The 72089-nt window shown below is 40.8% G+C and overlaps 1 protein-coding gene across 5 annotated transcripts; it reads left to right on the top strand.

Annotated features, from left to right (window-relative positions):
* The first annotated feature begins 18215 nt into the window (after positions 1 to 18215).
* LOC106822364 (zinc finger protein 658) lies at positions 18216 to 54718 on the top strand. 5 transcript variants are annotated; one of them, XM_044756513.2, is made up of 8 exons: positions 18216 to 18326; positions 19402 to 19543; positions 20091 to 20149; positions 24884 to 25010; positions 25302 to 25397; positions 32109 to 38341; positions 40578 to 50619; positions 53114 to 54718. In XM_044756513.2, exons 3-6 carry the CDS (start codon positions 20135 to 20137, stop codon positions 35042 to 35044), a joined length of 3174 nt encoding a protein of 1057 aa, XP_044612448.1. In that variant the 5' UTR covers positions 18216 to 18326; positions 19402 to 19543; positions 20091 to 20134; the 3' UTR covers positions 35045 to 38341; positions 40578 to 50619; positions 53114 to 54718. The 5 variants fall into 5 exon arrangements, with proteins under 5 accessions (XP_044612448.1, XP_044612449.1, XP_070351559.1 ...); XM_070495458.1 differs by lacking the exon at positions 19402 to 19543 and adding an exon at positions 19823 to 19903 and having other exon boundaries at positions 18224 to 18326; XM_070495457.1 differs by lacking the exon at positions 18216 to 18326 and having other exon boundaries at positions 19344 to 19543; positions 40578 to 43375; positions 49486 to 50619.
* The last annotated feature ends 17371 nt before the right edge of the window (positions 54719 to 72089 follow it).

The raw sequence follows: 72089 nt of genomic DNA, 5'->3' as shown, positions 1-72089 counted from the left end.
AAATTCATCTTTTAAAATTCACATGGACTCCGACTAGCCAAAACAATCTTGAAAAAGAGTAAGTTGGAGATCTCACACTTGCTGATTTCTAAATTTACTACAAAGCTAATGGTAATCAAAATAGTGTGGTTCTGTTACAAAGTCACACATACAGACCAATGGAATGACATAGAGATCTGAGAAATAAACCCTTGCACACATGGTAAAATGATTTTTGAAAAGGATGCCAAGACCATTCAACGGGGCAAGGACAGTCTTTTCAGCAAATCGTGCTGTGAAACTGAATATTCACGTGCAAAAAACCAAAAACTTGAAGTGGGACCTCTATCTTGCACCATATACAAAGATTAACTCAAAATGGATCAATGACCTAAATGTAAGCTCTAAAACTATACACCTCTTAGAACAAAACAGAGAAAATCTTCATGACACTGGATTTGGCAATGCTTTTTTTTTTTTTATTTATTTATTTTTTTTAAAGATTTTATTTTTTCGTTTTTCTCCCCAAAGCCCCCCAGTACATAGTTGTGTATTCTTCGTTGTGGGTTCTTCTAGTTGTGGCATGTGGGACGCTGCCTCAGCGTGGTCCGACGAGCAGTGCCATGTCCGCGCCCAGGATTCGAACCGACGAAACACTGGGCCGCCTGCAGCGGAGCGCGTGAACTTAACCACTCGGCCACGGGGCCAGCCCCTTGGCAATGCTTTTTTTAATATGATACCAAAAGCACAGGCGGCAAAAGAAAAGATGGGTAAACTGGAACTCGTTAAAACTAAAATGTCTTGTGCATCAAATAGTATTGAAAGTGTAAAGGCAACCCACGGGGTGGGAGAATATATTTACAAATCATAATTTGATAAGGGATTAATATTCAGAATATACGAAAGAATTCTTACAACTCAGCAACAAGAAAACAAAACAGTCTGATTCAAAAATGGGCAAAGGACTTGAATAGACATTTCTCCAGTGAAGACAAACAAATGGCGAAAAGCACATCAAAAGATGGTCAATATCACTAGTCATTAGGGAAACGCAAATCAAAACCACAATAAGACACCACTTCACACTCATTAGTATGGCTATCATTTAAACACACACAAACAGAAAATAACAAGTGTTGGTGAGGATGTGGAGAAACTGGAACATTTGTGCATTGCTGGAATGGTGCAGCTGCTGTGGGAAACAGCACAGTGGTTCCTCAAAAACTTAAACAGAGAATTACCACGTGATCCAGAAATTCTAGTTCTGTGTATATACCTAAAAGAACTGAAGGCAGACTCGAACAAATATTTGTACACCCATGGTCACAGCGGCGTTATTCACAATAGCCAAATGTGGAAGCAACCCAAGTATCCATTAACTGAGGAATGGATAAACAAAATATGGTACATACATACGGTGGAGTATATTCAGAAATTCTGATGCTTGCTACAACATGGGTGAACCTTGAAGACGTCATGCTAAATGAAATGGCCAATCACAAAAGGACAAATATTCTATAATTTCACTTACATGACGTACCTAGAGTAGTCAAATTCATAGAATCAGAAAATAGAATGGTGGTTGCCAGGGCTGCTCTCCCCCAACTGAAACTCTATACCCATTAAACAATAACTCCTCATTCTTGCACTCACCTTCCACGGAGGCCATGGTCCCCACGCCTGGAATTAAGAGAGTGGCATCCAAACTCTCCCCACCTGGCCTCTGCTTCTGAGGACCAGTCCTGAGGACCTGGACTAAGCGAGGAGAGCCAGAGCACCGGCTCTGCTCTGCTGGGCTTGTAGCCCTTGGCCCTTCCCGGTCCCACTTTTCTCCTTAACCCTCTTGGTCCCATTCTCTCCAATTTCCCTCCAGCCACCCTGATTCCTCCAACATGCGCGCGCGCATGCGCACCCTTTCAAATGATCCAGAGACCCGATGCTCACAGCTATTTTTCTTTACCTAGATCCTTCCGCGTTGGAAGACAGAGTATCGAGTGCCTATCTCTTTCATTACATAAATACTAAATAACTCACAATGGTTTTCCAAAGAACTAATGCCAACTTACATTCCTCCAGACTTGTAAATATCAGCCATTCTGGTGGATGTGTAATGGGATATTGATATTCTTTCTCACGAGTTCTGGCTCTTGCTTTGATTATCGTTGTCTGGGTCCAGTGGACCTAGGAGAGTTGAACATTTTCATATATTGAACTTCTCTTTTGAATAAGAAATAGCGACTTCATAAAGGAAAGAAGTGCACTCTGCTTTGGATTCTTCATCACTGAGGTTTGCTTGACAATCTAGCTGAGACAAAAGAGCAGGTGGCTCCATAGCCTGACTTGTTCTAGGTATTTCTCTGAGGCAATCAAAGGGACATTATTAAAGGCTTCAAGTGTCTGAGCTTGGCATTTATATTTTCTTTAAATGCAATAAAATCTTTCTCATATGAGGGCTCTTGGTTTTCCTGCCTGGGGGTTTATTCCTCCATTGTTCACATGGTTTCCTCCTTGCCATCCTTCAAGCCTCAGTTTAAGTGTCACCTCTTCAGAGAAGCTTTCTCTGACTGCCTGGAGAATCCCCGTCCTTGCCTTCCGTTCCCACGATAGTCCTTATCTCTACCTCTGGACTCTAAGCTCCAGGAGTCTTGTGAGCACCAGAAATCCACTTCCTAGTAGTATCGGGCAGCTGTAGGTACTTTCTCTCTTACTCAAGAAGTGTTTGAGCACGTATATGATCAGTGAAACACATACGAGGACCCTGTCCTCAGGAAGCTGACTTTCCGTTGAAACGGACACACTTAGGAAACTTTATGTAGTGAAAGAACTTCGAGGGGAAAAAAAAGATAAGAGCCACAGACGAGTGTAATGCTACTATGGATGGTCACCAACCCAATTAGCTTAACTTCTATGTCAATTTATTTCCTGAAATAACTGGAAGCCTGGAAGTAAGTCACTCAGGATGTGGTCATTCAATAAACTAATGACATCGAGACTCTGTCACCTACTCAGCATGTTGGCTTAAACTCTATGCGCTCTTTCTGTGGTTATAAGAGGCTGCAGTCTAGTCTCATAAACAAGGACCAAAGGTAGCAAAGGTCTGTTTATTCCTTTTGAGTATTTATCTATAATGAAGAGAGCAGGACACCATTTTTTGATGTTTGACTGCTGAGAGCTTTTAAGCCTCACCCCTCTCTCTTCTTCTTGTACACACATCTGGGCAAACTGATACGAAAACCTGAACGAATCTTCCTTTGGCACTGGCAGGAGATTCGAACCTCGAAATCCCCTGCCCAGGCTTGGGAACTCTCACCCGAACCACTCCCTAGCCACAATAAAAACCCAGGCCAGTCTCCTTTCCTTGCTCTCTCAAGCCGTTTCAGACCTGCTTGAGGGGCCTGTCCTCTTCTCCCCAGAGACCTCCACCAAGTAAGTAATACGACTTTCGTATGCTCTTGGTGGGTGCGTGGCATTGCCATTCTCAACACCCAAACCACATTTGTGTGGTGTCCATCTGTCTCTGTAGGTGACCGTAACATTGTCCATGAGGAAGGGATTTACAAGAACTCTCTCAGTCTGCTGTTCATAGTTCATGAGCTCCAATCAAGTCACATTTTTATATGTCAGCAAATGCTTGGTAAGAGAAAGGGGACCAAGATGGTTGGCTTTAGACCAATGACTAGTAAAGTCTTAGGGCCAGGCGTCGATCCCCAGAGCTTGTGCAGAATGAAGCAACAGCTTCCCTCAGTGGAACAGTCATTCCCAGTTCAAAACTAGACTGGCTCCTTTGAACTGAGTAAGGTGTGAGCGCTCTTGCACAGGCAGAAGGAGATGGCTTTAAGAAGAGATATCCCAGACTCTCTTTCCTCAGGGAAGAATTTGTAGCTTAAGAAATGGAAAATAAATAGGCTGCTAATCATTCCCAAGCTGTGGAATGGGTCACATGGGCCTACTGTGAAACATTTATGTATATAGACACAAATTTGTGGCAGTAGTGAAACAAAAATTTGACTCTTGACCATATAGATGGCTTTATGATTGTTTTATCAATCTGTCCCAAAAGTCTTTTACATAGTATATAGGCATTGAAACACATGTTGAACTGACTTTAAATTCAGGGATTATTTCCACATCTTACCTAGACGAGGAAAGCATTTAGCTCAGATATTTCTAGTGGCGACATTCCCCATCCTATCTAGAGCTATCATATTTCTGGAAAAATACCAATAAGTGAGGAATCAAGATTTACAACTGTACTAAGGAAGTATGAATGTACGTGAAGTATTTATGAATGTATAGGGAACGTGCTACGTTAAGTCTATACTTTGACAAAACAGAACTATTTGGGATGCATAGAAACAATAATGTTACAACTTTAAAGTGGGGAAAAAAAGAAAAGATAATTTCCTCATGGTCATGTGATTTTAATCAGAACTATATAATTCAGACCAGCAAGGATTCGCAAAAAATTTTAGCTCTAAAAAGACCAGGAATAAATAAATAAATAACTGCTCAGTTCTACCTCCTGAGCAGGGAGGTCGACCCACTCCAGAACAAAAAGAAATGCTATTTGAGGTGCGTAATTAATCCCCCACCATTGACTAGCCAAGTACAAGTTTTAGAATTCAACTTAATTTGCTACAGTTTTAAAAGCATGCACTTTAATTTAAAAATTTCAATAAAAGTTGATTATCTAATATAGACTATAGTAGAAATATCTGTATTTATGAGTCAGGAATTTCATAGTTTCCAAACTGATTTTCCTTTACATTTAACACTTGCATTGATAATGCAAATTGGACCCAGAGCCTTTTTTATCGTGTGTGTGTGTGTGTGTGTGTGTGTGTGCTTATATGCAAACACCATTAAAATAAAAGTCTAAATGAAAAGGTACAAAAAGGAAGCATTCTGATTGCAAATTGGCCCTATAGAAAGAGTACATAAGATGATACTGAGACAAGTCGGGGCCATTTTGTGGTCCTTTAACCTCTTGCAGTTACCTTTTTAAAAACTTTTAAAAATTTACTTAAAGGAGAACTAGTAACCAGTTATTCTGCTTCAATTCACATTTAGCTTACGTTTGAAGAGAAATCCTTTTTTTTTTTGCTTCTGTCATTTTGCTGCAAGGATATTTTTCTGTTTGCTAGTTCTAGGGTATCATTCTAATTCTAAAGCATGATCATTAGCATAAAAGAATAATAAAATATTTAATAATTTCTTTCCTCTTGGCAACTGCTATGCTACCTACACTGAAAATAGGACAGCCAGTTAGGCTTTTTCTGTGAAAAGGATAAAAACACATCACATGGCATCAAACGGATCCTAAAGCAAACAACCAGCCTGAGATAACTATAAGTGTACATACTTACAAACAATTTGCCGCATTAAAATTTCCCTGGTCAGAGAATATGTTTCACACAAACCATTATTTTTTCCTTGCATTTCACTACCTTACACACTAAACAAAAACAACGTTAATATAAAAAAAAAAATGCCTATTTTAAAAAGCCAACTCGTCAGCATTTTTATTCATCACATTTGGAAAGCCTTATGCTACTATTTAAAAGGCATCACAGACCAATTCATTTGGCCAAATAATTCTACATCAGTAGTTTGAAATAACACTTAATGAAATGGCCACAGTATCAAAAGATTGAAGTTACATTGGAATCTATGGAAGTGATAAAACATTTCACACTACTTTAAAAAAAATGGAAAGTTAAAAGAAACCCTGAGAATTACATCAACACTCGCAAGGTAAGCACAGAGCAGCATCTGTGAAGTCTGACTAAGCTTCAAAAGATCTGTTCATACAGCTTAAAAGCAATGAAATTCAAAATAAATAAACAAAAATAAGCTTCTGGTTTCCGTCTGACATGTAAAGAGCTTGGAAGCCATCACTCCCATCCTCACAACAAGAATAAAGCTGAACACAGTGAAATCCAACAACTCTTCTTAGATTCATCTGAGAATTGAGATCATAAGGCAAAACTGTTGTCCTGAAAGTGGAACAAACAGGCTGGCAATTACAGAGAATCACAGCTTGCCAGTATATTTAAACTGTAACTGATAAATTGCTGGAGGCTCAGTGTAGACTAGACGTGGAGTCAAAAAACTCTGAAGGAGCCCAGTCTTAGGCAGGCCCCAACACTTCCCACAGTTTTTCTTGAAAGAACCCTACCAGTTTCTTGTTCTTGAGATCAGAGAAAAACCCTCCAGGACCTCCCACAGGGGGAGGGGAAAGGCAATCATTGTTGAAATATGCCCAGAGGTCTCTCCTCCTTAAACAAGGCCTGCCTTTGTCAAGGGAAACAATTTTACTAGAGCCTAACCTAATGTGGTCTTACCAAAGCCTATCCAACCCGGGGAAGGAAGACACCCAACTCCAGCTCAAATACGTAACTCAGGCTGACTAACAGACTGAGACCTAATCATAGGCCTATAGAAGGCTCACCCTCCTACACATTACCGCCACATCAATAGGGCTCCTGCATAACAGCAGGAGATTATAGCTGAAAGAATTGAAAGCCTCAGACCCTATTTATGGGCAAAGACAACAGAGGAGACCAAAACAAGGACACCAGAGGAAGTTTTAGCCTCTGACACGTACAGCTACAGCAAACAGTAAACACGGCCTCTCAGGCAAATAAACATGAAAGCTCCTTTTACCTGATATATCATGTTCATCCTTCAAGATAAAATTGCAATGCATGACAATAGGCAAAAACACAGTCCGAAGAAACAAAGCAAGCCTCAGAACTAGACTCAGACTTGGCAGAGATTTTGGAATTATCAGACTCGAAATTAAAGTGACTATGATTAATATGCTAATGGCTGTAATGGAAAAAGGAAATAACATGCAAGAACAGCTGGGTAATGTAAGCAGAGAGATGGAAACTCTAAGAAAGAATCAAGAGAAAATGTTAGCAATCAAAAACACCATAACAGAAATGAAGAATGCTTTGATGAGTTCATCAATAGACTGAACATGGCCAGGGAAAAAGGTCAGTGAGCTGGATGATATGTCAACGGAAACTTCCAAAGATTAAATGCCAAAAGATAAAAGAATCAAAAAGATGGAATGCAATAGCCACGAACTGTGAGATAATTGCAAAAAGTGTAACATAAGCACACTGGGAATACTAGAAGGAGAAAGAAGAGAGAACATAAGAAATATGTGAAGTAATCATGGCTGAGAATTTTCCAAAGTTAATAACAGACACCAAACGACAGATCTGGGAAGCTCGGGGAACAGCAACTAGGAAAAATGCCAGAGTCTCTACACCTAGGCATATCATATTCAAACCCTAGAAAATCAAAGACAAAGAGGATATCTTGAAGGAAGCCAGGGGTAGTGGTGGTAGATGGGGAACCTTAGAGACAGAGAAATAGGTGAGAATTACTTTCAACTTCTCTTCAGAAACCATTCAAGCAAGAAGAAAGCGGAGTGAAATATTTAGCATTGAAGGAAAAAAACCCACTAACCTGGAATTCGGTATGCAATGAACAACTGTATGCCCACAAATTTAGTAACCTCGATGAAATGAAACAATGCCTTAAAAGACAAAATCTACCAAAACACACACAAGGAGAAATAGGTAATCTGAATAGGCCTATATCTATTAACGAAATTGAATCAATAATAAATAACCTTTCTAAAAAGTGCTCCAGGCCCAGATAGGTTCACTGGTGGATTTTACCAAACATTTAAGGTAGAAATGATACTAACTCTCTACAATCCCTACCATAAAATATAGAATGGGTTAGGAATTGTTTCCTCTGCTCTAAGGCCAGCATTGCCTTAATACTAAAACCAGACAAACACATTACAAGACAGGAAAAGCACAGAATACATGAATATAGATGCATAATCCCTCAACGAAATATTAGCAAATCGACTCCAGAAAGGTATAAAAGCAATCATATACCATAACCAAGTGGAATTTATCCCAGGTATGCAAGGCTTTTTCAACATTAAAAATCAATTAATGTAACAAATTGATATCAACCTGCTAAAGAAGAAGAACATATAATCATATCAATAGATGTATGAAATGCATTTGACAAAATCCAACACCCACTCGTGAGGAAATCCCTCAGGAAGTAATGTAAAGAGGGAACTTGCTCAACTTGATAAAGAACATCTACATAAAACTGACAGCCAGCATCATACTTAATGCTGAGAAATTAAATTATTTTCCCCAAGATAGAGGACAAGGGAAGGATGTCAACGTGGTCCTGGAAGTCCTAGCTAACTTAGCAAAACAAGGAAGTGAGATAAAAGGCATACAGATTGGGAAGAAAGAAAGAAACTATCCGTGTTCATAGATGACATTATTGTCTGTGTCAAATAATTGAGCAAAAACAAAAAATGCCTGGAACTAGAGAGCAATTACGGCAAGGCTGCAGGATACAAAATTATTATACAGAAGTCAATTGCCTTCCTGTAAATAGCAATGAACAATTGAAATCTGAGATGAAAAACACAATACTATTTGCATTGGCACCGAAACAATGAAACAAATCTAACAAAATATGTACAAGACCTATATAAGGAAAACGACAAAACTCAGATGAAGTAAATCAAAGAACTAAATAAATGGAGAGAGATTCCATGTTAATGGATAGTAAGTTTCAATATTGTGAAGATGTCAGTTCCAACTATCTTGATCAATAAATTCAACTCAATCTCAATCAAAGTCACAGCAGGTCATTTGTTAGACGCCGATAAATTGATTCTAAAGTTTATATGGAAATGCAAAAGATTCAGAATAGCCAACTCAATATAGGCACACCTCGTTTTATTCTGTTTCTCAGATACTGCGATTTCACAAGTCCCTCCACCAGCAAAAAGACTGCAACTCGCTGATGCCTCAGAGAATGGTTTGCAATTTTTAGCAATCAGGTATTTTTTAGTTAAGCTACGTATATTGCTTTTTTTTAGAATAATGCTATTGCACACTTAAAAGACTACAGTATAGTGTCAACATGTTTCTTTTTGATTTTTTTATTGAGCTCATAATAGTTTACATCATCGTGAAATTTCAGTTGTACATTATTTATTGACTGTCACCACATAAGTGCTCCCCTTCACCCCCTGTGTCCACCCCCAGCCCCCTTCCCCTGGTAACCACTGAACTGTTTTCTTTGTCCATGTGTTTGTTTATATTCCACATATGAGTGAAATCATATGGTGTTTGTCTTTCTCACTCTGGCTTATTTTGCTTAGCATAATTCCCTCTAGGTCCTTCTATGTTATTGCAAATGGGATGAATTTGTCTTTTTTTCTGCCTGAGTAGTATTCCATTGTGTGTGTGTGTGTGTGTGTGTGTGTGTGTGTGTGTGTGTATGTATACCACATCTTCTTTATCCAATCATCAGCCGATGGGCATTTGGGTTGCTTCCATGTCTTGGCTATTGTGAATAGTGCTGCAATGGACGTAGGGGTGCATATGTTATTTTGGATTGTTGATTTCAGATTGTTTGGGTAGATACCCAGTAGTGAGATAGCTGGGTTATAAGGTAGTTCTATTTTTAGTTTTTGAGGAACCTCCATACTGTTTCCCATAGTGGCTGCACCGGTTTGCAATCCCACCAGCAGTGTATGAGGGTTCCCTTTTCCCCACACCCTCTCCAACATTTGTTATTTTTAGTCTTAGTGGTTAGAGCCATTTTAACAGGCATAAGGTGGTATCTTAGTGTAGTTTTGATTTGCCTTTCCCTGATGCTTAGTGCTGCTGAACATGTTTTCATGTGCTTATTAGCCATCTGTATATCTTCTTTGGAAAAATGTCTGATCATCTCCTCTGTCCGTTTCTTGATCAGGGTGTGTTTTCATTGTTCAGTTGTGTGAGTTCCTTATATATTATGGAGATTAACCCTTTGTCAGATATATGATTTGCAAATATTTTCTCCCAATTGGTGGGTTGTCTCTTTGTTTTGATTCTAGTTTCTTTTGCCTTGCAGAAGCTCTTTAGTCTGACGAATTTCCAGTTGTTTATTTTTTCTTCTGTTTCCCTTGTCTGAGAGGACATGGTATTTGAAAAGATCCTTTTTAGTTCAATGTCAAAGAGTGTACTACCGATATTATCTTTCAGGAGCTTTATAGTTTCAGGACGTATCTTCAAGTCTTTGAGGCCTTTGGATTTTATGTTTGTGTATGGTGTGAGATAATGGTCTACCTTCATTCTTTTGCATGTGGCTGTCCAGTTTTCCCAACACCACTTATTGAAGAGACTATCTTTTCTCCCTTGTATGTTCCTGGCACCTTTGTCAAAGATTAGCTGTCCGTAGGTGTGTGGTTTTACTTCTGGGCTTTCAGTTCCATTCCAGTGATCTGTGCGCCTGTTTTTGTACCAGTACCATGTTGTTTTGATCACTATGGCTTTGTAGTACATGTTGAAGTCAGAGATTGTGATACCTCTAACTTTCTTCTTTTTTCTCGGGATTGCCTTAGGAATTCTGGGTATTTGGTTGCCCCATATGAATTTTAGGGTTCTTTTCTCTATTTCTGTGAAGAATGTCATTGGGATTCTGATTGGGATTGCATTGAATCTGTAGATTGCTTTGGGTAGTATGGACATTTTAACTACGTCTAGTCTTCCAATCCATGAGCAAGGAATCTCTTTCCATCTCTTTATGTCATTATAAAATTCTTTTGGTACTGTCTTATAGTTTTCATTGTATAGGTCCTTCACCTCCTTGGTTAAATATATTGCTAGGTACTTTATTCTTTTAGTTGCGATTGCAAGTGGAATTATATTCTTGAGTTCTCTTTCTGTACATTTGTTATTGGAGTACAGAAAAGTAACTGATTTTTGTAAGTTGATTCTGTGCCCTGCAACTTTACTGTAGTTGTTAGTTATTTCTATTAGCTATCTGATGGATTTTTGGGGGTTTTCTATATATAAGATCATGTCATCTGCAAACAGCAAGAATTTCAGTTCTTCACTCGCTATCTGGATTCCTTTTATTCCTTTCTCTTGCCTAATTGCTCTGGACAAAACCTCCAGTACTATGTTGAATAAGAGTGGCGATAGTGGGCATCCTTGCCTTGTTCCTGTTCTCAGGCTGATGGTGCTCAGTTTTTGCCCATTGAGTATGATGTTGGCTGTGAGTTTGTCATACATGGCCTTTATTATGTTGAGGTAATTTCCTTCTGTCCCCATTTTGTTAAGAGAATTCATCATAAGTGGCTGTGGGATCTTGTCAATGCTTGCTCTGCATCTATTGAGATGACCATGTGGTTTTTATCCCTCAATTTGTTGGTGTGGTGTATCACGTTGATTGATTTGTGGATGTTGAACCATCCATGTGTCTCTGGTATGAATCCCACTGGATCATGATGGATGATCCTTTTGATGTATTGCCAAATTTGGGTTGCCAAAATTTCCTTGAAGATTTTTGCATCTATGTTCATCAGCGATATTGGCCTGTAGTTCTCCTTTTCTGTGCTGTCCTTGTCAGGTTTTGGTATCTGAGTGGTGTTGGCCCTGGAGAATGTATTAGGGAGTGTTCCATCCTCCCTAAATTTCTGGAATAGTTTGAGAAGGACAGGTATTAAGTCCTCTCTGAAAGTTTGGTAGAATTCACCAGGGAAGCCATCTGGTCCTGGGGTTTTATTCTTTAGGGTGCTTTTGATTGTTGTTTCAATCTCTTTCCTTGTGATTGGTCTATTCAGATTGTCTGTTTCTTCTCGACTCAGCTTTTGGAGGTGGTGAGAGTCTAAGAATTTATCCATTTTCTCTAGGTTATCCATTTTTTTGGCATATAGTTTCTCATAGTATTCTTTTATAATCCATTGTATTTCTGCACAGTCTGTTACTTCTCCTCTTTCATTTCCGATTTTGATTATCTGAGCTTTCTCTCTTTTTTTCTTTGCATTATGTCTGACTAGGTGTTTGTCGATTTTATTTCTCTTCTCAAAGAACCAGCTCTTTGTTTCATTGATCCTTTCTACTGCCTTTTTTGTTTCCAAAGCATTTATTTCTGCTCTGATTTTTATTATTTCGCTCCTTCTGCTGACTTTGGGCTTTGCTTGTTCTTGTTTTTCTAATTCAGATAGGTGTAATTTGAGATTGCTTATTTGGGATTTTTCTTGTTCATTAAGGTGTCCCTGTATTGCGATGAATTTCCCTCTTAATACAGCTTTTGCTGCGTCCCACATGAGTTGGTATTCTATGTTATCGTTTTCATATGTCTCCAGATATCTCTTGATTTCCCCTTTAATTTCTTCAATGATCCATTGCTTGTTCAATAGCATGTTGTTTAGTCTCCACATCTTTGTCCCTTTCTCGGCTTTTTTCTTGTAATTACTTTCTAGCTTTATAGCATTAAGATCGGAAAAGATGCTTGTTATTGTTTCATTTTTTTCTACATTTATAGAGGCTTGCCTTGCTTCCCAACATATGGCCTATCCTTGAGAATGTTCCATGCGCACTTGAGAAGAACGTGTATTCTGCTTGTTTTGGATGGAGTATTCTATACATGTCTATTAAGTCCAACTGGTTTAGCTTTTCATTTCATTCCACCGTTTCCTTGTTGATTTTCTGTCTGGATGATCTATCCATTGATGTGAGTGGAGTGTTGAGGTCCCCGACTACTAGTATGTTATTTTTAATATCTTCTTGTAGGTTTTTTAATAGTTGCTTATGAACTTTGGTGCTCCTGTGTTGGGTGCGTTAATATTTTTAAGCGTTATTTCTTCTTGATGGAGTGTCCATTGGATCATTATATACTGCCCCTCTTTGTCTCTCTTTACCTGTCTTATCTTGAAGTCTACTTTGTCTGATATAAGTATTATGACATCTGCTTTCTTTTGTTTGCCATTAGCTGGGGTGTCGTCTTCCATCCCTTCACTCTGAGCCTGTGTTTGTCGTTGGAGCAGAGGTGTGTTTCCTGGAGGCAGCAAATTGTTGGGTCTTCTTTTTTAATCCATCTCGCCACTCTGTGTCTTTTTATTGGTGAATTCAATCCGTTTACGTTTAGAGTGATTATTGATGTTTGATGGCTTAATGCTGTCATTATATCACTTGTTTTCTGGTTTTCCTGCATTTCCTTTGTTTTTTGTCCTGTGTGTTTTTGTCTACCCATTGAATTAGGTAGATTTTTATGATGTGTTTCTTTGTTTTTTCCTTATTTATTTTTGTGTCTCTGTTCTGCTTTTTTGTTTAGTGGTTACGCTGAGGTTTGTATTCAGAATCTCGTGTATAAGATAGCCCATTTTCTGATGGCTTCTTACTTCCTTAGTCTAAACCGATTCAGTCCATTTCCTCTTCCCCTCCTAAGCTGTTTTTCTCATATCTTATTCCATCTTGTGTTGTGAGTTTGTGGTTAAAGTGACAAAATTGTCTTTGTTTTTGGTGTTTTCCTTCCCTTTAGCCGAAAGCTATAGTTGAATATTTGCCATCCTATTCTGATTCTGTCTACCCATGTATCTCCTTACTCTGTATTTTGTGACCACTTTCTCTCTTTTTTTCCTTTTTCGGGTATGAGGGCCTTCTTGAGGATTTCTTGTAAGGGCGGGTTTCATGGCTACAAAATCCCTTAGCTTTTGTTTGTCTGAGAAACATTTATTTTCTCCATCATATCGGAAGGATATTTTTGCTGGATAGAGTACTCTTGGCTGAAGATTCTTGTCTTTTAAAGTTTTGAATATGTCATTCCATTCTCTCCTAGCTTGTAAGGTTTCTGCAGAGAAATCCACTGAAAGCCTGATAGGGGTTCCTTTGTAGGTTATTTCCTTCTGCCTTGCTGCCCAGAGTATTCTTTCTTTGTCATTCATTTTTGCCAGTTGTACTACTATACGCCTTGCAGTCGGTCTTTTTACATTGACAAATCTAAGAGATCTGGAAACTTCTTCCACACAGATTTCCCTCTCTTTCCCTGGATTTTGGAAGTTCTCTGCTATTATTTCTTTGAACACGCTTTCTGCTCCATTCTCATTCTCTTCACCGTCTTGAAGACCTATAATTCTTATGTTGCCTTTCCTCATTGAGTCGGATATTTCTCAGACACTTTCTTTATTCATTTTTAGTCTTAGTTCTCTCTCCTCCTCTGTCTGGAGCATTTCAACATATCTATTTTCGATTATGGTGATATGCTCCTCTATGATGTCCACACGAGCATTGAGGGAATCCGTATTTTGTTTTATCTCTTCCATTGTGTCTTTCATCTCTAATATTTCTTTTATTTTTCTACTGAGGAAGACTGGCCCTGAGCTAACATCCATGCCTATCTTCCTCTACTTTATATGTGGGATGCCTACCACAGCACGACTTGCCAAGCGGTGCCATGTCCGCAGCTGGGATCCAAACCGGCAAACCCTGGGCTGCCGCAGTGTAATGTGCACACTTACCCACTCCGCCACTGGGCCGGCCCCCATCTCTAATATTTCTGATTGATTCTTCTTTACAGTTGCAGTCACTTTTGTGAAGTAGCCTCTAAACTCATTGAATTGTTTCTCTACATTCTCTTTTACCTCATTGAGTTTTTTGAGGATAGCTATTTTGAATTCATTGTCGTTTAGCTTATATATTTCTGTGTCCTTAGGGCTGAGTTCTGGGGGCTTGCCGTTTTGTCTCCGGTCTGGAGATTTGATGTAGTGTCTGATGTTGGAAGGTCAGGGCTTTCTCATTCTGATAGTATTCGGTTGCAGTTACCACCTATCGCCATTGGGTGGGGGTTGAGAGCCTCGTATTCTGAGCCCTCCACCTTCAGCTGAGATCCCAGGGGCTGGAGCCACGCTGAGCGGGTCGGGGGAGGGGTGCTGTCTCCCACATGCACTCTGGGATTTCTCGATCAGCTGTCACTATCTGGTCTCCTGGTGTCTTGGCTTGATGAGGTCACCCCGTGTGAAGGCTTTCACCCCGTTAGAAGGCTTCCCTCTAGGCAGCAAGGGCCCGTGGGAGTCCTGGGTGATCCTCCAAATGAGCGACCCCTCGCCCGCTCCTTCCCTCATGGATCCGCCCGCAGCAGCAATCCCAGTCTTTGGGGGAGGGAGTGAAGTTCTCTCTTACACTGTTCCAGCTCCTCCAAGGGGAACTCCAGCCTCTCTGCACTCTGTCGTGTGGCTGCATGTCTCTCCGAGGTTTTCGTGTTGTTATGATGTCTTCTGTTGGAGTACGGATGTCACTTTTTGTTGTATGTTGCGGGGGAGACAGTCCTGGGCAAGTTCACTCCACCATGGTGCTGTCATCACTCTCTCAACATAACTTTTATATGCACTGGGAAAACAAAAAATTCATGTGACTCACCTTATTGCAATATTTGCTTTCTTACCGTGGTCTGGAACTGAGCCCACAATATCTCCGAGTGATGCCTGTATTAAAAAATAACCAAGTCAGAGGACTGACACTACCTGACTTCAAAAATTACTATAAAGCTGAAGTGGTCAAACCAGTGTGGTACTGCAGAAAGAATCAACAAAAACATTAATGGAACAGAATAGAGAGCCCACAAATATTGTCAAATGATCTTTGACAAAGGAGCAAAGACAACGCAATGAAGAAAAGATAGTCTTTTTAACAATGGTGCTAGAAAAACTGAACAGCCACATGGAAAAAAATAAAGGTAGACACAGACCTTCTACTTCTCACAAATATCAACTCAAAGTGGATCATAAACTGAAAAATATGAAGCAAAAGTATAAAACTTCTAGGAGATAACACAGAAGAAAATCTAGGTGACCTTGAGTTTGGCAATGAGTTTTTAGGTAACACCAGAAGCACAATCCAAGAATGAACAAATTGATCAGTTTGAATTCATTAAAAGTAAAAACTGCTTTCTGAATGAATATCAAGAAAATGAAAAGACAAGCCACAGACTGAGAGAAAATATTTGTAAAAGACATCTGGTAGAGGAATTTTATCCAAAATATATAAGTAACTCTTAAAACTCAACAATAAGAAAATTAACAACCCAATAAAAAATGGGTGAAAGAGTTAGACACCTCACAAAAGAAGATATACTTATGGCAGTTAGGCATATGAAAAGAAGTCCAGCATCAGATATCATTACAGAATCGCAAATTATGAGATACCACTACACACCTATTAGAATGGCCAAAATCCAAAATACTCACAACACCTAATGCTGGTGAGGACATGGAGCAATGAGAACTGTCATTCATCGCTGGTGAAAATGCAAAATGATACATCCACTTCTGGAAGACAGTTTGGCAGTTTCTTATAAAGCTAACCACAGTCTCCACTATACAATCCAGCAATTGCACTCCTTGGTATTTACTCAGTTGATTTGAAAACTTCTGTCGGGGCCAGCCCGGCTGTGAGTGGTTAAGTGTGAGTGGCTAAGTTTGCGCACTCCGCTTCGGCAGCCCAGGGTTTCGCCGGTTCGGATCCTGGACGCAGACCTAGAACTGCTCATAGCAGAACTAGAAGGACCCACGACTAGAATATACAACTACGTACTGGGGGACTTTGCAGAGAAGAAGATAAAAAAAAAAAAAAAAGATTCACAACAGACGGTAGCTCAGGGCCAATCTTTTTTAAAAAAGAAGAAGAAGACATGTCAATACAAAAGTCTGCACAAAAAAAATGTTTATAGTAGTTTTATCCATAATTGCAAACACTCAGAATCAAGCAAGATGTCTTTCAATAGATGAGTGGATAAACAAACTGTGTACATCCATACAATGGAATATTATTCAGTGATAAAAAGAAGTGAGCTATCAAGCCACAAAAGGACATGGAGAAAGCTTAAACGCGTATTCTAAGTGAAAGAAGCCAGTCTAAAAAAGCTACTTACTATACCACATTCTGGAAAAGGTAAAGCTACTGAGACAGTAAAAAGATGAGTGGCTGCCAGGAGTCCAGGAGGAGAAAACAAGAAGGGAGAGGTGGAATAGACAGAGCACAGGAGATTTTTAGGGTAGTAAAACTATTCTGTACAATAATGCAATGGTGCATTTTACACCACTATAATGACGGATATTACACCAGATGACATGATCCATGTGGCAAAACCCATAAAACTATACAACGCAAAGAGCGACCGGTAATGTAAACTACGGACTTTAGCTAGGAACAATGGATCATTTGTTAAGTGTACAAAATGTACCACACTAATGTAAGATGTTAATAGGAGAAACTGCGTGTGGGGTGGTGAGAGGGGGTCTATGGGAACTCTTTTTGTGCTTTCTGCTCATTCTGTAGGCCTAAAACTGCTCTAAAAAAGCCTACTAGAAAAAAAATTGTTATTGCGCCCCTATGTCTCTAATTTGTGAAAAGTCTGAAGTGTGCACACATTAATTTTCAAAAAAGGTTTACTCATGGAAATGCAAAAGTGATATAATAATTTTCTTATTTTGGGGTGTATGTGTTTTCACGTATTACTTGTGCAATTTTGAACAGCTGGCGTATTCTCTCTTCCCCCTCAACTCCCCGCCCCCATAAACCCTGCGGGTCACAGATGTTACTCTTTTTCATTAATGTTGGCTCCATCCATTTTCTACTATTTGTTCTACCTCACAGCCGTAACCCTAACGGACACTTGGGTGTACCCTTGCTTCTCCAGGCAGCTCGACTTTAAAAGGTGCACTTCTGGAGGGACAGGAAACTCCCTAACGTACCCCCCCCCCCCCCCCGTCTCCTCCCCGCACCCACCTCCACGTCTTCAAAACCTCAGAATAGCAGAAAGAGTAAAATGAGCATTATACACACGTATTACAGAGATTTAATGATTCTTAACCCTTGGCCATATTTGCTATCTCTAATTCGTTTGCTGAAGTTTTAAAAAGTAAATTCCAAATATATGATTTCATAATCGTAAATGTTTCAGTATGTATGTGTAAAACATAACAATTTCGTACCTCGTCCAAATATTATCACTAATCAAAGTAATGCTGATTATATATATTAACCATTAACCATATATGTATAATATTGCTTGCGTATATATAATAACCCTTAATATTTCCATAGCTAGTCCATGTTCATATCTCTCCAAGTGCCTCCTTGCAGCTGTTGTTTTTTACAACCAGGATCCGATCGAGAACCACGCTTTGTCATAAATGTCGTAAAGCAAAAGTCTAACCCACAACCTCTAGGATTCAGGAAAAATCTCCAGCAGCAAGGTCCAATCGTCACGTCTTCCAACTCGCGAAAGCAGCAGTAACGCTTCCCAAACCACTTGCTGCTGTGTCAGGGTCTTATGGGAAATGTAGTCTTGGATGGTGCGGGCCCTCCGCGCAGCAGTCTGGGAAGGGTCCTCGGCGCTCACTCTGCGCACGCGCACACCCAGCCCCGCCCCGCCCTCCCGCGCCTCCCCGGGCGCGAGAGGGCCAGCGTCCGGACGTCTGTAGGTGTAGGCGGGAGCGGAGGCTGCTGCTCGGGGTGAGAGCGCTGGGGACGGGCCTCCGCGCGGCTGAGGGCCTGCCGGGCCGGCTAGGCTCGCGTCCGGGGACGGGAGCGGGGTGCCCCGGAGGCGCCGCCGGGCCCTGCCCTCCCCTAGCCCCGCGTCCCCGGCGGCCCCGGGGCGCGGGCTGGGGGCGGCGCCTCGGGCCGCTTCGCCGCCGTGGGCGTCGCTCTCGAGAGCTCGCGTCCTCCGCGCGCACACCTGCGGCGGCGGCGGCCTGCGGGGCCCGCGCGGTGGTCGCGGGCGGGGCTCGCGGCGCGGGGCTCGGGCCGGGGCGGGGCTGAGGCAGCCGGAAGGGAGCTCGGCGTCTGTCCGGAGCCGCGGGCGGTGGAAGGCGGCGAGTCGGCGTTCCCGCTGCGTCGCTTCGGGGCCTCCGGAGGCGCCTCGCCCTGTGGCCCTAGCCGGCGGCAGGGCCGGTGGTCGCGGGCGGCTGACGGCCGCGGGGCCGCCCGGGACGTTTCTGGCGAGTTCCGGAGGAGCCGGGCGTGGAGCGCTGGGTGACGCTTGGGATAAAGGGCACTGGCTCCGCGCCCCGGGTCCCAGCCCCTCGGGAGCAAAGGAGCTCTCTTACGGCAGGGGCGAGGGGCCCGCGGGGACAGTTGCCTCTGGGCAGAGCGGCCTTGCTGACGGAGCCCTGCGGGGCTTCGGAACGGAGGCGGAAGGTTCCAGGCACGCGCGGGCCCGAGGCGCCCGGCCAGAAGCAGTTGTGGGTCCCTGTGTGGCGTGAGGCGGGCTCGAGGAGGTCCCCGCGCCCGGAAGCCGGCCCGGCCTGTGTGCGGTGGACGCTGTGGACCCGCCTGCGGAAGGCGGCGGCCTGGGGTGGCGGGGATGGGGGACTGTGAGGCTGCGCAGGAGCGGGCGGGTCGCTGACGGCTGGTGGGGACGTGGCGTCCGGGGAAGGCTAACCCGCGAGCGCGGGCGGGACCCCAAGCAGCTCCCTGTCTCCTCCGTTCTCCCCGCGCCCCCTGCGGATTCTGAGCTGCTGTCGCGCCTGTTCCTCACCACGTGTGGCATCTATGAGTGATGCCGATGCTGCCTCTTTCCTGAGCATAGAGAAAAACGAAATGGGAGGAGAGGGGTTTTCTGTGCTGGACGCTTTCGGAAGCCCAAAGACAGCAGGCCTGTAATGAACGGGGTTTGTCGAGTCACCCAGGGCAGACCCAGGAACTAAGCGCAGAGCTGTTGACTTACACGGGTGAGTACTGTAAGCATCTGATCCGAAGATCTTTTTTAGGAACTGCAACCAATTGAGAACAGAAAGTTGCAAGAAATTTATTTCTTGTATGAAGCATCCGTTTTTATCTCGGAGTTTTCTGTGAAGCTCTAACTCAAGGTGTAAAGACAAGAACTTGGTTAATAATCCAGCCTGAGTAGTTTTTTTGGACAACGTTAGTTTTAATGAAGGTAGAGGGTTTCCCCCCCGGTGTTGCTGAATTTGTTTATTCCTCTGTTTCATGCTGCTGCTGCTAATTAGTCAGAAGAGGATAGACGTTAACTCATCAAGAAAAAGCAGTGTATGAAAATGCAAGGTTAAGCCCAGAGAGTCATATCCGAGGTGCGCACGTTCAGGTGTTGCTCCCTCTGTGTCCCTTCCTCTCCCTTCTCTAGCGTGTGCAAGGGCTGTTTTCCCATAGGGAAGGCTTTTCTCCAGCTGGTATAAGGGGAGTTTTAGGCAGGTGAGTGTAGGAGTTGTAGGGCTGACCAGGTTTCTCATGACCCCATTTCTCTTTCCTCCTCCCCAGCTGAACCTTCACAGTTCTTTACCTTCTTCCGGGAGTAGCAGAAAATGAACATAGCTCAGGTGAGTTCAGTTTTTAATAGCTTGCTTGTGTTACAAGGGATTTTATAAGGGCTTACGTGTCTCTCCGTCAACATGGAAGAGTAGAAATAGAAATGGATCAGATGCATTCAGAGAAGACACAGAAATACAGTTGAAGAGCAGAGCAAAGGTGGCAGGTGGGTACATGCAGGTCCTCTGACATTGCAGATGTACTACGTTGGAGTTCCAGGTTTATTTCTGAGGTTTGTGATAGCCGTGGCAGGGTATCAGGCGTGATATTTCTTTCAAGGTTAACGTTGGTGAGAAGGTAAAGCAAACTGATTCCTCATAGACTATAAAGACAATTGAAGGTGAAGAATATCTTTGTTGTTTTCAACTATGTGATTTAGTTAACAGCTTCCAGTAGTAACCCTAAGATAACATAGGACGTTGCCTCCACTTGTGCTTCAGTAAAGGTAGAAGAGGTAACGCTGAAGTGAGCTCAGTCAGTACTGTTTTTCACAAACTCCAACACAGGGATTGCAGGAGACATTTTTCTGATGGACCAACTGACTATCCTTAAGATTACTCTCCATAAATATTTCGAGTACCCGTGATTTTCAGGACAGTTTAAAACGGTCAGCCCAGCAGACAGTTTAAAATTCTGTTCTCCTTCAAGTGTTTCAACACTTTCAGTCACGCTCTAAACCTTTTCATGAGGCCTTGGTCTCTCTCCCCACTTACCTGTGATCTCCAGTGACCAGAGACTCGATTATGATCAAATCCATTGGGTCTTGCCTGATCCTTTGCTTACTTGACTTTTCTGTAGCACTTGCCTCTACTTCTCACTCTGTCCTTCTGGAAAGTGTCTCTGTGAGTGTCTGTGACACCTTCCACTGGCTCTGTCCTTCTCCTGCTGATATCTTCATGGAGTCGTCGTCTTTCCCTTGTCCTTGCACATGGCTCATCCCCAGTTTCCCTCTTTGGCCCTTTAATCTCGTCTGTTGTCTTGGAATGATTTCATTTTCTCTCATTTTTTTCTTTAAACAGCTTTATTGAGATTCCGCTCACATACCATGCCATTCACCCATTTAAAATGTAGACTTCAATGATTTTTTTAGTGTACCCGTAGATATGTACAAACAGCACCACAGTCGATTTTAGAACATTTTCATCAACTTAAAAAGCAAGTCTGTACACTTTATCTTCTCCCATCATTCCATTCACCCCCAGGCCCCTCGACTTTCTGTCTCTGTAGATTTGCTGAACCAGTTCCTGTATTACTTCTCATAGGGCAGTTTTGCCTGTGACAAATTCTGTTTATCCAGGAAGGTTTTAATTTTTCCACTTTTGCTGGGTGTAGAATTCTTGATTGACAACCTTTTTCTTTTAGCATTTTGACTGTGTTGTCGTCCCACTGCCTTCTGTCCTCCATGGTTTCTGGTTAGTAGTCAGCTTGTACAATCATACTATTGTACAGGATGAGTCACTTCTTTCTTGCTGCTTTCAAGATTGTGCCTTTGTCTCGTCTGGTAGTTTGATTAATCCTGTGTCCATGTGTGGATCTCTTACTCCAAGTTTATCCTACTTGAAGATTGTTGAGTTTCTTGGATGTGTAGATTAATGTTTTCCATCAAACTTGGAGACTTCTTGTTGATTATTTCTTCAAATATTCTTTCAGACCTTTTCTTTCCTCTCTGTCTGGGACTCTCATTACACGTACGTTTGTAGACTTGGGACCGTCTCCTAGTTCATTTTTTGCAGTTATTTTTTCTTTCCGTTTCTCACTCTGTAATTTCAGTGGACATATGTCCATTCATTCTCTTCCACCTGCTGAAATCTGCTCTTGAATCCCTCTAATGAAAGTTTTGTTTCAGTTGTACTTTTCAACTCTTTAAGTTTCTATTTGGTTCCTTTTTGTAATTTCTGTCTCTTTATTGATACTCTTTATTTAGTGAAGTATTGTTCTCATACTTTCTTTGAGTCCTTAGACATTGTTTTCTCTAGGTCTTTGATGATATTTAAAATAGCTGATTTAAAGTCATTGCCCAGTAAGTCCAACATCTGCTTCCTCAGATGCAGGAATCGATTTCTGTTGATTACACTTTTTCCTACATAAGGGTCTTACTTTCTTGTTTCTTTCTTTGTTTAGCAATCTTTTGTTGATGATTGGACATTTTAAGTGCAACAATGCAGCAAGTCTAGAAATCAGAATTTCTCCCCTCCATGGGGGTCACTGTTGAAATTTATTTGTTCACTGACTGTTTTTGAGCTAATGCCCTAGAGCCTGTGTTTCTTGTGATCTGTGGCAGTTGGAGTCCCTGTCCTTAAATGCCAGGAACCGGTAAGTCTCCAGGTCTTTGCTAAGGGGCTCTGTGCGTGTGAGGGCATTCCTGCAGCAGTCAGGCAGGCAGTTTACGACTCTGTGCTGGCCTTCACTCCCTTCTTAGCCCAAACCTCAAGGTCAGTTAGAGGTGACAGCGTAGTGCCTTCTCACATCTTTCCTGAGCATGCTCACAGCCCTGGGCATATGCACAGCTCTCCACATGAATGTGGCCTTCTAGATTCTCAGGAATATATTGGAGCTTTTAAAAATCTGTGTGGACATCTCATTCCCCAGCTTTTCCTTTTAAGCTTTTTGATTAGGGTATTGTTTGCCCCAACTGTTATCTACCTCCTCAGATAGCCACTAAGTTAAACAAGTGCCTTCAGATGTTTTTGACAAATGCCTCTGAGCATATGGCTTTTCATTCTCTGTGAGCTCTGAGTGAGCTCAAGTAAAGACACCTTTGCAAGTGGGGTCTTTCAAGGAATCACCAAACAGGCCAAATAATGAGTTTTCTGGGAGTGGGGCTTTGAGGGAACCTCACCCCAGCTCTTCTCCCTCCAGTAGTTGCCAGGCTGCTGGTTTTAACTGTGATGGCAGATTGTTGGTTCTCAAACCACCACAGAGTTGGAGAGCAAGGGATGGGAATAGGCTCAGTGAAAAGGATCCTCTATCACTGTTTTTACTCTGATTCAGCTGTTTTCCTTGAATACATGTCCCGTAGGTTGCTTTTGTTAACTTCTACAATTTTTGCCAGTTTGTTTATCGCTTTTATGAAAGAGAGAATTTTCTTGGATCCTTACCTCACCATTTTCACTTAGGTCACTTGTTAGCTTAATATTTTTTAATCCAGCTGATTTTTATTAAGCCAGATGTGAAAGAGATTGGCACGAATGAAAACAATGCCACTTTTCCCACTAATTTTTTAGTTTTTGAAAATATAGTTAACTTTTCTTTACGTTTTTCAGATTAAGATAAATTTAGTGAGAGGTACTCCTGTTCTTTTGTTCATTTGTTTTGGTTACCAGCTACGAGCGCTGAGCTTCACGCAGAGGAGGTACTCGCTCAGTAGCACTGAAGACGTGAATGAACAGACAATTGGGTACACAGCACCAGGGAAGAAAGCTTGTTTCTGTCCTCTTTTCTCTTGGTCTACTTGCTTGCTTTTTATTTTTAATTGTGAAAAGAACACTTAACATGAGATCTGCCCTCTTACAAATTGTACAGAATTTTATGTGTGCATGATAGTATGGTTAACTGTAGGCATCATTTGTGCAGCAGATCTCTGGAACTTAATGACCTTGCATAGCCAAAACTGAAGGTGGGTACCTGTTGGACAGCGACTCCCCATTTCCTCCTCCTCCCAGCCCCTTTGAAGCCTTTGGTTGTGGAATCTTTCCCTTTGCTCAGTTTCAAGGACTCCTCCCTCTCCCGATCCTGTTGTTACTTTTCAGAAAACATCCTCTCTGGCTTTATGGCCTGTACTTTTTCTGCCAGCCTCTTTAATATTCGTGGCTCCTCAAATTCTGTTTTTGGTGCTTTTCTTTCCTCAGTCCCCATGTGCTCAAGTTGCTGTCTGATTGCCTCTGATAACTTCAGTTCCCACCTAAATTGCTAGTAATTCCTAAATGCTTGTCTTCATCCTAGACCTTCCTTCTGTGTTCTAAAACCATATGTATACTAGTTTAAGGGGCATTTCCAATATTATGTTCCATAGACCTTTCAGTAGCAACCTCAGCAGATCCGTCTCACGATGACTTCTAACACATTTTTTTCCTTTTGTTTCCCAAATATCGGTGTTTGGCACCAGCATTCAAGGAGCTGCTTGTGCAGTTAGACTGGGTAGCTCCACAAGAAAGTAGTCATCAAACTGGTTGTTGCTTCTGCTCTGTGATTATACCCCTATCCTTATATCCATTGCTGTCCCGTCAGTGTAGATAGTGTTCTCTTCTACTGGTCTCTTTGATTTCAACTCCTTGGTAAGTTGTTCTTCGTTCTTCATGAGCTCTAGATTTATTTATCTTTATACATTTACTTATACATAAGTTTGGTCATGTATAATGTCTCCACAACTTACATAGATCTCTTCCTTGGCCCCCATTATTTGCCGTGATAACGTCCAAGGAGAGACCGACTATCCTAGAAGTCTCTAGAATACCCAGGGCAATTCCTTGGGATGTGGAAGAGTTGTAGGAAGTCGCTTTACATTGAATTTTTTTCTGTAACAAACCCCTATAATTCATAAATATGTGTAAATGAATTATGGTTAGTTAAAAACCTTTTTAACTAGTTGAGCAATTTGAAGTTGGCGACAAAATTAGGTCAAAAATTGGCATCTTTTGTAGCCATTTGTTTTAGAGCCTTAAGAGTAAATAGGAATAGTAGTGGTTCTCAAAGGTCTTTTCTTTGTCACGTAATTCTGAACCTTTGCACAAAATGTGCTGTTATAGGGATTGGTGTCGTTCGAAGACGTGACTGTGGAGTTCACCCAGGAGGAGTGGCGGCAGATGGACTCCACACAGAGGGCCCTGTACAGAGATGTGATGCTGGAGAACTACGGCCACCTGGTCTCCATGGGTGAGCAGCCCTTACCATGTGACTCCCTGTGGATTACATTTCCTTTTTTTGAAATCACCACGCGTGAACCCTCACTAGAGATTAGTGTTGTTCAGGCTTCTTATTAAGAGGTTGAAGGAAACTGAAACCTTTAGAGAAACAGAAACAATGTTTGTGTCATTACTTCCACGTTGAAAACTTCAAATGAGCACCTTCATTTCGCTGCTCTTGCCACCGTCTCTTTCTCCACCTTTGGAAACCCAAAGGCCCATGGATCTGGTCTGGATATACCCTCAATTGTTATGTTCACAGGATACTGCAGTACTAAACCCCGGGTGATTTTCAAGTTGGAGCAAGGAGAAGAGCCCTGGTCCTTAGAGGAAGAATTCCTAAACCAGAGGTACCCAGGTGAGTGAGCCCTGACAGAAACACCTGGGGTAGTTAGACCTTAGAGGGGAACACTTTCGAAAGTTTTTTTTTTCCCCCTTTTACACAGCTTTATTGAGATAGAATTTGCATGCCATACATGTCACCCATCTAAAGTACACAATTCAGTGGCTTTTACTATTATTCACAGCTAGGTGTAAACATCACCACAGTCAATTTTCATCACTGCAAAAAGAAACCCCATACCCTTTACCTATCACCTCCCTATCCCCCAGTCCCCTCCAGCCCTGGCAACCACTAGTCACTTTCTGTCTCTATAGATTTGCCTAATCTGGACATTTCATATCAGTGGAATCACAACATTATGTAGGGTCTTTTGTGATTGGTTTCTTTCACTTAGGATTAAGGTTCCTGTTGTGGCATGTATCAGTACTTCATCCTTTTTATGGCAAAATAATATTTCCTTGTGTGGATGTACCACATTTGTGTGTCCATTCATCAGTCAGTGGACATTTGGGATTCCACCTTTGGGCTGTCATTGAGTAATGCTGATATACACATTCATTTACAAATTTTTGCATGGACGTGTGCTTTTATTGCTCTTGAGTTTCTATCTAGGAGTGGAATTGCTGAGTTATATGGTTACTCTGTTTGAGGAACTGCCAGACCATTTTCCAAAGTGACTGCACCATTTTACATTCCTGATGACGGCATATGAGGGTTCTGATTTCTCCACGTCTTCACCAACACTTGTGATTATATGACTTTTTGATTCTTGCCGTCCTAGAGGATGTGAAGTGGTTTATCACTGAGGTTTTGATTTGCATTTCGGTTTTAGTTAGCTGGACTGGCATAACAAAATACCGTAGCCTGGGTGACTTAAACAACAGAAATTTATTTCTCACGGTTCTGGAGGCTGGAAGTCCAAGATGAAGGTACCAGCAGGGTTGATTTCTGGTGAGGCCTCTCTTCCTGACTGCCTTCTCACTGTGTCCTCACTGGCCTTTCCTCTGTGCATGTGTGGGGAGAGACAGCTCTCATCTCTCTTCCTCTTCTTATAAGGACACCAGTCCTATAGAATTAGGGCCCCACCCTCGTGACTTCATTTAATCTTAATTACCTCCCTAAAGATCTTATCTCCAAGTACAGGTACACTGGGGGCGGGGGCTTCACCATATGGATCTGGGGGGAGACACGATTCAGTCTGTAACAATTTCCCTGATCACGAATGATGTCGGGCATCTTTTCATGTGCTTATTACTTATTAGCCTTTGTCTAAACTAATAATTCCAGGAATTTGAGAAGTTATAGGTTCAGTATAATTCCTAGAGCAAAAAAGTAAAATCGTCTGAAGTCATTGTGTTTACTGAAAGTTTTGTTGTGAAGCCATGTAAACAGATAGCATAATGTAACAGGTTGACGTAATTTAGGTCGGGTGTATCTCCCAATCGCTAAGTGCAAATGATTGGATCGTATTGATTGGCTAAAGAAGATATCCCGAAATAAGGATCTTAGGAAGTTTGTAATAAAAGAATTGCAAAGTTATTAAGTCAGTAAAAATAGAATAATTCAGGGTTTCGTGTTCTGTTATTATTCAGGTTTGAATTTTGGCAGTAAATACATTAATACATTAAAGATCCTCTAGCTCAAGAGCACAGCTGAAGTAAACCTTTAAGCATTTGAATGACTGCACCAAACAATATGATATCAAGGATCTTAGCACACAAAATAAGGAAGTTCTAGGAACTTAATGATTCACTAGGATCAGGAGGTCATAAAACACTGCATCTTATTAAATAATAGGTACTGTGGACATTAAAGAAGTATTATGCCTGTCTAGGATATACGTGATATTTGTACTAAAGTGAATCATGTATTTGTGCGTGTATATGCTGAAATCAAAGAGTAAGCCTTCCATGGGACCATGGAAGAATCTTAAAATTGTGAAAATAATAGTGTTAATCTAAAAAGAGAGCACCAATAAATCCAACAAATTAGAGTCACCACAAATAACATTCCCTCAACACAATTTGGTAAATCTAGAAATTAATGATAAAATGGGTAAACAAAAACACTCTTTCAACATGGAAATTTTAAAAATTACCTCCTTTAAACAATGTATGAAATAGGAAACCGAAACTAAAATTGTATGAGATTTACAAGATAAAAAAAGAAGGTGCATATTAGAAACCATAGGCTATAGCAAAATGAGTGAACAGAGGTAAATGTGTAGTCTTATATTTATATTAATAAATTACGCAAGAGCACTAAGGAATGTACTAATGAAAGCAGAAGAACTTGAAAGTGCAATTAAAAGTTAATAAACTAAAAAAACTGAGAACTTGTAGAATGTTTCTTTGAATAAAAAACAATAAAGTGGATGAAACTTTAACCCTAACAAAGACAAAAGAAAAGAAGTGCTTATATAATAAATTCAAGTGGGGATGTGTTTGTAAAGACCTAATGCCATAGCCGAGTAAGTCCGTTCCTGAGAGCCATGTGGGAGGACCTGCTCTACTAGATAGCAGGGCTTTAGGTGAAGCTCCCAGTAGTTCAGTAGCATGGAGCTGGGGCTGGGATGGTTTAACAAATGAGTGAAAGAGAAAAGAAAGCTCAAGAAAAAACATGCTTTATAGACAGTCGGTCTTTGACAGGCAGCACTGTCCCCACAGAACAGTGGGGAAAGAATCCTGAGGTAACCTTTTGGATTAAAAGAAAAAGTCGGAGTCAGGTTGCTTACAGACCTGATTATCAAAGCAAAACTAGAAATATTCTATGTGGTGATAAGGAGAATATGTTCACGACTGCTTAGGGAAGGAATTAGTAAGATAGAAAAAGCAGTAACCAGAAAGGTGGAGTAAATGTGTTCCTTCCTACTCTGCCCACAGGTACAGTTAAATATGTACTTCTGTGTAGTGCGTACATATAAGACGAACGTAAGATTCTGAAAGACGGAGAGAGGAATGAAGATGAGCTAGGGACCTTGGCACCTGATGAAATACAGAGTGGTTAGTGTCAGCAGAAGGCTGGTGGGGAGCCTGATCTCTCAGCCCTGCCCAGTGTTAATGTGGCACCCTCTCCTCCGAATCCCCAGGGTGTCAACGGGGAGCTAATGGGGAAGCTAGACTTCTCTCCCCACTTGGCAGTAAGTGAAACTGCACCCCACTTCTGTTGGTGGGGTCTCAGAGGAGGCCGGCTAAAACTTAACATTAGTTTCGGTAACGGCCAATTCATTAGTTTTCTCTTAAGGACCATGCTTTTGTTGTCCTGTCTGGAAACATTGAAACTCAAAGTAGCAGAGATTTCCTCCTATGTTTTCTTGTAGACGTTTTTAAATTTCGCACATTACACTTTGTGATCCATTTGGTGTTAATTTTCATAGAAAGTGTGAGGTGTGTGTCTGGTTTAAATTTTTGAAAAGAGGCGTCCAGTTACTCCAAGTGCCATTTGTTGAAAAGATTGTGATTTCTCCATTGAATAGCATTGGCACTGTTCTTGGACAACAGATGAATGCATATTTATGTATGTGTGTGCGTGTGTGTGTGTATACATTTGTACATGTATTCTGTGCTTCTATGACTATATTTCTGTGGCATCTGTATTCTTTATTCATCTACGTAGTTATCCTTATGCCAGCACCACATTAACTTTTATTACTGTAGCTTATTAATTAGGTCTTGAAATCAAGTAACGTGAGTCCGCCAACTTTCTTCTGTATGAATTTTAAAATGAGCTTCTTGATATTTACAGAAAGGCATGCAGACATTTCAACTGGGATTGCGTTGACTGTGTAGATCAAATTAAAGAGAACTGGCATCTTAATAATAGTCTTTCTGTCCATGAACGACATACTCGTCTCCGTTTATTTAGGATTTCTTTCGTCAGTAGTTTTCAGCATACAGATACCCAGTTTTCTTGGCTCTGTATTTTTTGGTGTGATGGAAAATTATATTATCTGATTTCGAATTCCAGTTGATCGTTGTTTGTGTATGTTTGGCTTTGTATTTTGCCCTTGCTGAGAACACTTAACTAGTTTGAGGAGTTTGGGGAAGATCTTTCTGTGATTTTCTGTGTAGACTTAGTCTGTATCTTTCCTGTTTATTCTTGCATTATTGTTACTGCATTGGTTGGAACTTCCTTTACAATCTTGGGTAGAAGTGCTGAGAGTAAACACCTTTGTCTGATTCCCAATCAGGTTTGAAGCATTCCAACTCTCACTTTTAAGTATGATGTTAACTGTAAGCTTTTTATGGATTCCCCTTATTAGGTTATTGAATGGATTTTGAATGTTTTGGAATACTTTTTTTGCCTTAATTGATGTGACTGTGTGATTTTAATTCTTTAGATGATTAATGTGATGCATTACGTTGATTTTTGGATATTGCAACAGTTTGCATTCTTGGGATGAATCCCACTTGATCCTCATTTATTATTTCTTTTTATATATTGCTGTGTTCTTTGGCTACTTTTCGTTCAGGATTTTTGCATTTTTATCATGAGGGATATTGGTCTGTAGGTTTCTTTTCTTGAACTATCTTTGTTCGATTTTGCTATGAGCTTAATATAGGCCTCATAGAATGATTTAGGAAATATTTCCTCATCTTGTATTTACTAGAAGAGATTATATAAAGTTGGTATTATTTCTTCTTTAAATGTTTGGTAGAATTCACTTGTTAAAACCATTTGGTCCTGGAACTGTTTTTTGAAACTACATTTTTTTTTTTACCACATAGTTAATTTTTTTTTTTTCTTTGAGGAAGATGAGCCCTGAGGTAACATCTGCCACCAATCCTCCTCTTTTCACTGAGGAAGGTTGGCCCTGAGCTAACATCTGTGCCTATCTTGCTCTATTTTATATGTGGGACGCTTCCCACAGCATGGCTTGAAGCGCTGGCGTATGTCCATACCCAGGATCCAAACTGGTGAACCCTGGGCTACCAAAGTGGATCGCGCGAACTTAACCACTGCGCCACAGGGCTGGCCCTGTCAGTTTCTTAAATAGATACTCATCTCTTTGGGGTTATCTTTTTCTTCTTGAATGAGTTTGGTAGGTGGTTTTTATTTCAAGAAATTTGTCCATTTTATGTAAACTGTCAAATTTATGGGCATAAGGTTTCTCTTAATATTCTTTGATTATCTCTTTGGTCTGTTGTGTCGCTAGTTATATACTCTCTTGCTTATCTTTCTGATATTGATAATGTGTCTTCTCTTTTGTCCTCTGTGTTTTTATCATTAAAGGAAAATCTTTTCAAAGCACTAAGCTTTGATTTGATTGATTTTTCTCTGTTGTTTTCAATTCCATTGTCTTCTCTAATCTTTATTATTTCCTTCCTTTTTCTTTAGATTTAACTTCTCTTTGTCCACTTTCTTAAAGTGGAAGCTGAGGTAACTATTTGGAGTTGTTTCTTTTCTCATATGATAGTTTTAAGGTATAAATTTATCTCTGAGCGCTGCTTTAGCCTCATCCCACAAATTTCTATATGTTTTAAACAGTTTTTGTTTTTGTTCACTTCATAGTATGTTAACTTTCTGTGAGACATCCTCCTTGACCCATGGGTTATTGAGAAGTGTATTAATTTGTAAGTACTCTGTACTTCTCCAGATAAGTCTGCATTACTGACTTCTAGTATAATTTCTCTATGGCTTGAGATCACACTTTATGTGATTTGTGTTCTCTTATATTTGTAAAGATGTGGCTTACAGCCCAGAATGTGGTCTGTCTTGGTGAACACTTCATGTGCATTTGAGAATAATGTGAATTCAGCTCTTTTTTAAAGTATTGCATCCTTGGGTTGTGAGGGTGTGGTTTTCACCAGCGGTACTTCCTGTCTTCTGGCTGTGTTAACATTGAGCTACCATGTATTCCTGCTTGTTTTCTTGTTTCTGTGCTGCCTTGTCTTCCTTCTTTGCTTCCCTTACCCACTATGAGTTGCCACCAGTGCCCCAAAGCAACAATATGTTAGAGTAGATAGGAATGTGGTTCCAGGTAAAATTTTGGCCATGGCTGCTGTTACCATCTCCCAAAATGTCCTATGAATGGAACTTTCTCAGGACTTTTCATGATTTTTCCTGTGAGCTCTTGAGTTTGGCTCATGGATGAAAATTTTGCAGGAGTGTGCAAATCCTTTGTTTCTGTGGGAAGAAAAATCCTTTATGTCACAGGGAAGAGTGTTCCAGGTTTTTCTGGCTTCAGTAGGGTGGCTGTTGTCAGAAAGGTTTTCTGTTCTGTTAGACAATCTTTTTCTCAGACCTTTGGTTAAAAGAACAGACTTTCCTTGGTGCTCTTCTGTGTCTCCCTCTTACTGTATTTGGATTTCAGGCTTCTCCAGCACCCCATATAAAATATGTGGGAGCAGAAAGAAAAGCCTTGGAATTCTCTGCCATGTCATTTCTTAAGTCCCAAAGTCCAACTTTCCATTTTTTTAGCATCTTCATTTGTTAACTCTTGTTTGTCTGTTTTTGTCCAGAGATTTTTTAATGGTAAGAGGAAGTACTTGGGAAGAAGGAGCTGCTTCATCTTGGCCAGCACTAAAAATAATACCTGTTTCTTTTTTTTTTTAAACAACATGGATGAGGAGAGAGAGTGTCTTTCTGTCTGTGTGCATTAATTATTAATCTTTGGAAATATGACTAGAAACAGTAGAATTCCAATACATAACAAAACCATGACTCTTAGCCCCCCTCTGTAAGAAAGCAAGATTCATAAGATGTTTTCAATTTTTCTCATTTTAGGCTATTACAAAGTTGATGTCCACCTTGAGGGGAACTGGGAAAAAGAAGAGAAACCTCTGTGGCAAGTAATATTCATGGATAACAAAAGATTGAGTAAGGAAGTACAGAAAGTTTTAGAAAAACCATTTAATCTGGATTCAACTCCAGATTTTTCAGGATCAATGCCCTGTAAATGTGACTCACATAGAGTGAATTTGCCAGTTGTTTCTGAATTAATTATTAATGATAGAAAGTATTCAAGAAAGAAGACCAATTACATGAATGTAGGTGAAAAGTTGCAGCTTGAGATTAAGCGTCAGAAAACTCCTACTGGAGAGAAGTCTAATGAATGTAATAAAAATGTGAAAGGTCTCAGTTACAAGAAAGATCATCAGAAATTTCAAACTCTGGCACAATCCTTTGAGTATAATGAGTTCGGGAAAGTTTTACGTGATAAAACCGTCTGTGTTACAGTGACAAGTTCTCTAACAGGAGAAGAATCCTATAAGGACTTTGAATTTAGGAAAAACTGTGATAAACCAACTGTATTTAACCTCGTCAGAAATGGCACAAGGGAAGAATGCTTTGATCTTGATGAAGTTGGGAAATCCTGTGACGATAGGAATACTTTATTGGAGTACAATAAAATTAACGTGGCTATGACACACTGTGAACGTCATGAAAGTGGGAGTAACTTCATCAGGAATTCACCCCTCATTCAACCTCAGAGAACTATTACAGGACAGGGTGCTGCTCAAAGCAGTAAATGTGAAGAAAATTTGAGCCAGAGCTCAACCCATCAGAAGACACAAACTGGAGATAAATTCTGTGTTTTTAATGAATGTACAAATGCCTTCTATGAGAAATTAGACCTTATGATACATCAGAGAACTCACTCAGAAGAGAATTTCTACGAGTGTGGTAAATATGGGAAATCCTTCCATCAAAACTCAGCCCTGGATCTATTTCAGCAAAGTGGCACAGGACAGAAGTCATTTGAATGTAATGAATGCAGGAAATTCTTTTACCAGAAAGCACATCTCATTCAGCATCAGAGGATCTGCTCGGGGGACAAAACTTATGAATGTGAGGAATGTGGAAGATCCTTTTCTCCAAATTCACACTCCGTTCATTGTCCTGGAACCCATATGGGGGTCAGTCTCTGTGAATGTAATGAATATGCGAAAACTTTCTGTCAGAAGTCAAACCTCAGTGAACATGTGACAGTTCATACAAAGGAGAAACCTTATGATCACAATCGATGTGGGAAATCTTACAAGAAGTCTGCCATCATAGAACACCAGAGAACACACACACGGATGAAACCCTTTCAGAGTAATGAATATGGGAAAACATTCTCCAAGATGGCACATCTCAAAGAATGTCAGAGAATTTACACAGGGGAGAAACCCTATGAATGTATTGAATGTGGGAAAACTTTCTCCAAGACGTCCCTTCTCAGAGCACATCAGAGAATTCACACAGGCGAAAAACCCTATGAATGTATTGAATGTGGGAAGACTTTCTCTCACAAGACTCATCTCAGTGCACATCAGAGAACTCACACAGGGGAGAAACCTTATGAGTGTAATGAATGTGGGAAAACTTTTGCTGATAATTCAACCCTCAGAGCACATCAGAGAACTCACACAGGGGAGAAACCTTATGATTGTAATGAATGTGGGAGATCTTTTGCCCATATATCCGTTCTCAGAGCACATTTGAGAATTCACACAGGGGAGAAACCTTATGAATGTAATGACTGTGGGAGATCTTTTGCCCATAATTCAGCCCTCAGAGCGCATCAGAGAATTCACACAGGTGAGAAACCCTATGAATGTAATGAATGTGAGAAAACTTTTGCCCATAATTCAGCTCTCAGAGTACATCACAGAGTTCACACAGGGGAGAAACCCTATGAATGTAATGAATGTGAGAAAACTTTTTCCCATAATTCAGCCCTCAGAGCACATCAGAAAATTCACACTGGGGAGAAACTGTATGAATGTAATGAATGTGGGAAAATCTTTTCCCAGAAGACACACCTCAGTACACATCGGAGGATTCACACAGGGGAAAAACCGTATGAATGTACTGCATGTGGGAAAACCTTTTCCCAGAAATCATACCTCAGTGGTCATGAGAGAATTCACAAAGGGGAAAAACCTTATGAATGTAATGAATGTGGGAAAACTTTTGTCTATAAGGCAGCCCTGATAGTCCATCAAAGAATTCACACAGGAGAGAGACCCTATGAATGTAATGAATGTGGGAAAACTTTCTCCCAAAGGACACACCTCAGTGCACATCAAAGAACTCACACAGGGGAGAAACCTTATGAATGTAGTGAATGTGGGAAAACTTTTGCTGATAATTCAGCCCTCAGGGCACATCAGAGAATTCACACAGGGGAGAAACCCTATGAATGTAATGAATGTGGGAAAACTTTCTCCAAGACATCACACCTCAGAGCACATCTGAGGACTCGTGCAGGGGAGAAACCCTATGAATGTAGTGAATGTGGGAAAACTTTCTCCCAGAAGTCGTATGTTACTGCACATCAGCGAATTCACACAGGGGAGAAACCCTATCAGTGTAATGTATGTGGGAAACCCTTTGCCCATAATTCAACCCTCAGAGTACATCAGAGAATTCACACAGGTGTAAAATCCTATGAATGTAATGAATGTGGGAAAACTTTCTCCCAGAAGTCACACCTTAGTGCACATCAAAGAATTCACACAGGGGAGAAACCCTATGAATGTAATGAATGTGGGAAAGCTTTTGCCCAAAATTCAACCCTCAGAGTACACCAAAGAATTCACACGGGGGAAAAACCCTATGAATGTGATGCCTGTGGGAAAACTTTTGTCCGTAAGGCAGCTCTTAGAGTACATCATACAAGAATGCACACCAGAGGGAAAGCCCTTGTGTGTAATGAATTTGGGAAGTCCTAAGGAACTCATACATTATTAGATAGGTAACACAATGAAGAAGCTCATGTCACATAGACTGGCCTATTTCCCTTAACTATTTCCTTTTTCTCTGGGCCCATAGCTTGTTTAAATTTCCCACTCCTTCATCCAGGTGGGGCTGGTCATGGAATTTGATGCTACTACATTTAAGCTAAGTCTGGACTTGAAAGTCACCTGTGTTCTTCCTGTCCTGTGTTATACCAGAATGGAGAGCCTTCCACACAGACTTGGGTGCTGTATTTTGAACATGGTAGAGCACAAGGTGAGAGAATCTAGAGTGAATAACTGGGTGAAACAATTCTCCACTAACAGATCTTCACCAGTTGGCCTTTTTTTTTTTAGGCAAGATATCAACTTGTGCTCTGTTGAGTTCTTACAGGTTTTGGTCTGTTGATTGAATGCAATAGCTTAGCCAACGCTGTTAGAGTGGGATGAAAGCCTGTTAATATAATAAATGTGAGAAGACCAATAAGAATTCAGCCTGTCTATGTACATGAGAGACTTCACATGAGGGAGAAAACTTCTGTCAATATCTTGAATGATCAGCCTTCATCAAAAATCAAGAGAAATCTCAGGGAAAAACACAAGCCTTTTCTGCAAAGTGAACTTCTTTAAACATGAAATAATTAAGATGAGATGAAACTTTTGTATTTTTTATAATGACATTTTTTAACAAATTCGTGTGTTGCCCAACAATGGTATACGTTCTAAGGAATGCGTTGTTAGGTGATTTTGTCATCATGTGAATGTTATAGAGTGTACACAGACTCTAGGTTGTATAGCCTACTATGTGTCTGGGCTATATGGTACTAATCTTATGAGACCACCATCGTGTATGTGATCTGTCACTGACTGAAACCTTGTTATGTGGCATGTGTCTGTACTGAGTTTGCTTCAGAGAATTGTTTTCTGAGGAAATGTATCAGTTTCAGAATTGAAGGTCAAATCTTCACCTAGAACTGATGTACCAAAACTTGTGTTTTACATGCAATACTAAGGTTTGTAGAATATAAAAAAGAAAATATTTACCTATACACAAACTCAGTGTGGAATGGGAAGTTTTAAAGATGGAGAAGTAACGAATTCTGTGGACAATACCAATAAATGTGACTAGCGTCTGTGCTATATAGTACATCTGTATGAGTCTCTGTAGCAGAGAATTTGTTATTACTGGTGAGTTCTAGTAGAAGGCAGTAGCCAAACCTGCTCTGAACCTGTCCACTTCCCCTTTTTGTGTGACAGTCTGTATCCTTTTGGCTTCCCTCAGCTCGATGTTGTGACTTTGCCCTACCTGCTAATGTCTGAATATTAGTCTGGTCCAGTTTTTCTAGGTCCTTGGAAATCCATGGGATTTTTCAAGCATTCTTGTGTGTATGTATCCCTGTGTGTGTTGTGTATGTGTTTGGTGGATGTTGATTTCTACATGTTTTTTTGGTCTTCATTTTATGCCACTTTAGTGGTTCGTTTTGTACTGAGTCATTACAAAGCAAATCCTCTCCTCAGCCCTCTTGCATGCATGTAGCCTGAGCATCCTGTCTAGAATCTTTTTCCAAGAACCCATGATGCTTGCCCACGCTGTGCAGCGTTGAAAATCAGCGTTATTTCTGCCCTGCTTGGGCAGCGGGCTTTGAAATTGGAAAGAAACATCAGGGCTACTTTCATATCAGAAGCACTGCATTGGTATTGAAAAGCAGACTCGCTTTTGGGGAGGGGAAACTATGTGATACACATAGCATAGTCTTAGAGGACATATTTGGTCCATCTGCCATCATTTCAGGCTACATGGTTTGGTCAGCACAGAGAAGGAAATAAATGAAACCCTCATTTTTAAAACCTGGACCACTAAAGATTTCTCTGGATCCTGGGCATGTTGCTGTCTGCAAGTATAATCTGGTAGTCTGAGCCTGAGAAGAAGTCAGGTGATTCTCTGGGTGAGTTTTCTATTCCCTATCCTCGGCTGATACTATGTGAGGGAAAATGGTGGTGTATTTTTAGCATTAATTGGAGAACAGGTATTTCTTCAACAATGGGTTATTGTCACTTAGTGGTATCACTGCCAAAGAAAACAGCCAGGAGTAAGAGCCCGCCCTTGGATGAGGGCTAATCGTCGTACCCTGGAGATGGATAAACACTCCTCATGGCACCTAAGTTCCAGCAGTGGAGAGATTATAATTTGCCCCTCTCAGTCTCTGACACCCTGATGCAACTTGAGCTTACTGCACAGTGCCAAAGGAGAAATGAAAGTCAAAAGAGATCTCTTTCTACATGCTTGGTTTTTCAGAAAACTAGAGTTGAAAAGTATCTAATGTGGAGTACTTTTCAAAAAAAAATTTAACTTCAGTTTAGAATAGTTTTAGATTTAAAGAAAAGTCACCACCGTACTTCCTATATACTCCTCAGTCAGTTTCCCATATTAACATCTTACATTGCTCTGGTTCATTTGTCTTAACTCAGTAACATAGATATGTTACTAACTAAACACACCATTCTTTAGATTTCACTAGTGTTTCACTAATGATTTTGTGTTCCAAAATGTCATCTAGGATACCACGTTACACTCAATTGGCATGTCCCCTTAGCTTCCACTGGTCTGTGACAATTTCTCAGACCTTCCATGTTTTTGATTACCTTGACAGTTTTGAGGAGTCCTTGTCAAGTATTTTGTAGAATATTCCTCAGTTTGGGTTTCTGATACCTTTTTTTTTATGGTTACACTGGTGTTAGAGGTTTTTTGTAGGAAAACTGCAGAGATAAAATGTTATCATACGGATAGTGTATGCTGTCAACATGAGTGATCACTGACAGTGCCAACCTTGATCACCTGGTCGAGGTGGTGTCCCTCAAAAGCATGTGTAGCAAGTACCATGCTGGCTACTTGGTAACTATTTCTTCTATAAATCACTAACCTATCAAATTGTACATAAAATAAGATCAGAATCCTTTTTATGTGTTTTTTATTTTAATGTTGGAAACAATAGAAGTGCAGATAGGTTGAAAATCGTAGCACCCAAAAGAAGAGCCTGAAGCTGATGCAGTTCATAGTCCACATTTTTGGTTTTTGGTGATTGTTGGAATAAGACTGAATCAATGCCCTTTTCTTTGCTCCCTGGGATCTACATTCAGGATTTTGTCTTCTTTCATCCTGAGAGTGGTGCCCAACTCTTCTGTACCTCTTAATCCCTGGTGTTTGGACCCTGAGATATGAAAGGACTGAAGGAAAGTTTGCACTTCATGAGTCAGTCAACCCAGAAGTTAGTCTATTAAATCAGCTAACAGAAGGTAGGAAGAATGACCTGGCACGATAACTAAGCAATGTATGATGATAAGAGAAATAAGGCAGACTTGAGTGCAGCATGGGTTATCAAATGCCTAATGCCTGTATCGGGTTTTTTAAAAGCACTGATAAATTGTGTGGTACTAGTAAGAAGATTTAAAAGGATTGCGCATGTTATTCTTTGAAAGTTAAGTTTAGCCATATAGGCTATAGGCAGATGACAATGATGTGGATGTGTAAAAGATGTGGGAGCACATGGTCACTCCCAGGTAGTAGTTTAATAGCTAAACTATGGAAAGGTTATAGAGAAGCAAGAGTTACTAATGAAGCAAAAACACAGGGGCATATGTTACTGCACACATACAGAGCATATTGTCATCAGACTGGATGAAAATCTAGTAGGAACTCGTAATACCTCTGGGAGAGAAACATACTGAGAACAGAGAACACTTCTGTTGGATGAGCAGCATGCTCTGGTAGAATATGATAACCCAGCAGCACAGGTAGAATGTAATCATATCTCTACTGAGGTAACAGAAGTAAGACTCTATTGTTAGACTGCTCAGGAAGCCAGAGATTATTGGTGGCCAGAGTGCAGGTGCATCCAAGAGAAACAGATCAGAAATCAGCAAGCACTGAGCAAGTTCATTAGCACAGAAAATAAGGGGAGGGATAAAAGAGACCACTGAGTGAACTGAACATGGAAAAAGAACTAGGTTATACATGCCTTATGGACAGATTACTCACAAGAAAGAGAACAAGATTATGCACTGTGAAATAGCCACAAGGCCTGAGCTACAGACTGCCACATTACCAAAAAATGTGATGCAATAAACAGTGACAGTTAAACAGTCGAATTGCTAAAGATGACTCATAGGACCCAAAATGACAATGCTTATAAATCTACAATGTATTAAGGGAAAGGGTGCAATATAGCAACAGCATAAAGTAAGGACTTGCATCACAGCAAAAGGCTGCCTCACAGCCATGGGTTTGGATGAGAGCCAGGAGTGAGCTCCCATTTTCCTCCATTTATGGACACAATTTCACTGTCAGAGAAGAACTAACGTGCACAGAACACTTCAGAGGCACAAAATGGATTCACGACTGGGGTTTCTTATACCCTGCTGGGTGTGTAGGCATGTTCTTGCTATGTAACCAGCCTCAACAGCAAAGCACTCTGAAGGTCTCAATGAGAACAGGTGTAAATCGTCAATTGCACTGTTACCAATAAACACTGCTGATAAGCTGTGAAAAACCTGTCCCAAAACATCTTGCACCCATGGCTACAAAGCAACACTAATAATGTTTCACTCCTTGATCAACAGTGAAGGATGTGCAGATACTTCAGCTCAGGTCTGTTCCAGGTCTGTGCACTTAACTCTCACAGCAAAGTCCACCCCCTGATTTTTGGTCAAAACCTTTGCCAAAAAAAAATCATCACTCATAGTTTGACAGTAGTCATTTGCCTTTCAGCAGCGTGTAATCAAATAGACAACCAAAATGCACATACAGATTTCAAAGAGTTATAATAACAATGGCTCTCTGGAGGTAAATGGCTCTCCCATCCACTAGGCAACCGAACATTTGCATAGTCAGGCCCAACTTGGTGAAAGACAGCAAGAAGATTATCCATCCTCTCAATCCTTTTGGAATTCTTGCTATTAGTCAAAGTCATAGACATAGTCTCTGGTTTTGGAATGTTTCCGGAGTCTTGGACCTTAATTTTAGCCCTACTTCCAGATCTGGCATTAGAAAGTAAATTGTGTCAAGTAGAGATGAGTTGTATGTAAATTGGAATGCATGTAAATTGGAAAAGAAGTAAATTTTTTTTCAGATGACGTGAGATAGAAAATCTGATAGAATCTACAAAAAAAGCTATTAAAAACTAATAAGCTACTATTTCTTCTTAATAAGCAAATAAAGCTACTAGTACTACGGTGATGCAGCAAAATTTTAACTAGAAAATTTTCCAGCTGGCAAGCGTGTGGAAGATCCATCTCCTCTGACCCCTCACTTTACAGTGAGGGCTCTCAGGCCCAGACGAGATCCGTAGCTGCAGAAACCAGGTGTGGTGTTCAAGTACCTGAATTTAATTTAAAAATCTTCAGAAACAGGTTTAAAAATTGTGCTAAAATTCTACGATAGTCATGAGGCTAAAAAGAATACGGAAAAACTATATATTCTGACTTTGAAAGATATTATTGATAATGACAATAAATGGCTGCCTTCTGTTTTTAGGATTGCCACAGCTGAGAAACTGTCCCAAGTGCTTTACATGCATCTATTCGTTTAATTGTCACAACAATCCAGTGAGGTAAGGACTCTTACAGGGAGGACAATGAGACAGTGAATGACCTGCCCAAGGCCACACATCTGGTAAGTGGAACAGCCAGAATGAGAACTCAGGTCCATACTATGTAAAGCAATGCAAGGTAGAGAAGATGAGTGTAGGATCATCTTATTTTCTGGGGAAAAAAAGTAAGCATGTATACTGACATATTGATACATATATTGGTATATAAATATTTGGGCAAATCTATAATTTTCTTCTGAAATTATACCCAAGAAACTGTGAAGAGTGTAATGTGGGAGGTTACATTGCCATTTTAGAACTGTAGGTAATGTTTGCATTTTCACTATGTGCACATGCTGCATCTGCGGAGATGACATCATGCCTCTGAGTGAGCTTTAAGTACATTGCATGCCTTGCTCCTTTGTTACCCACGGCAGCTCAGTGAGGATGGACTATCGCTATTATTGTTCCCACTTTACAGATGAGGACACTGAGGACAGGAGAGGTTAGATAACCTGTCCAGGGTAATAGGATTCTTATCAGCTCAGCTGTTGCATTCATTCCTTTTTCTCCCTGGGGGAGATAATACATATTTTAGGCTTTCAGACCATACAGTCTCTGTTGCAACTACTCAGTTCAGCCGCTTTAGGGCAAAAGCAGCCACAGATAAATACATAAACAAATGGGTGTTGCTGTGTTCCACAAAAACCTTTATTTTCAAAAACAGGAAGGTGGCCAGATTTGGCCCACTGCCCATAGTCTGCCAACCCCTACACCAGGCCGAGGAAACAGGAGAACCCGTCCGCACATGGTGAAATCAGCGTGTTGCCAACCACACAGAATGCATTCTTGAAAAAAAATGCGATTGGCAAAGCCATGGTCTTTTAGAAAATAGGAAATTTGAGAAAAATTATTAAAATACTAACTAAATATGTATAGATTAAAACTCAGTTTTAAAAAAATAGGCGCTGAATTCCAAAACAAATGAGACAGCCCCACTAGATGATCCCCTGTGGCCAGTACTGTGGGTGGTTCTTCTACTGTGCCTCCTCCCTGAGTGCAGAAAGCCAAAACGTACATTCTTAGGATTCCCTTGTAGCCAGAGCTCCAGATGCTGTTTAGGTTTCACCAATCAGATGCATCCACCCAAGACTTGAATTTAAAATAATGATGTGTAAGAGTAGTTGCAGAGAGGGTGGCCTAATCTGGAGTCAATCGCTGGAATGGTGGTGTGGTTTGGGAGCTGGTAGTTCTAGAAACAGTTTCTGAATTGTAGCGTCTCTTGATTATGGCAGGGACAGCGACTGCTTTGTGACCTACTTTTACAGTGTGATTTTGGAAGTCATTCCTGAAAAACTTAGACTGCTTTTTTTGATTCCCAACAATCTATAACCATTTAATTTGCTCTGATAGATCCCTTTCTGATTAAACTCCCTAGAATGGATCCTTCTGTCTATAACTAAATCCTAGCTGAAACAGCCCCGCTCTGGGCTCGTCTTCTTTAATGGTTCAGGCGATAGAGCTGCAGCATCGTTACCTGTTAAGGCAAATTCTCCGATAAGCTTTGTGTTATCCAGACTGACCTTTCCTTAAAGTGTTCGAAGTAGACTTTAGTGTCTTGAAATTGATTTTCTCTTATTTTATTTTTACAAGTCTAGCAAAATGCTTATGGGACCACCTGGCCTTGTCACAGATGATTGCTATCCTTAAGAACACATTCTAAACGTGGTCTTCTATCCACAAATTGTGGGGTGGAGCTTAAACTTATTTCCTTCTCTGTGCTACACCTTCATAGTCTAACACAAAGATTAATTTTGTATTCTTTTCCTAAAGAACAACATAAATCATAAAATGATTGAAAATGTTCAAATTTCGTGTCAAAACTATAGTTAGCCAATGTGGGCTTGACAAGGGCTTAATGTATAGGAACAGTATTTTCAAAAATAGAAAAGAACAATAACAAAAACTGTAACAACAAAGTTTTTTTAAATCTCTTTCCATAGCACAAGTAGTTAATGTTAGGTCATGAGACAGGCAAGAGCTGGTCTCTACTCGGTTTGGCAAGAGGGATGGAGCTCTGTGGATAAAGAGTGTTGTAAATAAAGGAAATAGTCCTGCCTTGCCTCTTTCTGGGGGCAGCAGTGAAGGAAGTTTGTACAGCACCTGACAAACAGCACATCATTGTATGACTTACCACAGACAGGTGCCAAGCAATTCCAGGGTGATATGTGAGACTGGTGTTTTGGCAGCTTCAGAATTCTCATTGCTTGAAACAGCATAATATCTGTGCAAATTGAATTGAATCTCTCAGGTGGGTCTGTGCCTTTAGTGGATCTGGGAGCTTCCAAAATAGAATTAAATTATATCAGTCAGAACTAATTACTTATCTAGTATGTTGGGTTTGAGTGGCAGTGGGTCCACAGCTAAATAAAACAGCACCTTAGTTTTTCAAAAGGCATTAGAATTAACTGCCTTTCAATTAATTAATACAGGCATTTTTTTTAAGTAAGACTTCTAGTTTCAGCTACATCTTAAGAGACTGGAAGTGGCATTCTTGTCCTTATAATAAGAAAAAAGATGAGCACGTTGGAGATCAGTTATTTTTCTTGAAGCTATCAGAGAAATGACGTCACAAGGAAAACTGTCAACCTAGAATTGGGAGAGACAAGCAGAGTCACAGCTGATGTCAGCTTATGAGAAGCAGAGGTTGCTGGAGCCATAAACTGGAAGGAATGCTAAAATGGTAACTTGGACAAATTGTTGTTGGCTGACTGTGGACTAGAGTGAGAGTGAGGAGCCCCTGCAGGTGGCAGTGTTGAGGAGTCCCCACACTTTCCTTTGTTTTTCCTCCACCAGGGCCTAGCTGACTTGAACAGTACTACCAATCAACTGATCTAATTGACATTTATGCAATACTCCATCCAACAACAGCACAATATACAATCTTTTCAAGTTCACATGGAATATTCACCAAGATAGACCATTCTTTACCATAAAACACACCTCAACAAATTTAAAAGATTACAAATCATACAAACTGTGTTCTCAGACCACCATGAAATTAAACTAGAAATCAATAGCAGAAGAAGAGCTGGAGTCCTCAAATATTTGGAACTGAAACAACACATTTTTAAATAATACATGGTTCAAAGAAGAGCTATCAAGGGAAATCAAAAAGTATTTTGAACTAAATGAAAATAAAAATACAACTTATCAAAATTTATGGGATTCAGTGAAAGCAGTTTTTAGAAGCAAATTTATAGAATTAAATGCATATGTTAATAAGAAAAAACTCTTAAAGCATCCACCATAGGAAACTAGAGAAAGAAGATCAATTTAAGCCTAAAGCAACCAGAAGAAAGGAAATAAAAATTAGATCAAATATCAATTAAATTAAAAACAGGAAATCAATGGAGAAAAATCAATGAAACCAAAATTTGGTTCTTCAAAAAGATCAATACAATTGGTAAACATCTAGCTAGGCTAATGAAGGAAAAAGAGAGAGGACACAAATTGCTAATATCAAAAATGAAAGAGGGATCATCACTACTGGGATCAAATAGACATTAAAGTTATAATAAAGGAATATTATGAACAACTCTAAGCCTACAAATTTAACTTAGATGAAGTAGACCAATTCCTTAAAAGACATACACGACCAAAGCTTACACATTAGAAATAGATGACCTGAATAGGCCTATATCTACTACAGAAACAGAATCAATAATAGTAACTTCAAAACAGAAAGAATCAGGGGGCCGGCCCGGTGGCACAGTGGTTAAGTACACACATTCTGCTTCAGCGGCCTGGGCTTCGCTGGTTCACATCTGGGTGTGGACCTATGCACCACTTGTCAAGCCATGCTGTGGCAGGTGTCCCACAAGAAATAGAGGAAGATGGGCATGGATGTTAGCTCAGGGCCAGTCTTCCTCAGCAAAAAGAGGAGGGTTGGTGGAAGATATTAACTCAGGGCTAATCTTCCCCCCCAAAAAATCAGAAAGAACCAAGACCAGGAGGTTTCACTAGTGAACGCTATCAATCATTTAAGGAGGAAATTGTACCTTTTCTCTATAATCTTTTCCAGAAAGTAGAAGCAAAGGTAACACCTCCTAACTCACTCTGTGAAACCAGCATCCCAAAAATACCAAAACCAAACAAATTATAAGAAAACTACAGACCAACATTTCTCAAGAACATAGATGCAAAAATTCTCAATAAAATATTAGCAAATCTAATTCATTTCTAATATATAAAGAATATTGTATTCCACAACCCAGTGTGATTTATTCCAGGTATGCAAGGCTGGTTCAATATTCAAACTTCAGTTAATGTAATCTATCTCATCAACAGGCTAAACAAGGAAAATTATATGATTACATCAATTGAGGTAGAAAAACTTTTGACAAATGAAACGATCATTCATGATAAAAACTCAGCAAACAAGGAATAGGGAACTTTCTCAATTTTATTCTAAAAACTACAAAACATTTACAGTTAACATCATACTTAATGGTGAAAACCTGGATACTCTTCCCCTAAGATCAGGAACAAGGCAAAGAAGTTCCCTCTCACACTCCTATTCAACATCTCATTGGAAGTCCTATCTAACACATTAAGACCAGAAAAAGGAAATAAAGGTATATAGTTTGGAAGAAAGAAATAAAACTGTCTTTGTTCATAGATGATAAGATTGTCTACATAGAAAATCCTAAAGAACTGACGAAAAACTTCTGGAACTAATAAGCAATTATAGCAAAGCCATAGGATATGATGTTAATATACAAAAGTCAACTCTTTTCCTATACACCACAATGTACAATTGGAATTTGAAATTAAAAACACAATACCGTTTACAATAGCACCAACAACAAAAGAAACACTGAGGTATGAATCCAACAAAATATGTGTAAGATCTATATGTGGAAAATTCAAAAACTGACAAAAGAAATCAAAGGCCTAAATAAGTGGAGAGATATCCCATGTTCATGGAATGGAAGGCTCAATATTATTAAAATGTCAATTCTTCCCAACTTCATGTATACATTCAAAGCAATCCCAATCAAAATCCTAGCAAGCTATTTTGTAGATATCAACAAACTGATCCTAAACTTTATTTGGAAAATCGAAAGGCCCAGAATAGCTGACACATTATTGAAGGTGAAGAACAAAGTCAGAGAACTAACACTACTCGACTTGAAGATTCACTATAAAGCTACAATAATCAAAATTTTTTAATTAAAAATAAACAAGATGGAAGGAAACTTTTGAGGTGACAGATAAGTTTATGATCTTGATTGTGGTGATAGTTTAATCGATGTATACTTATCTCCAAACGCATCGAGTTGTATACATTAAATATGTACAGCTTTTTCTATGGCATTCATATCTCAATAAAGTGAGTTTTAAGTGTAGTATTGGCAAAAGAATAAACACATGTATCAATAGAGAATTGATAACCCAAAAATAGACCCATACACATATAGTCAACTAATCTTTGATAAAGGAGCAAAAGCAATTCCAAGGAGAAAGAATCACCTTTTTAACAAATAGTGCCCAAACCAATAAATGTCCATATGTAACGACAACAACAAAAAATGCATCTGGACACAGACATTAACACCTTTCACAAAAAAACTAACTCAAAATGGACCGTAGATCTTAAAGTAAAACACAAAAGATGGGGGCCAGCTCCATGGCTGAGTGGTTAAGTTCACACACTCCACTTCAGCAGCCTGGGGTTCACCTGTTCAGATCCTGGGCGCAGACCTACATGCCACTCATCAAGCCATGCTGTGGTCGCATCCCACATAGAAGAACTAGAAGGACCTACCACTAGGATATACAACTATGTACTGGGGCTTTGGGGAGAAAAAAAAAGAGGAAGATTGGCAACAGATGTTAGCTCAGGGCCAACCTTCCTCACCAAAAGAAAAAAAGCACACTTATTAAAAAAAAGAAAAGAGTATGAAACTCTATAAAAATCATGAGAGAAAATCTAGGTGTCCTTGGGTTTGGCTGTGAGTTTTTAGATACAATACCAAAAGCACAATTCATGAGTGAAAAAATTTGTAAGTTGGACTTTATTAAAATTAAAAAGTTCTACTCTGTGAAGGACAATGTTTATAAAGAATGCCATAGACCCTGTAGCTGTCATTAGTTTCAAAATAAAAATTAGCCCAGCCTCTAAAAACTGCCATCAGATTTGTGATACTATTAAATTGAGTCAACCTAGACAACAGCAAATACCTATGGCCACAAATCTTTTCATTATACCAATGAAACACTTTTAAAATTATAATCTTTCTTTCATTTAGTTTTAAGAATTTTGCTACACTTTTTACATGTTCTCTGACTTTTAGACATTCTTGACAAATATCTAATACTTTCTGTGCAAAATTCTAAATACCTTTGTAAGCATTTGATGAAAAAGGAATACTGGAAAGATGGTAAGGTTAACCTGAACTCCAACCCTCCTCCGTCATTTTCCAGCAGTGTGACACTGGGTGGGTCAACTCTTCTCACTGAGTCTCTGCTGGTCACCTATAAAATGGTGACGAAGAATTCAATGATATTCAAGTTCTCCTCTATCTCAAACACTCTATGATTCCATTCTTCACATCACATTGATACATGTAATGGACAGAGGGATCTACATGAGCTGTTCAGAAGTGGCTAAAACATCTGGAAAGACCACTGTCTGACTGAAGAGATTTAACTTGCCAGCTATTTATAGAGGGACTCGCTGTGAATGAGGTATTGTAATGAGCTTCAAAGCAGGGGAACAACATTAAGTTCTGTTCCCTGTCCCTTCACTCGGAGCTTATATCTCCTGGGGCCTAAAGAGTATGCTCAAGTAATCAAAGCACTCGATGGGATGCAGTGAGTGAACACATGGCTGTTAAGTATGATAGGTGCACAGAAGAGAGGAGGGCTAAATCCAGTTAAATGGAAGAGAAGGGAAGGGATAGACAGAGAAGTTCATTTCTCTGATATAAGTATTTGTAATATGTTTTGTGAACACTAGTATTAATAAAACCACATATGTAGTAAGCCTTTTTATTTATTAATTTAATTTTTTAAATTAATTTATTTTTTGAGGAAGATCAGCCCTGAGCTAACATCTGCTGCCAATCCTCCTCTTTTTGCTGAGGAAGACTGGCCCTGAGCTAACATCCGTGCCCATCATCCTCTACTCCACATATGGGACACCTACCACAGCATGGCTTTCCAAGTGATGCCATGTCCACACCCAGGTCCAAACCCGTGAACCCCGGGCCTCCCGAAGCGAAACATGAGCACTTAACCGCTACGCCACCGGGCCTGCCCTATAGTAAGCCTTTTAACTTATTAAAATACTTAGCTCTACTCATCTTTCCCCATAGCAGGGCTATAAAATAGATAAGGCAGCCATCATCAGCACCATTGGAAACAGGCAGAAACTGACCCAAGGTAGTTAAATAAACGACTCATACTCTTACAATTTACTGGCTAAAGTTGGGTCTGAAATTTAAGATCCAGCTATAGCAAAATGGTCTCTAGCCCTGTCCCTCCCTAAAGAAGAGTTGCCCCAGATGTCCCCTGAGAGCTTAATAAGGAGCTGGACTTAAGCACAGCTAACCTTCCCCATGCTGATAACTAACCACCCTTGTTGTAGCTATAATTTAATGAGACCTTCATAAGCAATTTTTCTCTTACAACTAATCATGCAAAGGAAGCTTTATTAGTGTCATTTTAAAGATGCAGGAACTAAAGGTCATATAAGCAAAATGACTTGCCCAAAGCCCCTCATCCAGGGTGGAGCAGAACTGGGTCTGCCTGTCTCTGTGACTCACTGCTCTCTTGTCACTCTGCCCAGCTCACCACATGCACTGTCCTCGAGACCTTCTGCATGTCCACTGGGTCAGTGGGGGTGAGGGCAGGGTGGAGAGGATACCCAAGGACAGGCCCATGACTGACCCCAGCCCTTCGTGCTAAAGAGAAAATGTGCAGAGAGGTGTCTAGACGAAATGCTGTCTTAGAATATTTTGGATGCCAGCAAGAACAAAATGGAACTGTGCTGATCAGAAGGAGTTAAACTTTCCTGGAGATTATTTTTAATTCTAAGGAAATATGAGTAAATTATTTTAAATAGTATTAAATGTCATGTAATAGCATTATATTAACTTTAAAGAAGATTCATCTAAATAGTCATCAATGAAGCAATAAGGTCTGTGCTACTCACCTTAAATATTCAGTGGCTCTGACACGAACGATAGAATCACGACAGGTGGGTAATAGAGAAAAGGTCATATCATACTCAGGAGAAGTAATGCAAAAGTCAGGGCTTGATTTTTTATCAGAGCTGATGCTGTTCAAAGTCTTGCCAATGCTTAGTGTCTCTATATCCAAAATTTTTCCCTTTTGATATGGATCATTTCATTCTGCACTCTATTTTCACACCAGGTATATGTTACAATGTTATCCATCTCGTATATTTGTCAGTTTGTAACAGCTTTGCAAAAAGTACGTGAATTGCCTCAAAGCTGGTAATGAGAAATATTTCCAGTTTCCCGTGGATCTTTGTATGTGCTTCACAGTTCCCCATACCAAATAATTGGGGGTAAAAACCTTCACTGTTCAAAACTGTTCTTTAACTTGCTTCTTTTTTCTCTTTTATTCATTCACTTTTCATTTCTCTTACCTTTACTATGATCATCAAATATAAAAGCCAAGATCTTACTTTTTTCCTTTTTTTTTTTTTTTTTTGAGGAAGATTAGCCCTGAGCTAACATCTGCCAATCCTCCTCTTTTTTTTCTGAGGAAGACTGGCCCTGAGCTAACATCCGTGCCCATCTTCCTCTATTTTATATGTAGGATGCCTAACACAGCATGGCTTGCCACACAGTGCCATGTCCACACCGGGGATCTGAACAGGCGAACCCTGGGACACTGAAGCGGAAAACGTGAACTTAACTGTTGTGCCACCGGACAGGCCCCCAAGATCTTATTCTTAAAATGCAAAATTGTTCAAAGGCTTATTTCAGCTGACCAACGTAAAGAAGATTCATTGAAGGTGTTTCAGGTGGAGATTCACTGTCTATTCTTTCCTAAAGAATCCTCCATTTAAGATCTGCTCTTTGCACCGGGGAGATCAATAAGGGCTGGAGACATGGGCAGATGCTTACTTGAGTTCCCATAAAAAGAGAAGATAAATGGTTAGCATGTAGGTGACCTATGGCTTCTCCAGTGCAATCACGTGGAGGTGCCAATGCGTCTTTGAAAGATTTCATTTTTTTCTGCTGTTATAAGAAATACTGGGGGGCAGTAATTTCTGCTAAGATTAAATGTCCCAGTCTATGCCTCAGAAATACAAAGTTGTTTATGATTCCATGTCTGATTACAATTTACCAGTGGAATTTTTCCCATTTATTTCTTTTCCTGCAATCCTCCCATTTTTCTATAATCTTTGGTCCATCCGCTTAAGTGAGTAGGAACTTAATAAAGTACTCAGGACAAATATTTTCAACATATTCCCAGGTTTCTGCTTTCCTGAGAACTGCCTATGTTAATGTTTGATCTACAGACAGTCTTTTTTTCACCCAGCCCTTGATGGGGAACCATCAGTACCTTATTTCCAAAAAATACTGTATTAAAGACTCATGTTTCTGCTTTTGTTACTCAATACATGTTTGTTTGACTGGAGAGGGAGGGATGGCCAAATACAGATTTACTTGATGTTCTGGAAACATGTAGCTTTTAGGCTAAGTGGGAGGTCACCTGGTGCAGGAGTCCCGCCTCTGCCTCACACCCTTTCAGTCCCCACTCCTTGAGGATAGTGTCATCTTTCCACAGGCACAGCACCAGCCCCAGCTAAACTTCTCTGTAAGGATGGCATGTGTCTGCTCCTCTTCCCTTGGGATCAGGGAAGATAAGTGAAGAAACTGAGTGTCCTTGATCTCGAGATACTGTCAGACTATCATTGTATACCTGAAAAAGGAAATTTAAGAGGTTAGTAAATGTGATGAAAGAAGCTAGGTTGTAAGAAAATTTAACATTTCTGCAAGTAGTTAAAAACAAAGCAACTGAGTTAAAAATTGGGGGGAGGAGGGAATAATATTCACTGAAAATTTGTGTTTTTCCAGTTTGGTATAAAATACCACCTACATCAAGCCCAAGTCAGAACAAGCAGCCAACATTTAAATGGCAACAAGAAAGGCTAAGCCAAAGTTGGGGGTGGAGTGGGGTACTTCCATGAGCTACGACAGCTTTTGAGTGTACTTGGCAATTTGAGAGCTCAAACCTACATGCAGAGTGGAAGCTCCTGACCAGCTAGAATCTAGAGGCAATGAGAATAATATTTGATGCCAGGGAAACATAGCTGTGGACCCCAGAAAAACAGAGAGATAACTGAGCCTGGATTCTGCTGCCCCGCAATTCCATTTTGACACAAATGGGAGTTACCTGGACCAGCTGCCTGGACTTGCTCCTCTGGGACAGTGCACACCCACACAGAAATTGTGGCTGAATGAACTTGAGATTGCCCCAATCAACAGCTATCTTGGTTATTTTCCTCTCAAACTGGGGACTATGAGGCTGCTTAGTCACCCATCATACACCACTTTTTTCTTCTTCACCTTCAATCCCACTGACCCTATCCTGTTGAGGTTAGCTCCACTCCTCCCCTTCCAACGTCCCCATAAACCCCCTTGGAAATCGCCATCCCAAACCCTGGCTTTTCCTCACCTGTCCAATAGGACTTTTTGCACATCAATTGGGGAAGGAGAGCAAAAATTCCTTCTTAACCTTCAGTCAGTAGGGAAAGGTCTAGAAGAAAGATACCTTGTCACTCCCTACATGAGGGAGAAAAGAGGGGAAAATGCCCTTCTCTCCTGTGGTGAGAAAGAGAGAAGGTGATTCCGAGATAGGACAGGATGTTGGAAGGACGCTGCTCTAGAGACTGAGGCTGCAACCAAATGATCGTGATCCACCGTCCTCAAGTCCTGGCAATAAAGTGGAAAATTTAGTATATTTCAGATATATTTTGGATCAATCAGGTTTCTGAAGCTTAACCAGCATTTATTATACCATTTCAATGGGAAATATGTTTCAGATTTTATACAAAAGTCTAATAAATCAAGGACTCCTGCACTGAGAAGACTGGCACTATAAAAACATCAATAAGCCCAGTCATTCATCAGCCACACATTGTGCAATTGTACTCCTACAAATAAATCAGTTACTCCTAAATCAGAAGTTAAAACCAGCTGGTGGAGAGTTCATTACCCCTCAGCACAACATCACTCCTTAGAATCTTGTTCCTATTTGTCCGACATATTTTTATTTAGCCTTTCCTATTTAAGGCTCATCTGCTCATCTAGATCATGAGCAGAGCGAAGGTGATGGACGATGACTTCACTCCTTAGAGGGCCCCACAGCTGTTAGGAGAGTGCTTGCTCCTAACAGGGATGTCTCTCCATTTATGGATCAATTTCTGCTTTGAAGACTTTGACCAGTTTATGTTATATGGGGTCCAAAAACAGAATTCATAATAGTTCTCCTTCAAGGCCCCCTGGTGTATGCACTGCCTCTCGGGACATGAGGTCCTATCGAGTGGAGCCCTGGAGCAGTCTAGGCTGAGGTAGGCTTCCCACACCAGGTAATCCCAAATCCAGAACCACGCACTTTCAGTGAGCCTGGAGCTAGTTCAGAACCAGCCTGCAGAGAAGCCCACCAAGGTACCAAAAACAGCCAGGGCCACACAGAATGCCAGATAAACCAGTGACTGAGAGTCATTCTGAGCACAGAAAGTCTAGCCATTAACTGAGGCAGTCTGGGCAGATACCCAAGGAAAGAATGTGCCAGAATTACACTCAGGTCACACAGCAGTGCTTGAGATTCTTTGGGGGTCCAAGGAGTCTGGCATGGTGTGAAGGGAACTGTGTGCAGCAAGAATCTGGAAGTTGGTCGTGGTGACTGGGACAATCTCTGAGAATCTGGGCAGGTGGGAAGCACAATACAGGAGTCCCCAGGCAGGCATCACACAAGATGTCCGCAGTGAATGCCAGCACACTTTAGAAATTCAGTTATGGCACACCAAGGGGAGCATGGCAGTGCCATTCTTTCCCCTCATGCATTCTTGTATCATTGATGCTCAGTGCTCAGTGGGCTATGTTCCTCAGGTCACGAATGTTCATCTGGTGATTAGTTAGACATAGTTTCACAAGCTGTCCACCTTGTTTATCTTTTTCATCTGCTGGGCCCTCAGCCCCAGTTGATTTTTTACAATAAACTTTTAATTTTGGAACACTTTTAGATTTACAGAAAAATTGGAAAGAGAGTTCCCATATACCCTGCATCTAATTTCCCCTATTATTAACATGTTACATCAATATGGAACATTTGGAACAATTAATGAACCAACATTGATACATTATTATTAACTAAAGTCTGTACTTTATTCAGATTTCCTTGGTTTTTGCCTAATGTTCTTTTTCTGTTCCAGGACCTCATCCAGGATATCACATTACATTTAGTCATCAGGTCTCTCTAAGACTCGTCTTGGTTACAGCAGTTTCTCAGACTTTCCTTCCTTTTGCTGACCTTGACAGTTTTGAGGAGTATGGGTAAGTATTTTGAAGGATGCCCCTCTATTAGAATTTGTGTGAACTTTTTCTTATGATTAGACTGTGTTATGGATTTTGGGGAGGAAGACTACAGAGGTAAAGTGCCATTCTTATCACATCATTTCAAGGGTACCCACTATCAACATAATTTATCGCTATTGATGTTGACCTTGATCACCTGGCTAAGGTGACGTTTGTCAGATTTCTTCACTGTGAAGTTCCTATGTTTTCTTCTTTCTAAACTGTACTCTTTGGAAGGAAGACCCTATGCACAGCCCATGCTTAAGGAGAGGGGAGTGATGCTCGATCTTCTCGAGGGAGGAATGTCTATATAAATTATTTAGAATTATTCTGCATGGGAGATTTACCTATTGTCTCCCACTTATTTGTTTATATCCATATGGACTCATGGATATTTACCTTATATCTTGGGTTACTAAGTAGATTTTTATTAAGTTGAATTGTTGAGTTAGTCTCCCCATTTATTATCCTCTCTAGACTTGGAAGGAGTTTATTCAAATTCTAAAACCAGTCCTAACTCACAGAAAAAAAAGTGCTAATATTTCACCAATTTAATAGGGATATATACGTATATATATAATCTTCATAAAGTTCATAAGATACATCACATATTAGAGAATTATCAATAGTCACTGACACCTTTGTGCTCTCCCCTGCTCCTCCCTAGCTCAGAGTCAGAACTCCCAAATTCAATCTCCCTGGGCAAAGATTCCGGTCTTCTTATTCCTCAGGACAAACATTAAACTGTGTCCTAGCTACGCTGTTAAACATAGAAAGCAACAAATTTTTGACTCAGTGAAAGATCCTGACTAGGAAGCATTTTACTGGAATTTAAAAATTGTATATTATAGCTTTAAATCCTTTGCTATCTTCAGGTGCTATTTGGTAAGATGTTGAGAAGAAATAGTGCTGAGCTCTGTCCTCTGCAGTGCTTCTTGGCAGCTTCATCCCTCTAACCTTGATTCAAAGAGCCCCTCCACCTACCTCTGCCCACCCAAGCGGCACTAAGCGGCACTTGTAGCTGCTTCATCTGACCCCATGGGCATGACCAGACCTGGTGTTTAGCAAAGAAAAAAAAACATTTTGAAACATTTGTAGAACATTTGAAAACCAAAGGAGTCCATAAATTGGCTTATATCCGAAAGGCACCCTCTTGTCTTAAGTCCTGGGAGACAAGGTAGGAAAAATTAGTCTCAAATGCTAGACCAAGAAGTTTATGCTGTACCATGTAAATACTGCGAGGCCATGAGTCATTTTTGACTAGAGAAATGATACAGAGAAAAATGACAATTTTACAAAGATGGCTCTGTACAGCTTTAGGTCACAGTGCACTCCACCTCCTCACCCCAGGGAGAAATACATATTATGTTTGTCTTTCAGTAACTTAAGGTCAAGAAAGAACATAAAGTGATTTTTTTTTTCTGTTTTCATCCAGGGGAATTCAATAAAACAAACATATCTTCCTCTTTTGCTTCTTCATTATCAGTGTAATAACTAAATAAGAAATTTTCCTTTGCATCCCAACAGAACTGCAATTAGAAAATAACATACAAAACAGAGCCATGAGAGTTGTATCAGTTAAATCACTCGCGGTGCTAATAAGATAACCTCGCCTTTGGGAGCAGACTCAGAGTCCCATTGCCCAGGGAGAAATACAGCAGATTTTCCCATTTGACGCGACTCACTTTTAGCCAATGTTCAGCCACTTCTCTAATTTTTCCCTCTTAAATGATCTTATTGTATTCAGGCAAAACTATGTTCTTTATTTTATCACTAATTACAATGTTTGAATGTTGATATCTACTTCATCAATTGTGATAAGAAAAAGTTAGCAATACATATAACTGAAAGATCGTAAAATTATTTTAAAATGAAAGGAAGATCAGCAAGCCAAAGGTTTCGATTTGTCTCAACAAATCCCGATCAACCAGTTGTCCAAGCATTTATGTTTTTCAATAAATTAACCTCCACTTAGGAGACAGATATTGAGACTCGAGTTTTTGCATCATAATAACCAGGAACCATCTGGCGATAGATGACACGTGTGGGCTTAACAGAGAGTGGGTGGCCAAGAAGCTGCAAACATCCTGCGTTCGGGCATCTGTTGTCCCAGGCTGCCCATGCAGAGGTGGAGCCTCAGGTCAGCTGGCGAGTCATGGAATGCAGGTCAGATGGGGATCTCATGTTTATCTTTTACCCACTGTGTTGGCTCACCATATCCCAAGCATAGCAGTTCCTCAGTAATTACAGAGTTATTATGAAGATCAATTGTTTATAGCTTAAGAAACTACTCATGTGTGTACCTATTTTCCCTAAAATTGTAAATTCCTTCAAGTTTTGCAGCCAGCTCCCATAGTATGTGCTGAATTGATCTGAATTGCAACCAAAACCTAATCTTAGCAGGGTAGACTAATGAGAATCTACCCTTTGTTGTGAAACATCTGAAACCTCAATGAACCAGAAACTTACCTATGGGGGATCATGATTTCTTCTTACCTGAGACAGCACCAGAACGCTCACTTCTTAAATCCTAGTTGAAAGTATTTCTAAAATGTGTGCACGTACTCCTCTTCTAGACTTAAGTGTAGAGCAACCTAATTGTGTTTTTCTTTGGCAGCGCGCCTCTGCAATTGTTTTCTTCAAGAAAGGAGAGCAGAGATTTCTCCATTCTCTTCCCCTCCTCCGTCCTCGGTCTAGCTGACATGAGATGATGATAACTTTAGCTGGGAAGTGGAAAGGAATATATGGATGTGAAATTCTATGAATTCAGGTCAGACGTAATGATTAGAAGAGTTTTAAAGTTCCCACGTCAGCTTGTGTTCAGCATTTTCCAAACTAAAATCCAGACATCCTGTATGACAGCATTTATCCTTTGTGGGCAGAGTCAATCCATTACTAGTGGAGGTGTTGTCAGATCTATGGATTGAGATGGGGTGAGATTTTCTAAGCATAAATTTGGAACTCATGATCTGACAAAGTCAAGTGTAAATATGAGGACATTGGTTTTATTCCCCTGAGAATAGAACCATTCTCAAGCCTATAGCACCTTAAAAGTTTAGTGTCCCTGCACCTGGAGCTCCTGTGCAGTCTCTTTTCTGTCACCTACCTTTAAACTTTCTGAAAGAGTCATCCGGTTCAGAGGTTTGTATATTCCCTAAAAGAATTTACAACTATGATCCCTCTCATGTGGTTTTAAGTTGGTCTCTAAAAATTTTCATCACAAATTTAAAAGCTTGCAAAGAATATAATTTCTTGCATCACAAATACTGACATTTGAAAATAAAACTATCTCACTATTTATTTATTTATGGTGAGGAAGATTGGCCCTGAGCTAACATCTGTTGCCAATCATCCTCTTTTTGCTTGAAGAAGACTGTGCCTGAGCTAAGATCTGTGTCAATCTTCCTCTATTTTGTATGTGGGATGCCATCACAGCATGGCTTGATGAGTGGTGCATAGGTCTGCGCCCAGGATTGGAACTCGTGAAGTCCAGGCCACCAAAGCAGAATGTGGGAACTTAACCACTGCACCACCAGGACAGCCCCTATTTATTTGTTTTTTTTAATTTTAACTATATATATATATTGTGTGTGCGTGTGGTAACATTGGATTATAACGTTATATAACTTTCAGGTGTAGATCATTATATTTCCATTTCTATGTAGATTACATCATGTTCACCACCCAAAGACTAATTACAGTTCATCACCACACACATGTATCTAATCACCCCTTTCACCTTCCTCCCTCCCCTCTTCCCCTCTGGTAACCTCCAATCCAATCTCTGTCTCTATGTGTTTGTTGTTGTTTTTATCTTCTATTTATGAGTGAGATCATACGGTATTTGACTTTCTCCCTCTGATGTATTTCACTTAGTGTAATACCCTCAAGGTCCATCCATGTTGTCATGAATGGCCAGATTTCAGCTATTTTTATAGCTGAGTAGTACTGCACTGTGTATACATACCACATCTTCTTTATCCATTCGTCCCTTGATGGGCACCTAGGTTGCTTCCAAGTCTTGGCTATTGTGAATAATGCTGCGATGAACATAGGGGTGCATGTATCTTTATGCATTCATGTTTTCATGTTCTTTGGATAAATACCCAGCAGTGGAATAGCTGGATCATATGATAGTCCTATTCTTAATTTTTTGAGGAATCTCCATACTGTTTTCCATAGTGGCTGCACCAGTCTGCACTCCCTCCAGCAGTGTATGAGGGTTCTCTTCTCTCCACATCCTCTCCAACACTTGTTATTTCCTGTCTTGTTAATTATAGCCATTCTGGTGGGCGTGAGGTGACATCTCATCATGGTTTTGATTTACATTTCCCTGATAATTAGTGATGTTAAACATCCTTTCCTGTGCCTGTTGACCATCTGTATATCTTCTTTGGAGAAATGTCTGTGGAGATCTTTTGCCCATTTTTCAATTGGGCTGTTAGTTTTGTTGTTGTTGAGATGTATGAGTTCTTTATATATTTTGGATATTAACTCCCTATCAGATAAATGGTTTGCAAATATCTTCTCCCAATTGTTAAGTTGTCTTTTCATTTTGTTGATAGTTTCCTTTGCTGTACAGAAGCTTTTTAGTCTTACGTAGTCCCATTTATTTATTTTTTCTGTTGTTTCCTTTGCCCGATCAGACATGGTACTTGAAAATATGCTGCTAAGACTGATGTCGAAGAGCATACTGCCTATGTTTTCTTCTAGACGTTTCATGATTTCAGGTCCTATATTCAAGTCTTTAATCAATTTTGAGTTAATTTTTGTGTGTGGTGTAAGACAGTGGTCTACTTTCATTCTTTTACATGTGGCTGTCAAGTTTTCCCAACACCATTTATTGGAGAGACTTTCCTTTCTCCATTGTATGTTCTTAGTTCCCTTGTTGAAAATTAGCTGTCCATAGATGTGTGGCTTTATTTCTGGGCTCTCGATTCTGTTCCTATCTTCTAAATGTATTTTATAAGACATAAATACCATATGGAATTCATATCTACCTTCATCCATTTTTTTAAAAAGCATGAGCAAGCTCTTTAATGATGGGAACATCAATTAGAATTGTTCTTTGAAATTATATTTCATTCCACTTGCTACATAACATTTAACACTAATGTAATTTGCTTTTATGCTTGAAATTCTTTTATTTATACCTCATCATATTCTTCCACAATAAAATATATAAAGTATACACAAGTTGAAATTTACTGACTTTATTTTCTGTGACTGTAAGATTCTAAGTGGTAAAAAATCTTTCATCTGAACTACATCACTTGCAAATGTTATTAGACCATAATGAATTGATCTGAACAACATAAGGACAACATACACTGTGATAAGCAATCTTTAGACACAAGCAATAAATGCTTATTGAAAAATGCATCTCTTAATGAAGAGAATGGTGACTACATTAAAGGAGTTATTGAATTGCCTTTTTGTTTGATTGCCAAGAAAACCGTACAGGCTGGAACAATGCTCCATGGTAAGATTCTGGATGGATAAGAGGTGTGCCTTTCACTCGTAAGGGGATGAAGGGTGATTATGAAGGTAGAGGTAGGAAAGGAGACTCTCCATCAAAATTATCTTCCCTTGCAGATAAATATCAAGAGTCAAGAGGTATCAATTTTAGAACCTACAGAAGTTGAAGGTGGGGAAATTAACTTCCTTAAAATTTTCTCCTGAAAAGTCTTTGCATATCCCAGGGGTATGCACATCTCAGTTTAAAGATCACGGGTCTAGACCAGGGAGTCTCCAAAGGGCACAAGATTTTCATTCCAACGTATTCTCGGAACAACATGTTAGAACTGCTATCTGAATTTATTTTTATCAAAAAATGAGAAAGTCATTCTGCTTCACTAATATTTAATATATGGGTTGACACTTGTATGTCAGCAGGACCCTGGGCTTCTGGAGAGAGTGGAACTCCCACCACCTGTTCCCGTTTAGCACTTTAACCTAGTTTCCTTATGTCCATTTAAGTGGTTTAACAAACTTCATTCAGTTTTAGCTAAATGAATTCACACAAACAAGTAAGCTTAAAAAGATACTTGCAAAGAAACCAAAGATTGAAGATCATTCTAGTGAAGCAAGCACAAGTAATAAGAAGATGTAGCATTCACATTTTACTGCCCTTGAAGCCCTGAGACTGTGCCAAGTCCAACATCCCACTTCCCGGTACAAGAGCTTGTCAAACCTCGTCAGGAAATGGGAAAGCATCCTAATTAATTCATCCCTTCACATCTCCCCCAGCTCCTCTCTGTCCCTAACACCCAACTTTGAAGCCTGACTCTGATCGACCACTTCCCTAGTCAACTAAAGCATTCAGTGACTCCTAGACACAGAAAACAGCACTTTATCTTCTAAACACATATCCAGGGGCCTCTGCAACCTGGTGACAGGCTACATTCCTAGAAGGTACCAGCTGCTCGGGAATCACACATCTGACCAAGTCCGCTCACTAGCCACTCTGCTCAATGGCATTCTGCCCCTTCTCCCCTCCCTGCGAGCCTCCAACTCCTCCTCCTCCACCCTCACTCTCAGCTCAGGGCCTCACCTTCTGTTCACTTGGAAAATTGGAGTAATCAGAAGAGGATGTGCACAAGTTCCCAGCATCCATCTGCACCCACAAATGCTGCCTTCCTGCTGGTTACTGCACACGGACTCCGTGCTGCCATCCAGAGCCAGCCCCTGCCCTGTGCACTAGATCCCATTCTTTCTTGCCTACCCAAGCACATCATTCTAGTAATTTCTCCTCCCTCTCTTTCATGATTCCCCTACAAACACACACACACACACACACACACACACACACACACACAAACACTAAGATCATTTACATCAACAAAAAAAGATGCTTTTATTCCACCCATCATTTTTTAAGAAGTGTCTTTGGGATGGATGTTGTCTGTTCCCCTCCCCACTGCTGTATCTCTGCCATTACCTCTTCAGTGCACACAAGCCCTACGTCACATGTCAGCACTTGTTCCTGAGGGCTTGCTTTCTCCTGCTTCAGTTTTGCCCCCCATGCACCCATAGCAAATATAAGTGCCAGTAAATTAACACTCCCTGGAACAGCCTTCAACTACTGATTGACAGGAGTTGGTATATAAATACATCTCTGTTCCCCCTCAGGTGGGATAATTCTGGCATATGTGTGTGTGTCTCATTCCCAAAGCTTCCCCACAGAGCCCCACCACCCACAGTGGGAGCTGGCTTGATAAATTATCTTTATGGGCTTCTTCCTCCTCTAACTTCCTCCTCCCATGCTGATGTTCCCTGAACCTCCCAAATAAACGATTCCCACTCAGTCCTTATCTCAGGGCCTCTTCTGGGGGAACAAAAACAGCACTTCCCCCTCTAGACACTGTTCCAATTTCGTGTTTCCCTTTACAACAAAACTCCTCAGAAGAATTGTGTCTAGCTCTGCCTACAACTCCTCTCCTGCCCCTCTCTCTTAAACCTGCTGCAACCAAGCTCTCACTCCCACATTCCACTGAAACAGCTCATGTGGAGGCAGCTGAATCCAGGGGTCCAATCTCAGATCTCATCTTAGTTGGCCAATCAGCAGCATGTGACTTCATTAATTTTCTTCCCCTTCCCAAAACACTTTGTCCACTTGGCTTCCTGGACACAGCAACTCCTGGCTTACCTCCTTCCTCATTGGCCATGCCTCCTCAGGGTCAGCTTCTGGTCAGCTGCTCCTCAGCACCCTGACCTCTTAGCGTTGGGATCCCTTAGGGCTCAGGGCTTTGTCTTCTTTTTTCTCTATCTACACATATTCCCTTGGGTATTTCAGCTTCTCTTAAATCTTTAAATATATTCTAAACACTGAGAACTCCAAAAATTCATATCTCCAGATAAAAGATTCCTACTCAATATCTCCACTTGGATGTGTAATAGAAATCAGAAACCCAATGTTTCCAAAACTGACCAAACCACCCGTAGTCTTTCCCATAAAATGGCAGTTCCCTCCTTCCAACTGCTGAGACCCCCTTCAACTGGATTCAGCCTTGGTTGACTGTTTTCTAACATGCAGTAGATCCTATCAATCCTTCAGAATATACCAGAATGTGACTAGTTCCAACCCACCATTATTTGTTGCCTGAATTATCACAGTAGCCTCCTCAGCAATCTCTGCTTCCACCTGAGCTCCCTAAGTCTATTCGCAACATAGCAGCCAGAATAATCCACTTAAACTAGAGTTGGCTCATGTCACTCTTCTGCTCAAAACCCTCCAGTAGCTCCCTTCTGACTCGGAAGGGAAGCCACAATCCTTACAATGGTCTTGAAGGCCCCGCATGCCAGGCCCCTCTGATTTACTCTCCACCTTCTCTCCTGCTCTGGAACCTCTTGGTTATCGCCCAGCTTCCTGCTCGAACACCGCAGCCTGCTCCTGCCTCCTGGACTTCCACTTGCCGTTCTCTCTGCCTGGGACGCTATTCTGTCAGAGTCTGCTCTTACTATACTACAATATTTACTTATTTCTGTTGTTACAGTCTGTCTCCTCTGACTAGAATTTTGGGTCACATTTTCACAGCTCTAGGAGTGCACTTAGAAGAGTGCCTAACACATAGTAGATGTTCAATAAGAAGAATATCAGATGAATTCATTAATTCCCCATCCTTTTTATTCCTAAGCATCTATTTTCCAGTTAATACATATTATTCTGCCACCTCAAACATGCCTCTAACTTTCTTGCACTCTGGCCCTTGCTTATGTGGACTTTCACCCTTGCTGAAGACAAAGCCATCTACTCACTAAGATACAACTTAGAAGTACTGGAAAGGATGTAGAGAAAAGGGAACCTTCATACATTGCTGGTGGGAATGCAAACTGGTGCAGCCACTATTGAAAACAGTACAGAGATTCCTCAAAAAATTAAAAATAGAACTACAATATGATCCAGCTATTCCACGACTGTGTGTTTATCCAAAGAACATGATGTCAATCATTCCAAAAGACACATGCACCCCTATGTTCATCACAGTATTATTCACAATAACCAAGATGAGGAAGCAACCCAAGTGCCCATCAATGGATGAATGGATAAAGAAGATGTGGTGTATATATATACAATGGAATACTACTCAGCCATAAAAAAAACACAAAATCATGCCATTTCTGGCAACACAGATGGATCTTGAGAGTATTATGCTAAGCAAAATAAGTCAGATGGAGAAAGACAAATACCATATGATCTCACTCATATGTGAAAGATAAACACATAGATAAGGAGAACAGATAGTGGTTACCAGCAAGGAAGGGGTGAGAAGGAGGGTGAAAGGAGTAAAGGGGCACATGTGATGGACAAAAACTAGACTATTGGTGATGAACACAATGCAGTCTATACAGAAACTGAAATATAATAATGTACACCTGACATTTACACAGTGTTATAAGCAAATATGACCTCGACGAAAATAATTATCAAAAAAAAGATACAACTGAAATGTCACATCTTCATGAAGCCCAGACAGGAGTCACCCCTGCCTCCTTTTGGATTCCAAGGTCCTCTGACTTTGATTCTCTATTGTGTACAGTAATTATTTGTCTCATTTCTCCTAGGTTATAAATTCTCTGCGAACTTTGTCTGCTGTTGGCTGTATGTGCATGCATGCGTCTGTGTATGTGTGTATGCTCATTTTGTTCTGCGCACCTAGCACAGGCTCTAGTCACTAACAGGCAGTAGAGATGCTGTTTGGAGAGGCAGAGGCTCAGAGAGGCCAAGTGGGTTGCCCAAGATCGCCGACCTACTTGCAATAGTTTTGAGACCTCAGTTTGAATAATCCTAACTCTGAATTTAATGGTTTTTCCACCTCCCCATGCTTACATATATTATCACCTTCAAAAACAGAATTCACCAGTAAAACATTCCCCCATTGCACTCGGTGTTAGCAGCCGTCATCTGGCCTCCTGCAGCAGGAGAAAGGGCCCTGAAAAGCATCCACAGATACCAAAGAACTTCCAGGATTCTCAGACCTTAATGTGTGTACAGATCGCCTGGGTAATTGTTAAACTGCAGGCTCTGATTCAGTGGTCTGTGATTGAGCTCCAGAGTCCACAAGTCCACAGTTGATACTGATGTTCTTGGTGAGTAGGAAGTATATAAATGCAACAATTCATTAAGCTCATTGCCCCAGTTTTCCTGTGGAACAAAGGAGTTAAGGCAATGATTGCCAATCTTGGCTGCGTGTTGGAATCACGTGAAAGCCTAAAAATCCACTGATGCCTGGGGACCCCCTCCTCAGAGTCTGATCTCATTGGCCTAGGAATTAGCTTGGGCATTGGCATTTTTTAAAACTCCCTAGATGAATCTAATCTTCAGCCAAGGTTAGGGACCACCTCTTTAAGTGATTTGCTTCATGGTTGCAGCAGAAATGCTGAGGACAGGAATTCAGGCCATGTAACTCAGTGTCCACCTGAGACCACAGTGGGATTGACTTCCAGAATTGCCACCCCACTGGCCCAAAGTAATGATAATTAAAGAAAACTCTCATACAGAGCTTGCTAAGTGCCAGGAACTCTTCTGAATACTTCATACATATTATTATGTTTACCCCTCACAACATGAAATGGGACAATTATGATCATTCCCATTTGACATATGAGGAAACAGACACAGAGAGGTCAAGCAACTTGCCTTAGGACAGAATTCAAGATTCGAGCCTGAGTAATATGGCTTTCAGACCTTCGTGTTTAACCATGAAGCTGTACTGCCTCCCCACCGAGAATATCTCATGGGTCCTGTTATGGGCTAAATTTCATCCCCCTAAAGTTCATACAGTGAAGCCCTAACCCCTAGTACATCAGATGTGACCATATTTGGAGGTAGGGTCTTTAAAGAGGTGATTAAGCTAAAATGAGTCCATTAGAGTGGGTCCTAATCCAATTCAAGTTATAAAAAGTCGACTTATGTCCTTATAGAGAGAGGAGATTGGGGCAGAAAGACATAGACTCACAGAGAAAAGACCGTGTGAGGACACAGCAAGGTGGCCATCTGCCAACCACAGAGAGAGGCCTCAGGAGAAACCAAACCTGCCAACACCTCTATCTTGGACTTCTAGCCTCCAAAATGGGGAGAAAATAAATTTGTGTTGTTTACCCACCCAGTAGGTGGTATTTGTTATGGCAGCCCCAGCAAACTAATAGAGAGCCCCAGCCTACTGCAGCTCGCTAGGTACAGAAATTATACAGCTGAACTGGAAATGGAGTCAGCCTTTCTTTCCATTTCTACCAGGCAGAGTGCAGGAATATTCCAGACATTCTGAGTGCTCCACAACCCTGGTCTGGCTCCTGACCCACTGGACAATTTGAAGAGCCTCCCAACTGATGCCCCAAGCCCAGTCCTCTCCCCTCTAACTCCCTCTCCTTTCAGGGCTGATGGTGTCCCCCTTCCCTTACAAGCCTCTAGTGGGTTCCCATGGCTGCAGAGTGGACGTGACCCTGCAGCTCAGCATCCAAGGCCCTTCAGACCATGGCTGACACACCTTTCATGCTTCCTCTCCTCCCTACCTCATCCCTACTATTGTCCCTTTCTCCACCCCTAAATGCAGAGTCCAACCAAAATGCACAGCCACGCTCACTGCCATCCTGGAGTGCTGCTCCTTATGCCTTTTCTCCTTCACTCAAAATCTGACTCTTCCTACAAGACCCAATTCACATGTGCCTTGCCATGAGAAACACAGAGCATTCTGTCTCACCAGAATCACTTTCTCCTCCTTTCCTCCCACGGCACCATGTGATGAGGTCTCTAGACCTCATGAAAACACCTGTCACCATGGGGTGTGGGACTGGAAGAGTTGCTGCGTGTGAGCTCTCTTGGGCAGGATCCCCTTCCTCTTCGCTTCCTGGTACCTGGTGCAGTAGCTCACACAGGTGTTTGGTAAATCTTTATGGACCCAAACGCAGTAGGTATAATTGCACAATTATGTTGCTGAAAATGAGTCTTGCTGGAAAGCTTGCAGAATGTTAAATGTAGCCTTTAGTGAGAGTTATATGAGCTCTTTATTATTCAGCCCACAGTTGAAAATAACTATTGCAGCCAAAACAAAAGATAAGAATATAAATAAATTATCCAACAAGCAGGAATTTTTCTCTCATTCTGACAAAAGATCTGAGCCAATTATGGCACATTCCTGTTCCAATCTGCAGATTGGCCCACGGGGACATCAAAGATAAGCAAAGGTGGTCACTAGTTAAAGTGGTGACACAGATATTAATCAGGAGCAACTATTGCCGGGAAGAGAGTCTATCGTAAACCAAAGGCAACTTCAGCTTGTACAGAGGTGATGGGGAGTTATAAAGAGAGAATGAGGGAGTAGGGAGGGGGCAAGTGGGGCTTGGTAGAATCAGGAAAGAGAAAAATTAGACAGGGCTGGTCAGTATAAATGCGATTAGGGGGGTCGGCCCAATGGGCAGTGATTAAGTGTGCATGTTCCGCTTCGGCGGCCTGGGGTTCGCTGGTTCGGATCCTGAGTGCGGACATGGCACCACTTGGCAAGCCATGCTGTGGTGAGCACTCCACATATAAAGTAGAGGAAGATGGGCACAGATGTTAGCTCAGGGTCAGTCTTCCTCAGCAAAAAGAGGAGGATTGGCAGCAGTTAGCTCAGGGCTAATTTGCCTCAAAAAAAAAAAAAAATGTGATTAGGCCCACTGTGTCTGCCAGTGGCAATCATTGAGGTGTATCTATTGGGTGGAATAGTATGCAACCATTTGGAAGAATGGGGAATAAGAGGGCGGGTACACAGAAATATCAATGAGAGCAATGTTTCTCAAATTTAGCATGCATCAAAATCACTTGGAAGGTTTGTTAAAACACAAATTTCTGGGGCCAGCCCTGTGGCCCAGTGGTTAAGTTCATGCAGTCCACTTCTGTGGCCTGGGGTTCTCCAGTTTGGATCCTGAGCATGGACCTACACACCACTCATCAAGTCATGCTGTGGTGAAATCCCACATGGAAGAACCAGAATGACCTACAACTAGGATATACGACTATGTACTGGGGCTTTGGGGAGGAAAAAATAATAAAAAAAAATAAAAAGAGGGAGATTGGCAACAGACATTAGTTCAGGGCCAATGTTCCTCACCAAAAAAAAGCGAAAAAAGAAAGAAAAACACAGGGGCTGACCCAGTAGCATAGCAGTTAAGTTCATGTGCTCCACTTTGGTGGCCCACAGTTCGCGGGTTTGAATCCTGAATGCAGACCTGTGCACCGTTTATCAAGCCATGCCATGGCAGGTGTCCCATATATAAAGTAGAGGAAGATGGGTATGGATGTTAGCTCGGGGCAAATCCTCCTTAGCAAAAAGAGGAGTATTGGTGGCAGATGTTAGCTCAGGGCTAAACTTCCTCCAAAAAAAAAGAAAGAAAAACACAAATTGCTGGGCCCAATCCCCAGAGTTTCTCCTTAAGCACATTTTGGGTGAAAGCCAAGAATTTGCATTTCTAATAAGTATCCAGGTGATGCTGATGCTAACGGTCCAGGAAGCACACTTTGAGAGCCACTAGGCTAAAAAAATTGCCAACCAAATTTTTGCTGTTTCTTCCTCAGAATAAGCTCATAAATTCTTCCTCCTCCCTCACCTTCACCCTGTCCTCCTTACTATCATATTCTTCATCATCATCACCATCGCCACCATCACCACCATCATCATCATCACCAATAGAGCAGATGTAGAAGAAGAGTGGGCACAGAAAGAATGTAGTTGTCCCTCCGACTGGCCCTCGCTCCTACACACACTCCTCTAAGAACAAGCCTTATCTGTCTCATTCACGATCCCAAATGATTTTGTGTTTATAAGCCCTGAAATTACCTCTTTCTGCATAGCTTCCCTTTTCAATTATAGATTCTTAAGAGTATGAATCTATTCTTTGTGACCATAGACCTGCGGCAAATACAGAATAAACTGCCCTTTCCAGGAGATCACCACCCAGCTGCCCGACAGCTTGTCAGTGACCCCTCCTGTCCCTAGGATGCAAGGTCCACTGCTCTATCCTGACCTGGAAGGCCCTGTCCAGAGGGTCAGGCCCCGACAAGTTCTCCACAGGACCCAGCTCAAGTTGCTCACCACTCTTATCTTCCCTCGGTGCTTGGAGGGCTACACATTCTCATGTCCCCTTGAAGAGTACTAACTGCCAGGCGAGAACACTCCCTGCTGCTCCCATCCTTCACCATCAGATCTCAGCTCAGACCTTGACTCTCCAGGAGGCCTCCCATGACTGGCGACACACACACACTCTCCCCTATTGCAAAAGGACCTCATCACGGCACACTAAATATTACTTCAATCTGTGTGTGTGTCTGTCTCTCCTACTAAGCTGGAAACTCCAAGAGGGCGAAGACCCCATCTTCAGCTCACCATGATGTCCACACGACCCAGTTCTGGAGCTCCACAAACCTTTCTTGAAAAATAAGAGAGAAGCAACATTTCAAGAAGAAAAATCAGCAATGAAATGAAAAATGCATTAAGAACTTCAAAGAGTGTAGTAGTTAAGAGACTACTTTCTGTCTCTCCCCTAACCTTGATTCACAAACTCGATAGAAAGTGTATTTTTATAGGCATTAAACATTCTGATCTTTTGACTATTAACTAATGCTAAAAAGAGGCTTTGGCTGGTCTGTAAGGCTGTTACAGGTTTTATCAGCTATCACAATAAGGATTAAGCCTTTTTCCTTATTTTGCAATGTTTCTCAGCTCCCTATGTGATCATACTGAAGAGACTTGTCTAGACTTTCCATGCTCTTGGTTTCGCTCCTCTGCCCACTCAGTGCATGAGCATCACACAGGCCCTCAAGGCCCTACCGGTCATGGACCTTAGACTCCTTCCTCTCCAAACCTCTGGTTTTAGATCAGAGGTACTGAAGTGCCCCAAACTGAAGCTACCTGTTTAAGGTCATCCAACTAACCAGGAACACAGAAGATCGAGAGCCCCAGTTATGTGAGCGCCAGGCCCTTTCCAGCTTCTCAAAGTGTGCTTCGTCTCCCACTTTGCTATGAAAATTTCTGGAAAAGAAAATTTCTGCTTTGATATATTTTGTACCACATTTTCATTTACTCTTCACACAATTCATTTTTTCTTTGTTTTTAATGGCCATGTCCAATTCAAGTAAAGTCATTCTAATAATTCTTTTCCACTAAATTATTAAGAGCTGTGTGCTGTGGAGAGAAAGAGACTCTCTCCCAGAGTCCTCCCGTCTTTGAAAATGAACTTCTGATTCTTAGAGACTGGCGGCACAAGGAAATCATATTCTATGTTTTTGTTAGCATTGTTTTGTCATTTTATGGCATCTATGGTCAAACACTAAATATCATGCACAAGCTCAGCTGTTCCTGAAAGCGTAGAAACACATGGGAAGTAAAATAAAAACCTCACTTTAACACATGGTTTAAAAGAATTGCAGCGATGCCAACGCTGTCGCCTCTGAAAAACATGAGCACTTTCCTTCCCACATTCTTGGAAACGTCAATATTAGGAGCCAAATTTTAAAATGCTCCTTATGCCTCTGACAAGTTTAAAGGTATGAGAGATTCAGAACTTGGAAAAGCCAGGAAGTTATTTATAAAATTACATGGCCAAAAATCCAACATTTTAAATTTCCATTCAAAATATGTTTAATGAAATAAAACAGAAACAAAATATTTATAACCTACTTAAAACTATATTATACCTGTGAGGATGAGACCTGAAGAACTGATGCATATTGGAAACAGTTGCGTTCCAAGTGATACACAACCAGCAGGGCTCAACCCCACGACTTTATTCGAGTGACAGACACTAGACACCCAAGAGCGCACACTGAGTGATTCCACGCTGAGATGCCAGGAATGGAAGTGGAGACACTGGTGTGGCCACAACCATTTAGATAGATGATGACAAATAGAAATATAGACAGACAGATAGATGTAAATATGGAGAGACAGAGAAGTAAACCTGTGCGTATATACCTACATATACACACTCACACGCTTCCTAACTGTTTTCTTGAAAAGGCCTAAAAGGTATGACAAACCAGTAGTGTTACCAAAAGTCCCATCTCTGATCCTGCTGCCAATCTGAATAACGAGAACAGAGTCTTGGGAGAAAAAGCAAAGGCTTTACTTTGCCAGGCAGAGGGAGCAAAGCAAGGGCTAGTGCCCCAAAATTTGCTTGCTCCCCGTTAAGAAATGGGTAGGGGTTTTTATTTAGAGTTTTAGGTAGGGGAGAGGGGCCGTGGACTTCTTGGTCAGCATTTTGCCCTCGGCCTGTGTCTGGGGCTGCTTCCAGCGGAGGAGACAAAAGATTTCTCAGATGAGCATCCTTGGCTGTTTATCTCTGTGGTGGAAGGTGGGCTCTGACATCAGGAAGCCGAGAAGTTGGGCCCGAGAAGCTTAAGTTTCTCGATATTCCCTGGACATTAGTTTCTCTGTAAAGGAACTTCTAGGTCCTGGGATCAGCTACAACTTTAGTGGGAGCCCAGGGTGAGGCCATCTGGGCCTGAACAATTTGTAGCTTCTGTTTGGTTATAAAGCTCAGGGGGTCAGAGGTTAAAGGAACAAACATTTGCATACTAGTGTAACTAAAGACCCAGGGAACTGGGAATGCAGGCTTTCAGTTTTAACCCCATCCATGCCAGATTCACTATAGGGGAACCAATATCAGGGCTGATATTAACTAAGAGCAGGTAACAGTAGCAACAGCACAGTTAATGCTCAGACCTTAATTTCTAAGCACAATTATCCACCAAAATAAACCACTGGCAGCTTGGAAAAAAGACTAATTCAAGACCTGGGGCAGGCAAAGCACAAGATAAACCTGGACATCTGGTTTACCAGAAAGTAAGGAAATACTCCAAGAATGACGGGGACTGATCAAAAGTACATGAGATTCAGCCAAATATGGGACCTTTGGGTATCAAAATAAATACTGATAAGAATGGATTATAATTCACGAGATATAATAAGAAGCTTCGAGTTCATATTGATATAAATAAACGTATAAATAAAGGAATAAATAAATGGGGAAAAAGAGACAGCTCCTTAGGAAACTGAGAAAAAGTATTATTAGTATTAAAGAAATGTTTAGGGGTGAAGGGGCACCATATCTGCAACTTATTCCTGAGTGGCTCAAAAAAAAATATGCAGAGAGATAGGCAGATGGGTCAAAATGTAAAGAATAGATAAATCTGGACAAAAATATGTGAGATGGGCCAGCCCCATGGCCGAATGTTTAAGTTCGAGCACTCTGCTTCAGAAGCCCAGGGCGCGGACATGGCACCACTCATTAGGCCATGTTGAGGCGGCGTCCCACGTGCCACAACTAGAAGGACCCACAACTCAAATATACAACTATGAGCTGGGGGGATTTGCGGAGAAAAAAGCAGGAAAAAAAACTGACAACAGTTGTTAGCTCAGGTGCCAATCTTTAGAGAAAAATAATATATATGTGAGAGATCCTTGTAGAATTGTTCCAAATTTTTCTCTAAGTTTGAAATTATAACAAAATGACAAGTAACCAAAAGAATAAAAAGGAGAAGGAGAAAGAGGAAGAAGAGAAGGCATTGCCTAAGACAAACCCAGAGCATGAGAAAAGAAGCAAAAAGCAAAGAAAAACAGGCATAAGACGTCCATATCAAAGGGACAAACAAAAGATTTGCAAAAACAAGTATTCTTGATAAAACGATCTAGGAAAAAAGATGGGGAGAAATGTCCTTCTCTTTTGGCAACAGAGAAATTTCCATTTCTTTTTCCTATTTTTTTCACTGTTACAAAACCACCAGCTGATCAAGAGCTGTTTGAGTGAAAGAGTGGTTGTGATTGCCTGGCAAGTTAGAATCCTTCTTCTACACTCAAGTATACAAACAAAAGTATACTCAGGTTATAGGTTATTAGATAGAGTACCTGTGTTTAGATGTCCGGTACCAGACATGCTTTGCTGGGAATTTAAAATGCAAAATGGAAAATATAAAATAATATGCAGAACAGAAGTTTGCTGGAGAATAAATTTCTCTCTTTAAGGAGGTGCAATTTTTTCTTTTTAAAGATTGGCACCTGGGCTAACAACTGTTGCCAATCTTCCTCTTTTTTTTTTCTGCTTTATGCCCCCAAACTCCCCCTGTACACAGTGGTATATCTTGGTTGCATGTCCTTCTAGTTGTGGGATGTGGGACGCCGCCTCAACGTGGCCTGACGAGCGGTGCCATGTCCACGCCCAGGATCCGAACCCTGGGCCGCCGCAGCAGAGCACGCGAACTTAACCACTCTGCCACGGAGCCGGCCCCTCAATTTTTTTTAATTCTAATAAAAGTTACAGATGGAAGTACTTCTTCAAGGTAGGTGGAATATGCTGAGAAAATTCTAGATGTCCTGGATGTGTAGAAAAGCAGAAATGCAACCAAATTGTGACCTCAAAACCCAAGCCAGAGAAGAAACTAACATTTATTGAGTGCCTGGAACTTTGCTACATATTTTACGTACATTATCTTAGTTAATCCGTTCAGCAACATGTCTATACTTAACAGATAAGGAAAATGAGCCTCATGCTAGTTAAGAAAGTTACCCAACTGCAAACAGCTGCTAAGTGGTAGAGATCAAACCCAGGTTAGTCTGACTCAAAAACACACTGATATAACTGCTACTTCAAGGTACCAAAATGTAAAATCAAGAAAGTATAAATAGTAAAAGATTTTTCAAGCTAGCTCTTAAAGCAAAGTATAACTGATTATGAAGGTTTCTTTCAATCATTTCACAATGGTGCCATCTTAGACTAAAGAAATATGTTACCTGAACAGCACGCTCAGAGTGGAGCCTAAAAGACTAGAGCCCAAAGAACAGGGACCCATCAGAGTTCATCATT

Source organism: Equus asinus, chromosome 23 (assembly GCF_041296235.1).
Source record: "Equus asinus isolate D_3611 breed Donkey chromosome 23, EquAss-T2T_v2, whole genome shotgun sequence".
Taxonomy (NCBI): Eukaryota; Metazoa; Chordata; class Mammalia; order Perissodactyla; family Equidae; genus Equus; species Equus asinus.
Note: the sequence above shows the minus strand (reverse complement) of the source record. Positions and strands in the feature narration are given on the sequence as shown.

Excerpts from the sequence above, each read along its gene's own strand:
- LOC106822364 (XM_044756513.2), top strand. Across the intron at positions 25,011-25,301 it reads CGGCCACCTGGTCTCCATGG|GATACTGCAGTACTAAACCC; the intron begins GTGAGCAGCCCT and ends TTATGTTCACAG. Across the intron at positions 25,398-32,108 it reads CCTAAACCAGAGGTACCCAG|GCTATTACAAAGTTGATGTC; the intron begins GTGAGTGAGCCC and ends TTCTCATTTTAG.